Source organism: Lolium perenne, chromosome 4 (genome assembly GCF_019359855.2).
Source record: "Lolium perenne isolate Kyuss_39 chromosome 4, Kyuss_2.0, whole genome shotgun sequence".
Taxonomy (NCBI): Eukaryota; Viridiplantae; Streptophyta; class Magnoliopsida; order Poales; family Poaceae; genus Lolium; species Lolium perenne.
In genome coordinates, this window is record NC_067247.2 from 18,888,506 (window position 1) to 18,959,255 (window position 70,750).

The window sequence follows — 70,750 nt, forward strand, 5'->3', positions numbered from 1 at the left end:
TAAATTTGGATCCAATAGCGAGACCAATTAAACAACCTTTGCGGCGTTTTTCGGAACCAAACCGTAAAGCTATGCTGTCAGAGATTGATCGACTCAGAGAAGCTGGTTTTATCAAAGAACTACATACAGAGGCCACGTGGGTAGCTAACCCAGTGCTGGTCCCGAAGAAAAACACGAAAGTCCTTCGCATGTGTGTCGACTTTACGTGTCTCAATAAACATTGCCCAAAGGATCACTTTCCCCTCCCAAGGATCGATCAAATCATCGACTCCACGGCAGGATGTGAACGTCTTTCCTTCCTGGACGCATATTCTGGTTATAACCAGATTAGATTAAAAGAAGAAGATGAGGTCAAGACAGCGTTCATTACACCTTATGGCGTGTTTTGCTACAAAACAATGCCTTTTGGTCTGAAAAACGCGGGAGCAACATATCAGCGGATGATGCAAAAGTGCTTGGCAACACAGATTGGAAAAAACATACAAGTATACATTGATGACGTCGTTATAACATCAAAAAAGGGGTCAACATTGATCGAGGATTTAAAAGAAACCTTCGACAATCTTGATAAGTTTTGCCTCAAGCTAAACCCGACGAAGTGTTCTTTCGGCGTCCCTGCGGGAGAACTTCTTGGGTTCCTAGTCTCAGCAAGAGGGATTGAAGCCAATCCAGAGAAAATTCAAGCTATCGTAACAATGAGGAAGCCAACAAAGTTAAAAGAAGTACAACAGCTGACTGGACGAGTTGCAGCTTTAAGCAGATTCGTCGCCAGACTAGGAGAAAAAGCATTACCGTTCTATGCTCTAATCAAGCAAGGAGAGAAATTCCAGTGGAACGAAGAGGCCGACAGAGCTTTCGAGGATCTCAAACGCACAATTTCGACACCGCCAATCTTGGTGGCGCCCAAGGAGAAGGAACCCCTCTTGTTATACATTGCAGCCACGCCTCAGGTGGTCAGCACAGTACTTGTAGTTGAAAGAGAGGAAGAAGGAAAACTCCATGGAGTACAGAGGCCAGTATACTTCATCAGTGAAGTTTTATCTACCTCAAAACAGCGGTATCCGTAGTACCAAAAGCTAGCATATGGAGTGTTTACAACCGCAAGAAAATTGCGGCACTATTTTTCGGCACATCCGATAATAGTGGTCAATGAGGTGCCTTTATCCAATATACTAAACAATCCAGAAGCTACGGGTCGTGTCTCCCTTTGGGGAATAGAGCTTTCCCCTCGGGACATCACGTATGAAAAAAGAAAAGCAATAAAGTTGCAAATTCTACCAGACTTCATCGCAGAGTGGATGGAATTACAAAATACGGGACCCCCGGATTTATCGAGAACCTGGACTATGAATTTCGACGGGTCTAAGAGATTTGAGGGAGCTAGAGCAGGCGTGATACTAATATCACCTGAAGGCGACAAATTAAAGTATGTCTTACGAATGACGTTTCCAAATGCATCTAATAATGAGGCAGAGTATGAAGCCCTCATACACGGGATGAAGATGGTGAAGGCTTGTGGTGCAACTCGACTAAAAATCTTTGGCGACTCACAGTTGGTGGCTCAGCAAGTCATGAATCAATGTGATGCAGTCAACGATAGCATGATAGCATACAAGGAAGTTTACAATGAGCTGGAGAAGCTGTTTGATGGGTGCAAGGTAAATCACATCAGCAGGCTAAGCAATGATGAAGCCGACGTTCTGCCAAACATTGGGTCGCAGTGTCTCGCGATTCCACCAGGCGTATTCTGGGAAGAGATAGCCGAGAGATCTACAAAGTCGAAGAAACCAAAGAAGAAGGAGAAGGATGAGAAACCCTCGGGGGCTATAAAAGCGACACTGGAAGAAGAGGAGGAACAGGACCTAGTTATGATGGTACAAATTCCATGGATGCAAGTATACATATCATACATCCTAAGGAAACAAATACCCGACGATCCAGTTGAAGCAAGGCGAGTTATTAGGCGGTCCAAAGCCTTTACTGTGGTCAAAGGGGAGTTATACAAGCGAAGTATTTCGTGAGTGTTACAAAGGTGCGTCACACCCAAAGAAGGAAGGATAATTTTGAAGGATGTACACAAAGGAATATGCGGTCATCATGCAAGCAGTCGAGCTATAGCAGCCAAGGTTTTCAGAGCAGGATTTTATTGGTTGACAGCAATAGAGGACGCAAAAGAGATAGTTCGTACTTGCGACGCGTGTTAGAGATTTGCCGCAAAACCTCATTCTCCGGCAGCAGAGTTGATGCCAATACCGCTGTCTTGGCCCTTTGCTCAGTGGGGTCTCGATATGGTGGGAAAATTACACAAGGCTTCGCCAGGAGGATACGAGTATATGCTCGTCGCTGTCGACAAATTCACTAAGTGGATAGAAGCAAAGCCGATAAATTCACCAGACGGAGCATCGGCAATCAAGTTCGTGAAAAGTATCGTTTTTCGGTTTGGAGTACCCCATAGCATCGTCACAGACAATGGTAGTAACTTCACATCGAAGGAATTCAAGGCATATTGTGCAGAGGTAGGTATCAAACTACACTTTGCATCAGTTGCGCACCCGCAAACCAATGGTCAAGTCGAAAAAGCCAATGGAATTATCTGCAATGGCATCAAGAAGCGTTTGCTAGCACCATTGGCAAAAGCTCGACATACCTGGCCTGAAGAGTTGCCTAGTGTGTTATGGAGTATTCGAACAACACCAAATACGGCGACACAGGAAACCCCGTTTTTTCTGGTCCATGGAGCTGAAGCAGTATTGCCGATAGAAATAGAGCATGATTCTTCAAGAGTTACAGAGTACGACGAAGAGGCCTCAAGAAAAGCATTGGAGGATGATGTCGACGCACTAGATGAAGCTCGAGACGAAGTATTATCACGAGTCACTAAATACCAGCAAGACCTGAAAAACTACCACAGTCGACGTTTGCGCCCGAGGTCTTTTCAGGTCGGTGACTTAGTTCTTCGGCTCACTCAAAAAAGTCATGAAAAACTCGAGTCGCCATGGCTTGGCCCTTATATCATCACAGAAGTAATCAAAGTAGGAGCATACAGGATAAAGGACAAGAAGACAGGGGTTGTAGAGCCAAATCCCTGGAACGTGGTGCAACTCAGGCGGTTCTACGCTTAAAGTCGAAATATAGTCCTCCTTTGTAAAAATACAATGTACTGAAACGCCCGCGAGCTTTCAGACGCACTCTTTTCCTTTTCAGGGCACCGAGTGGGGCTGGAAAGGTTTTTAATGAGGCGGGCTCGCGGTGCTGCAATATAGAAAAGATATTGGTGATATACATCTTCTTTATCGACGCGCCCGGGGGCTTGCACCCAGCAGCTACTATATATGAACTACCGACAAAATAGAACTTGCAAAAACAATAAATTTCGCTTTGGTGCAACACACCTCGCAAAACAATATAGAGACACAGGAAGAACCAATAAAAAGCTCGGGGGCTCGTTGAAACAAAAATAGTTCGAGATATTTGACAACATATATGTTATTTACAATATACAGGCGTTCTTCGACAGAGAAAAAACAACAAAGAAATTCTTCAATCAGCATTTAATATAGCGTCTATATTGATTCCCACATTATCTGCAGCACCAGTCCTATGTTCAGCATATCTACCCTTCACGAAGAATTCTGCGTCCATCCGAAGCAGTTCGTCCATCATCTTTTCTGCTACAGGGCGCACAATGTCGTCAATCTTGTCAACGTTCCTTTTCCGCTTCGCTTGCTTGGCCAGACACTTGGCGACAATTTGAGTCAGATCTAACTTCGGGTAGCAGATTTGTATCATAATCATGGCGAATCTTGCCCCAGCTGCTAGTTGAGCCCGCACAAATTGATGAATACGAGGAGCATCTCGAAATTTCTCCATCAAAGCAGGAAGGGTGTCTGGGATTTCGTTGCGAGGAAACATGGTACTGTAGACTAAAGACAAAGTTTTCGTGCAGAAGTCGAGAAAATCGCGGACCTGACTCGCGCGATCTTGAAATCTGACTATTTGGCGAGTACGCTCAGGAGTGACCCAAAAATTGGCACCGTGCTCACGAGCAAGCCTGACAAGCACATTGGTTCGGGCTTCAACACGTTGATCTTCGGCAGCAGTATCCAAGAAAGAACCTATTTCACCAGAAACATCAGCAAGGAGTAAAAAATAGCAAGGTTAAACTAACATATGACCAAGTTTTGCGGAGCATACCCGTCATATCCAAGCTAGCATCATTCATCAGCTCAAGCATATGATTCTCTCGGCGCGTAGCTTCGGCAGCCTCAGCAACTGCAGTTTCCTTCAACGCTATGGCTTCTTGAGCTTGTTGAACAGCTCGTTTTTCATTCTCAGATGATCTTCGAGACTGTTCCATGATCACGAGAATTTGTTTTTTCTTCGACTGCAGTTCTTGACGGAGTTCGTCCAAGTCCTCATTTTGTGCAGCACTCGACAAACCTCCAATATACTCGACAGCGGAGAACCTTTTAGAGCAAGACGCAGCAGGCAAGGCAGCCGAGGAATGAGGCCCAGTGGTATAGTTGTCAAAAATTAACTGGAGAGAAAATAATTCGGTATCAATACCTCGGCAACATAGCTTTTTCATTAATAAGGTCAGATATTTACATGGTTATTACAAAAGGTTCCTATTGAACTACTGGGGTAGTTGTCGCCAAAGCTACTTTGGCGACAGTATCAAAAGAGAAGCAAAACAAAAGAGACAAAGTGGTCTACTTGACCTCCGGCTTCGATGAACTAGGAGCTGGAGTTGGCTTGAATCCAAGGAAAGCAAGGATTTTCTTCGAGTTTGGCTTGGCAGCCTTAATCAAAGATTGCCATTTCTTCGTCTCCATATCCTTTACATCGCCAACTTTGGCCCAGTCGACATCCTGTTGGCTGTTAGCAACCAAAGCTATGGTGCCTTCAACACCAATCTTCAGGCCTTCTTATCGAAGACTGGGTCCAAGATCTTCTTTGGATTTGAAGCACTGGGCAAGAGCAGAAAAAGTCTCGGGTTCTTCTTTCTTCACGAAGTAGAAGGGAAAAAGCCGAGACAGAATTGTTCTAGCGTCAGTAAGACCTTGGCGTGCTTCATCTCCATGAATCTCAAGAAGGGAGAGCGCGTCGAGGAGGCGATCACCTTCAAGATTCTCTAGATCATAATCTTGCTGCGTTCTCCCTAATAAGGCAAAAATATAGCTCGTCAGAAACCAAGCAAAGGAATCATATGGTTACCCGAGGAAATCATAATGATCCAAGTACTTACTGACAAAACGTCGACTCTGCGACTCCAAGCGAGTGACGATTTCCTCTTCACGAGCAGATTGCTGAGTAATGTGTTCGCTTAAGGAATTTTCCGCGTCATGAAGTCTTTTTCGAAGATCTTTGACAGCGGCAGCATCTGATTCAGCTTTCTCGCGAGCTTTTTCGCTTTGCTCCAATTTAAGAGCAAGAGCATCAGCACGTTTGTTAGCTTCCGCAAGATTGGCTGGCAAAACAATAGACAATAAACAAGTGTCATGGCAAAAAATGAAGGAGAATTTATTTAGCAGGAGAAGCAGTAAAAAAAAAGTAAAGTACCTTCAAGCTCTTTAGCATGGTCACGATACCCGATGAATTGGGTACCGAGACGAATAAACTCCTTCATCAAAGGCTGCAAAAGAAAAGTAGAGAAAGAAAAATCAATATAGGAATTGAAAAGTTTGACAGTAACAAGCAAAAGAAGCAAAAAAAGAGGGGAGTCAACAGTATTGAAATCCTCGGAACACAAAAAAAAAGAGGGGAGTCAACAGAAGTGAAGAACTTACATCCAGTGAAGGAGTTGTGGAACTACCAATTGGCAAGGTAGGCTCCTTGGCCGGTTCGACCCTAGCCCTCTTGGGTGAAGGGGCACGGGGGCTTGCAATTGGAGTTGGGTGCTCAATGTCCTGCTGAGGAGGCGAAGTTTCCTCTCCATCAGGCTGAGCTTCGGAGACAACTAAAGTATGCGACGTACTCGTTCGAGCAGTCGCGTCAATAGGTGGATTGTCATCCTCATCACCACTACAATAAAAAGGCGACAAAGTAAGAAACAACATAGACAAAATATCGAGAGCAAGCAACAAAGAGCAGCAAGAACTTACGAGCTGACAAGGGCATCCTCGTAAGGATTGAAAGTTGTCCTTCCCTCAGTAGGAACAACTTCTTCGGCAGGAGATGCGCTGGCTTTGGAGGTGCCAGAATCGGCAACCTCGTCCCTTTTTCTCTTGTTCCTTGGAGAAACAGCGGAGGGGAGGGAGTGTGTCGATGCGGTAGCCTCGGAATCTTCTCTTTCAGAAGAAGCCGCGGATTTCTGAGAACCCGCGACTTTACTCTCTGGGCGAGAAGTACCCTTGTTGTCGTCAGTGACAACAGCCTGTTCTTCGACTTCTCCATCTTCAGGAAGAGGAGGAAGAGAAGCTAGAACTGGATGATTCTACAAATACAAGGAATATCGACAAGAAGTTACGCAGGGGATATCATCAAAATAGTAGTCGACAAATAGTAAAATATTCGAGAAGAAAATACCTTGGGAAGAGGGTTGGCGCCACTATATGGCTCCACGCGGCAAGAAGATGGAATAGGATCTTTCTTGCTGAGCGACGAAATTCTTCGGATAAGCTTCTCCAAGTCCTTTACAGAAAGGTCCTTGGAGGGCCTGTTGGCATCCTTTTCGCCAGCATACATCCAAAGGGGATTTTTGCGAGCCTGCAGAGGCTGCACCCTAATTCTAAGGAAATAAGCCGTGATTTGGATACCCGACAGTTCCTTGCCGCGGGTATTCTGAAGCTCGTGGATACGAGACATCAACGCCTCTGTCGCCGTTTTTTCCTCTTCGGTTGCTTCCGCGTCCCAGGATCGGCGGCGAAGAATCTTGGCGCTTCCATCGAAGGGAGCTATGTTGTACTCCACCGAGTTGGAGCTTTCTTCGTGCACATAAAGCCATCTTTTGCGCCACCCTTGGACGGAGTCGGGGAATTTGACGTCAAAATACTCGACGTCAGGGCGAACGCAAATAACAACACCGCCTATGTTGTAGGCGATATTGTGGGAGCCATTGCGGCGGAGGTAGAAGATGCGCTTCCACAGAGCCCAGTTTGGCTGGACTCCGAGGAAGCATTCACAAAGGGTAATAAAAATTGCGACGTGGAGGATGGAGTTGGGGGTCAGCTGATGCAGCTGCACCCCATAAACAAAAAGAAGACCGCGGAGGAAATCGTGAATGGGGGTAGAGAGGCCGCGGATAAGATGGTCAACAAAACTGACCCGATACTCGATAGGAGGCGATGGATAGCTTTCATCACTGGGGAAGCGCAGGGCGTCCTTCTTCTTCATCAACCCGAGCTTCTTCATCAGGTTGAGGTCTTGATTCAAAATCTTGGATCTCTCCCACTCTAGATCTTCTGCCGCCATCTTTGACTCAGGAGTGCTGTGCCTGGTGAGCCGTGCACGTAGTGGCATCAACAATGGCATAGGCGTGAGTGCGAGTGCGGCTGAGCTCAGAAAGTGTTGGGCGCAATGGGGGATTTTTGGAGAAAAGAGCAGAGTTGCGGCGCAAGCGAAAAGGAGAACGGAGGAAGAAGACGACCTTATATAGGGAATTGGCGAATCGACGCACCGTTGGATGGAATAATTTTGAGATGGATGCTGTACACGTGGCTAAGGGGTAAAAGTGTATTTTGACTGTGAAGGAACGGAACAGGCGTTACAGTGCGTGCGCCAGAAAAAGCGGAGGACGTGTGTCCCCCACTTGCACGACGTGTCAAATTGATGAGGGTTTTGGGCCCGCAAGACAGAGAGAGAGCAGTGCTCGCGTCTTCCCGATACAGTGATCGTGGCTATCGTCAGTAATGATGTCACCTTGTCAAGAGAAAACCTCGGCTGAGAAGACTAAAAGAAATTGGCGGCAGGGAAAAATTATCAATTATTTCGAGCCTTTGATCAAATACAAGTTTTTGCCCAAATGCTCGGGGGCTACTTTGGAAAAAAGAAAAGTTCGAGGATGACAAAATAGAAATGGCGAGAGCCTATGATCAAACGCAAGCATTTGTTCATAGCCTCGGGGGCTACTCCCATCGGGAGCGCTGGTCGCGCACCCGATAGACATAAAAAGCTCGAGAGAGATTGACAATATAGCGGCATAAGATGTTGAGCCTACAACCAAGCACTAGTCCTTGGCTGTAGCCTCGGGGGCTACTCCCATCGGGAACGCTGTTCGCGTGCCCGATGAAATTATAAAAATATAGAGAGAAAGAAGAAGTGAGCATATTTCAAGTTATACAAATAACTCGAAACATACTCCCATCGGGAGGACAATATAAGTCATCCGTTGACTCAATAAAATGTGCTATTCCAACAGCCGAAAAAGCACTCGACAATATATTCTCAGAGCGCCAAAGTTGCGAATAATCTCTGAATGCCGCAAAACTCTGCGAAGGTAAGACCCCAGATCCGTTCTGAGCGGCGTGGCACCGTCTCTGACGTCGGTTTGCTACTTTTTTCCGTATCAACAGATACGAAGAAAAATCCTAACGGACGCGTTAGGTATCCGATAAAATATGACTGGGACTCGACAGAATGGTAAGACCTTAAGCGGCACCTATCGAAGTTTACACCAGTATCCCGAGATCATGTCCAGGGACGTGATCTTGAAGTAGGTTTTTGCGGATTGCCATTAGAGCAGTTAACTAGTACCTGGTCCGTCAGATGAACTAGCCCCAACTACCATTATCCCTGTACAATATATAATTGCGTATCCAAAGATATGTGATAAATTTGATAGTTATTGAATGACTATAAAGTTGGAGATTTTCCCTGATTCTTCGATTCAAGCAAAATCTCGGGGGCTACTGACATAGGCATCCTCAATGGGCCTGCCGAAGATGGTACCCGGGGTTTACTGAAGGCCCACGACTCGATGAATATGAAGATTCGGAAGCCCAAGTTAGTATTAAGGAAAGCTAGAGTTGTATTACGAAAAACATACTTGTAATCTTACGGGATGAGTTAGAAACCTTCCCGGACTCTGTAACCTGTGTATTGTGAATCCCTCGACTCCACCTCCTATATAAGGGGGAGGCGAGGGACAAAGAGAGGATCGATTCATTGTCTCACGCAACCCTAGTTTTCACATCGTCGAGTACTTTTCGGCTGAAACCTTCGAGATCTACTTGCCCTCTACTTCCGCTAAAACCCTAGTCTACAATCCGTAGGCATTGATAAGTTAATCCCTTGTCACTCTGTTTCTGAAAGATAACATTATTGTCCGGTAAGGCCAATGGTTAAAGATCCAATTATGCATGCGTTTAGGGTTTTAGTGTTGGTTTCCCCCCAATTGATGTTTATTTAATGTCAGAGTTGGCGAATAAGCATGATTTAGGGATACTCCTTAAGAGTTATAATCTTTTGATATTTTTAATCAAGAGTTCATTCAAAGAAAATATTTATTTTCTTTGATTCAAGTATTAAAAATAAGATGTGGTTTAAATTCTCCTTTTTTCTTATTTTAAGGTTTAGAATTTCTTTATACAATTTTATTGGTATTATTTATAGGGATTTCTATTTTCGTGCCCTCGGGTCCTTAGTTGTGCTCAGTTTTCCCCAGCCGCTTAGTTTTTCCTCAATTTTGCCCAAGCCCTTATCTGAAACCCTCACAAGTGCTGGAATGGCCGGTTGCCCGACGGGTCAACAACTTTGACCATTATCTGCTGACTAGTGGGGCCACGTAGAGCCCGCAAAGACATGTCAACCATCCATCTTTGTTTGACCGTAAGCATCGCTGTATCCCTGACCAAAACGCGGACTAGTGGGGCTTCGGTATATCGAATGACAAGTGGGGCCATGATGCTGATACAAGGGGCAATACACGGGTAGGATTAGATTTTTAAACGAAGCTCTACAGCGATGGCACGGATGAGGTGGCCTGCGGGGTGCCGAGATGAGATCGACGTCCACAAAGAACTGCATGAGGCGAGACCAGACGCATTAGATAGGTATGAACTAGATGCGTTTAACCATTCAAAGAAGAGAAGAAATGGTCGAGGACATCGACGACTACCTCAACACTTTGACTGACGGTGTCAGACACGAACGCGAGCAATGTAGAGAAAACTAGTGTCTCTCCTTTCTGGCGTGTATAGATGGGTGCTAGGGGAGTGTGGTGGCGAAGGGAAAGACCTCGCGGTGGTCTGTGGCGTCCAGCATAGCGGGGCGGCGTGGCCGTGCCCACAGCGGCGTGCATGTTCGGCATTGGTATCAGCATGCACGTTCAGCATTGGCCTCGGCGGTATCTCTGGTGTGTCAGTGATCGAATGAGGGGACGGGATTGAGGGTGCATCCCGATGGTGACCTAGCAGTGGCGGCGAGCATAGCCGTTCTGACCATGCCGATATCGGCATCGGCATCGTTTGGAGGCTGTGGTGCTCGAATCAAGGTGGGATTTGTTTCTTGTACGCCAAAATGAATTTGAAACAAGTTTCATGTTGAAGGTTAGGTAAAATACGAAAGTTTGTAACTAAAAATTTTACTAGCACCATGGTGAGGTTCTTTTTGATAGAGCCATACGGTTCGTCAAAAGTTTTTGACACTTTTTAGATATTCCTTGTTGTTACAGGTATGGCATCATGTATGCCAAACGTGGGGTCATTTGGAGATATTCGAAAAAATCAGTTTGCTTAAGCGCATGCTGTTTGGTCTCACTAAAACCAGCTTTTGTAACAAGTTAGGTTTTTTTTACCTTCTCTAAATGACCTCAAAAATCATACAGATGATCTTCTATACAAAGATAGATAGATTGTTTCATTTTTATATTTTTCGAACTTTTTATTTCCCTTTATAATACCCAGTTGATTTCAGGTCAAAACCTCGAAAAACAGCATCATGTATGGCATCATTTTCACCCTAAATTTCGAATTTTGTGAAACTTTTTAGATATTCCTTGTTGTTACAGGTATGGCATCATGTATGCCAAACTTGGGGTCATTTGGAGATGTTCGAAAAAATCACTTTGCTTAAGCGCATGCCGTTTGGTCTCACTGAAACCAGCTTTTGTAACAAGTTATGTTTTTTCGACCTTCTCTAAATGACCTAAAAATCATACAGATGATCTTCTATAGAAAGATAGTTAGATTATTTCGTTTTACATTTTTTGAACTTTTTTGCGTGAAAAGTAATGGCTAAAACAAATCGGTGATGGTATATCATTTTTTGCGTGAAAAGTAATGGCTACAAGAAATCGGTGATGGTTTATCATTTTTTGCGTGAAAAGTAACTGCTACAAGAAATCGGTGATGGTTTATCATTTTTTGGCCCGTTTCAAATTACCAAAACTATATTCCCTAAAAGAAAAGGAATGCTAAAGATAGTTGATAATTGTTAGGGGGGTGATAAATAATCCATTCACCGAAATCCCTCAAATATGTATGCCTCATGTTTATACCAAAATGTACTTAATTGTGTTTTAGGTACATTGGAGATTCAATGGATGCTTGTCTCATTTATAAGGAAGGTGTTTTCACCATATGATGATAGGAGTCAAGCTAGGATGATCGATGAACTCTTATCCACTACATCATCGATCTCATTGCTATCTCGGTAACAAGTATCTCACTCATGCATACTCATATAGCATCCAACCTCTTGTAGGTTGCATCTTGGCATGAAATTCTTTATTTGCAAAATTTGTGATTCTTGCAAAAGTCTTTTAAGAAAACTTCTTATTGCATATTTGAGTAATTTGAGAAGACGCATACAATGGGGAATATATATAAATCATGTTTATGATTCACCTTTCCCAAATATGCCTTTTAGCAATTTATTGCATATCAATTCCTCAAAGAGCTCTTATGTGCAAATATTTGATGAAATTGCAAAATGAATCCCTCTTTATGATGCTTGTTGCCTTTCTCAAAATATGCCAACTAACTCTAGTTCCCTTATTGTTAGTTGTGATGTTTTTGAGATTTTCTTGTTTGAAGTTCATTTATATACCATAAGTGAAAATTGAAGCCACATGCTATATATGCTTTTAAGCAAACATCCTTTTGGTATATTTTATGACTTCCTCTCTTGGATATCATGTCTTATTTAATTTTATTAACCTCTTGTGTGTGCATGTTTCTCTATGGATCATCTTGTCCATTTTAGAAACTTATATACACAAGAGTGTTAATCTATCAACATGATATTGTTTTGGACTCAAGTCTTTCTTGATAAGTATTCTCTTTATCTTGTTTGTGTTCTACATAATATAGAGGGAGTGAGGATTCCATGTTTGTGCATATTGTATTCAAATGCAAACATTCTAAATTATGCACGAACCTTGGGGAGCTTCCTTATTTCATTTAGATCACTATTTCTCTCTTATCATGACATCTTGTATTTGTCCAATTGGTTCTTTGGATCATTTGATTGCTTGCTTCATTCGTTGAAGTTTCTTCACCTTGTTACCTTTTGCAATCTTTGATCCTCAATATATTGTGTTTTCCTCCATGTATTCGTTATTGGATACGTGCATTTGATTCCACTCATTTTATGAGAAATGCACACCTTGGGGAGGAACTCACTCTATATTGGCCTTCTAAATTTGTTCATCCATTTTGTCACTTGATGACAATGGGGGAGAAGTTTAGAGGGTTTAAGGGAAATGGTTTTATACTTAAGTTTGGTTTGTGCTTAAGTGTTTTGCCTCTCATGCATTTCATATTTATTATGCTTTGCATGGTTGAATATATAGAGGAAACTCTCCCAAGGTTAAGCTTGACAATGTATGCAATGAAATTCAAGTTCATCACACGTGCATACATTGTGGGGGAGTTTGCTCTATATATGTTGGTTCTACTCACATCCCTTGCATTAGTTGTAGTTGTGTGAGTAGAGCTGGTTTTGATATGGGCTAGTAGCTTTGTGTTACTAGACCATATCAAATACAACCTCTTGTATTCAACTTATTCTCGGATAAGTTGCATACTTGTTTCTAATATTCATCATATAAACCCTCTTGTTGTGGTTGTCATCAAATACCAAAATGGGGGAGATTGTAAGGGTACATTGTCCCTATGGGTGGTTTTGGTAATTAATGACAACCCCTATGGACTAATGTTTTCATTGAGTTTATATGAACGAAAATTCCATAGGTAATACTTGTAGTCCATGTGTTGGATTCAAGTATGGATGCCATGAAGATAAAGATATATCTTGAGTATTGGCATCAAGATCATTTATTTGAAGACATATATGTGATATGATCAAGAAAAAGAAATGAAGATGGAGTTCTTATGTGGAACTCAATATTAGCCATGCTCTAGCTTATTTGTTAAGCAATGAATGATCAAAATCTTGAGTGCTTGATTCCAAGTGAAGAATTCAAGATATGGCTCTAAGTCGTGTCATGATAGTCTCATAAGTTGAGCTATGGTTAACTAAGATTTAGAGCATGCAAACAAATGAAGAGTTCTTTATACACCTCAAGATAGTATAGTAGAGCATGAGAAGATACAAGGTTGATCAATACGAAGAGTGAGGAATAGATTCAAGTTTGGTCAACACATGAAGCATAAAGAATGTGCCACGTGAAGTCATGTGGTATGGTAAGCTTTGTCAATTATGCTTTATGAACTAACCCATCATATGTGTGCCTTTGTGTTTTCTATGTGGGTTAGGTATCTTTCCATGGGCGTGCATCAAAAGTGAGATTTAATATAGCCCATGAGAGGATGAGATCAAGTGGTGATCATCATCAAGGTTGAGTTGGGCAAGTTCAAGATGAGCATCTCAAAAGGATCATATGCTTGAAGCTTTGCCGTCCATTTGGTGATAATGGACATGTGAAGATGTGCTTAATGAAGCTATCCCATAGTGGCATATGGGGGAGCAAATTATGTGTCTTCACGAAGCAACAATGATCTAGTGAGGCTTTCCGGCTTGAATGAAGCATAAAGCATCATCATCAATATCAAGCGGGATGCGCAAGGCAAAGATATGGCCTTGCTAGGTTTTCCTTTTACCGGTCTCAAGGTGGTTGTTGGGAGACCGGGTTATAGGATAGATAGCCGCACTATCAAGAGGGGCTTTCGGTTGGGTAAGTTGATCACATCGTCTTAGGGAGCTCAACCCTTTGCATGCTTTGCATTCCATAAATCTTGTTGCTTCTTGGTGTTTCTCCGTGCGAGATTCTTGAGCTTGTTGCTAGCTTCACAACAAGCCCAAGTTCATCGAAAACGTAATCCATATGCATCTTCTATTGCGTTTTCGAGTTTGGAGGTTTTACCGGTGTCTCTTTTATAGATAGGTTAAAACATTTATCTTGTGGTTTTTACTCCATGGGTGGACAATGATGTTTCTATGCATAAAGTTGTAGGGCTTGTTGTTCTGATTCCAACAAGCCCAAGATCATCGCAATCGGAGTCCGGACGCAAAAGATATCACTGTTTTTGTAAACATGTTTTCCTGTTGGCGAGGCTCCCGGTCGACCGGCCGCCCCACCGGCCCACCCGGCACCACGCCCGGAGTCGCCGGCTGGCTCACCGGCTGGCCCAGCACAGACCGGCTCCCACGCCGGTGCCAACCGGACGCAATCCAGGGAGCACTCAGTGCCGCCTGGCGTCTTGCCCGATTTCTGCCGGGCTGGCCCGATGCCACACCCGGCGTGACCGGCTCTCCCACCAGGCGGCCCGGTGCCATGCCCGGCGTGCCGGCCCTCCCACCAGGCTGCCCCGAAAACTCTCAGATTTGCCCCAAACAGTCATATTTCTTTTGGCTATAAAATTGGCTTCTTCTCCAACAGTTTTCTAGGGTTCTAGAGCACGTTTTTAACCACCATTGTTGAACCTCTTGAGCTTGCTTCCCCTCCCTTCTCTCCTATGATTCTTGCATATTCTTGGGGGATTTGAAAGAGGAGATTTAGATCTACAACCTCCTCCAATCCATTCCTCCTCTAAGTGAGGGGAACTCTTGGGATCTAGATCTTGGAGTCATTTGTTGATTTCCTCCATTGTTCTTCCTCTCCAATTCCATCCTAGCATTTGTTGCTTTGGTGGGATTTGAGTGTGAGGGATTTGAACACCTTTGGTGTTCTTGCTTTGCATCCTTGTATAGTGTTGAGCTCTCCACCACGATTTGTTCGAGTGAGAGACCGTGAGCTTGTTACTCTTGGAGGGTGACCTCCTAGTTGGCTTGGTTGGTGTCCCGGTGACCTCTTCGTGGAAGGTTGTGAAGGGGCCCGGGCTTTCTCCTTCGTGGAGCTTGTGAAGTGGTTGTGGAGCTTGCCATCTCCGGAGTGGAGGAAAAGCTAGCCATAAGGAAAGGGCTATTATCCTTCGTGGAATTGGCTCGAAGAAGAAGGTGAGCCTTCGTGGCATTGGGAAATCCTTCGTGGGATCCCCACCTCTCCAAACGTGACGTACCTTCTTGCAAAGGAAGGGAACACGGGAATACATCTTCGTCTCCGCGTGCCTCGGTTATTTCTATACCCGAGTTTACTTTCCTTTGTGATAGCCATCGAGGTTGAAGTACTTATTATATCTTGCTATCACTTGTTGTTCATATATATATTGTGCCTATCTTGCTTAGCTCTAGTTGTTGTTGTTCCACTTAGTTGAGCCTAGCATATTTAGGGTTTGTGCTTATAAAATAAACGTTAGTTTAATTCCGCATTCTTACAAGCCAAATCCGTAAGAGTTTTTAAAACGCTTATTCACCCCCCCCTCTAGGCGACATCTCGTCCTTTCACAAACAAACCAATGTTAAAACCCAAGTTAAATACATCATATTACAAAATAACGACAAATGAGGTCATACCCGTGGAGTACTGTACTCGTGTCCTTCCATTCCGGCGGGCAAGGCTGAAGTAACCCATATTGTCTCATAACCCTCTGTGGCATATGATGCTCAACAGCCCACATGCATACCAAGGGGCAATGCATATACCAAAGAGTAGCTTCCACCATGCACGCTGGGTTTAGCGCGAACGTTAAAGGGTCACCAAACTTCGACCTAGGACCATATGGCTCCCATTCCACCTAAATCGTACCACAAATGATGTCAACATGAGAGTTCACATAATGATGTCAACATGCAATAGAGTTATGGGATTGGGAATATTCACCTGCTTTGGGGTTAGGTTATCAAACTCGTTGGTGTAGGTCCGATAGGCCGCTACTGGGTCGCCACTGAACTCGGAGACCACGTCCCACTTATAAGCCCAAGTGGGGAGCCGCAACTGGTTGCCGTGATCCTCATAGTCTTTGTAATCAAATACCTTTGGCCTTCCAACAGGGAAGCGCTCCTAGCTCCAGATCGATAGAAGAAGCAACGGACACCAATGCCAGCGTCTTTATCGGTCCTACAACAAGCTTCGTCCAACTACTCATGAAGGTAAACAAATATTAGTCATGGTACAAGTTGGAGATGCCATGTAGAAATGTACAAAATAGAAACAAGTGATTACCTGACGGTACAAAAAGGCCAATGCCGCCGAACCCCAACTCCATTTAGTCTCCATATTGGTTAACGCCTTTAGCCAGTGCCACTGAGCGGTATTCCCACTGCTGTCAGGAAAGAGAGTTCTGGTGATAACATACCACACGTACACACGTGCGTACAGCTTAACAACATCCTGGCTGGCTCCCTCCGGGCATGTCTTGAAGTTCTGTGAGATCCAACTGAAAGTAGCCCCGGCGGAGACCCTTAATTTTTCACCCTTCTTGTTTACAATATCATCGGGAACCTTGCCAATAAGGTCAAACATCTTGCCGCGCCAGTCTTCACAAGATGTGTCAATGCAGAGTTGCTTCCCCTCAACGGGGAGTGCAAGGATCAACGACATGTCCTGGAGAGTCACGGTCATCTCCCCGGTTCGGAGGTGAAAACTATGTGTCTCCGGTCTCCAACGATCGACAAGAGCGGTGATGGCGGAAGGGTTCATGTTCGGCGTCGACCGGGAAACCATATGAATGTATGGGAGGAGACCTAGCTTCTGGATGTGCTCCGTGTATCGCTCATCGTATGACATCTTCCTTGATGACGAGGCCTCGTGACACCTAAGTCGGAGGGGTCCAAAGACCTACACACAAAGACACTCGATTATTACATATGCATATTTAGCATTGCAAAACAATATGTACTACTAGGTTCAATCCTATTACCTGCTTTTTCTCGGACATCAAGTACGCACGGTGTCTATCATCGTAATGAGGATCGAGAAGCGACATCCTACACATTAGAGCATGCGAAAAGACAAGTGTGAGCAATAGTAACCATATAACAACTAATATGTGAGCAAAATTGACAATACAAAAAATAATATGTGAGCATATCTAGCACACAACTGACAAACAATAGTCATACAAATGATATTTCAATAAACATACAAGATTACAAATGCATATAAATTTCTAGGTTATTTTATGAGCTAGGGTTTTCCTAAAATAATATGTGAGCATTTCAATTCAAAATCTAGGTCAAACAAGACCTAACCATTAGTCACACACGTACTATTGACATCCTACAAATTTGGTTGTGCACATAAATTCCTAGATTTTAGATGAACTCGGGTTTCCCTAAAATAGTTAGTTCACAGGTGAGTGCAGCGCCTCGCGCGGTACAAAAGGGTTAGTTCTTGAAATAGTTTCGCAGGAGGTTTATTTTTTGAAATAGTTTAGCATTTGGGTTATATTTGTCGAATTTGCCGCTGGGACAGGGCGCGTTGCTATGTGTTTCCTCTGTGTGTGTGTGTGTGTTTGTTTGGGAGGGTGAGTGTGGATTGGAAGGCTGCGGACGGCCGAGATCGATCGCCAAACTTTGGTGCGGTACTGTGATTGGGTGGAGAGGGCGGATGGAGGATGCGTTCCGTGGGGTAGAAAGTTTGGTGTTTCACAAGATTTTGGTAGAAAGCGCGGGTCTAGCGACCTGATTGTTCCGGCATTACTTTTGGCACGCGCTAGGCGTCGGTCGCCGGATTCTCGAGCTAAAATCGGTTGCTTCCTCTTCCCTCTGATTAGCATCCCACGGCCACAAATCGTCCATATTTAGGCACGTCGCTTTCAGGTACTGCACCATGTCAGACGGGAAGTGAGGTCGCTTTCGCACTGTCGCCGCATGTCTCTTTCCTCCTATCCCACTGCAGGTTGCTCTCCTGCCGCACGTCGCTATCCACTCAGCTATCCAATGTAGGCTAGCCCACCTACTAGTCAATGGTGCTACGGTTGGGTGTGTACAACAAAAGTAATCTAACAAAATGGGATATTTACAACAATACTCAATGGTGATTTCAACATAAAGCAACAGTTTCAGCACATTTTTTGTACCAAAAATATCTTTACAATTAATCACCATAATATTTACAACAAATAAATTAACAACAAAATCTTTTGGGGTCCGTCCCCGCACTTCATGTGCCGAGTCAACGCGCGACTGACCGAGCGCTACAAGTTTGGGTCTTTGCGTGACTGACCCGATCGATCGACAAGGATTCCATGCATGCGTCAGATGTAATACATGGCATGGACGCGCTTCAATTCAATCGATCCGGAAAAAAGAAGAAAAAAAAGGAGTACGCGGATACAGTCTGTGCCCATGCACAACACGAGGACTAGAGCCGTACCTTAGCTCTGACACCGTGTCGCTCGGGCAAGGACTTGAGTGGCAAGGTCATCGCTGCAACCATATAAATTCACTACTACCCCTGCTAGATGTTCACGCACACAAGGCTGGTAAACAGCTCAATGGCCTCGCAAACCATGTCTGCCCGCATTCCCATGATCATCTTCCTGCTACTCCTACTCTCGGCCGTCTCTTATTCTTCTCCCAGTCCGACCAACGGCAGCGACACCGACCTCGCCGCCCTGCTGGCTTTCAAAGCACAGCTCGCCGACCCTCTCCGCGTCCTGGCCACCAACTGGACCCCCGGCACCTCCTTCTGCCATTGGTTCGGCGTCTCGTGCAGCCAGCGCAGACAACGCGTCACCGCTCTGTCGTTGCCGGATGTGCCTCTTGTTGGATCTATCGCGCCTCACGTCGGTAACCTCTCTTTCCTCTCCAGTCTCAACCTCACCTACGCCAATCTCACTGGCTCAATCCCAGTTCAACTGGGTAGGCTACACCGTCTTAGATATCTCGATCTTAGAGGAAACCTCCTATCCAATGGCATACCTGCCGCCCTAGGGAACCTCACGAGGCTCGAGTCTCTGGTTCTTGCTTCGAACCAATTGTCAGGCCAAATCCCTCCTGAGATGCTCGTGCATATGCACAACCTTAGGAAGATCTCTCTCATCGGAAATGACTTGAGTGGCCAAATACCACCAGGTTTGTTTAACAACACACCTTCATTGATGATCATCCAGTTTGGAAATAACAGTCTATCAGGTCCTATACCGCACTCCATTGCATCCCTATCCAAGCTTGAGTACCTGATCCTACAGGTTAATCAACTGTCGGGAACAGTACCACGAGGCATGTTCAACATGTCTATGCTGCGATGCATAGCACTCGTCCAAAACGATAACCTAACGGGAACGTTTCCAAACAATCAAAGTTTCAGCCTCCCAAAGTTAGAATTTTTCTCGTTGGCTCGTAACAATTTTTCCGGTCAGTTTCCATCAGGGCTTGCATCATGCCAACATCTACAAGTAATGGATTTGAACGAAAATTCTTTTGTGGACGTTGTGCCAACATGGTTAGCCAACTTGTCAAACCTTGAATTTCTTAATTTGGGTTTTAATCACGTTATTGGATCGATACCGGCGGCCCTAACCAATCTCACAAAACTTACTATACTAGAACTCGAAAACAACAATCTAACGGGGGAGATTCCACCACAATTAAGTCGTATGCCAGAACTCTCATTCTTGCATCTTGCAGGCAATCAATTGACAGGTGAAATTCCAGCTTCCCTCGGTAACTTATCCAAATTGCATTTCCTATCTTTGCAGGAAAATCACTTGTCTGGCCAAGTACCACCAACACTTGGAGAAAATACAGCTCTGTACAAGCTTGATTTGTCACAGAATAATTTCGTGGGAAACCTAGACTTTTTCTCGGACCTTTCCAAGTGCAGACAACTCCAAACACTTTATCTACAAGTAAATTCTTTCACAGGCTTCGTCCCTAGCAGTGTTGGGAATCTCACTTCACTAGTCACTTTTGGTCTAGGTTCCAACAAGTTAACAGGCGGACTTCCGGTAGCAATTTCAAACATAAGCAGCCTTGAATGGATAGAAATCTCTAACAACCTATTAACCAAGCCAATACCAGAATCTGTAGGTATGTTGGCGAATCTCGTGCTGCTTGATGTATCTTACAATGACATGTTAGGCCATTTACCAATACAGATGGGTATGCTCGGGACTCTAGAACGGTTGTTTCTCCAATCAAATAAGTTCTTGGGCTCTATACCAAACAGCATTGGTAATCTTAGTAACTTAGAATACATTGACTTATCTAAGAACCAGCTAAGTTCAGCGATACCTGCAAGCCTTTTCCACCTAGATAAACTTATTGAAATAAATCTTTCTCATAATTCTTTTGTTGGTAAACTACCGGCTGATGTTTCTAGTCTAACTCAAATATATCAAATAGACATTTCTTCCAATCTCTTGCTAGGAAGCATCCCAGAATCATTCGGGGAACTTAAGATGCTGACTTACCTAAATCTATCATGTAATGCCTTCAAAGGCTCAATTCCGGGTCCACTCAAAAAACTAAAAGACTTAGCATCATTAGACCTCTCATATAACAATCTAACTGGTACTATTCCCATGTTCCTTGCCAACTTTACCTATATGAAAATTTTGAACCTCTCGTATAATAGGCTAGAAGGACCAATACCTGAGGGAGGTGTTTTCTCAAACCTCACATTGCAATCTCTTATCGGGAATGCTGGGCTATGTGGTGCTCCACGACTGAGAATTTTACCATGCCTTGAAAGTTCTCACCCAAATTATAGGCACTTGTTGAAATTTATACTCCCAACACTCACATTAGCTTTTGGCTCCATTGCCATTTACATGTACATATGGTTCAGAAAGAAAATTAAGAGTGGAGAAGACAAAGCTTATGTTGATCCAACTGATGTAGTAGGCCATCAAAGAGTCTCATACCATGAGCTTGTTCGCGCCACCAATAGTTTCAGTGAAGAAAATATCTTGGGATCCGGAAGCTTTGGAAAAGTCTTCAAGGGGCAAATCAGCAGTGGGTTGTTGGTCGCAATAAAAGTTATTGACATGCAGCTAGAGCATGCCATCCAAAGTTTCGACGCGGAGTGTCGAGTGCTTCGTATGGCGCGACACCGCAACCTGATAAGGATACTTAACACATGTTCCAACCTTGACTTCAGAGCACTAGTGCTTCAATACATGCCAAATGGCAGCTTAGAGATGCTCCTTCACGGTTCTGAGAGTACAAGAATGCGCTTGGGATTCCTTGAGAGATTAGGGATCATGCTCGATGTGTCGATGGCCATGGATTATCTACACCATGAGCACTACGAGCTGGTCTTGCACTGTGATTTGAAGCCTAGCAACGTGTTGTTTGACGAGGAGATGACGGCGCATGTGGCGGACTTTGGCATTGCAAGGTTGCTTCTAGATGACAACTCCATGACAAGTTCGAGCATGCCTGGAACCATTGGGTACATGGCACCAGGTAGTTAATTAGCTAGCGCAACTGATTTCTAGTTAGACCATTGATAAATTATGACTCGACTCAAATTAACATGGTTGTGCAACTACATTTAATTTTTATTCTCGTGCAGAGTACGGATCACTTGGAAAAGCATCACGGAAGAGCGACGTTTTCAGCTACGGGATAATGCTCCTTGAAGTCTTCACCGGAAGGAGACCGACTGACAGTATGTTCGGTGCACAACTAACCCTTAGGCAATGGGTTCAATGGGCATTTCCTACAGATCTTGTCCAGATTGTTGGTGGTATCCAGCTATTGCAAGGCTCCTCTCTTTCTAGCTGCAGCTTAGACGATGGCTTTCTTGTGTCAGTATTCGAGCTTGGTTTGCTCTGTTCCAGCGAGTCACCTGACGAGAGGATCACGATGCGTGATGTGGTTGTGACGCTGAAGAAAATCAAAGCCGAGTACATCAAACGGATAACAACGATGACCTCACGCAGCACACACACTGATTGATCTCCTTGTTGCTTGCTACCATCTCATCTAACTATGCCTGCTCGGAGGCTTCATTGGTTTGTATTATATATTCCGCAATTCTGGCGTGCAAAAAGATTTGTGATATATGGTTATTTTGAGCCTTCGGTAGGTTAGATGTTAGTTCCAAATAAAGCACACCATCAGTAATCAGGTCAACAATGGAAGCATAATTGGGCATCATAATTGTGAAAATCTATACAGATGCAATGGCATGTATCTTTCTCACATGGCTTGTGTTGCATACAGCTCAAGTACAGACAATGTCAAGTTTCAGCTTGTCCTACCTTATTGCTCACTATTTGCAAATTAGTTTTCCCTATGAGGAATTATTTTTTAATAGAATGAGACTACAGTCTACACAGGAGAAGAGCGAGAGATAGTCCTATCTTTTGCAAGAACAGGGGTGCACTGTTGTTGATGGACAGAGAAATGGGAATGCTGGACCCTCGAGATACAGCAGGGCCTGCATTTCTATGAGATATCTGTGAAAAAGATGCATATGAGGTAACTCGTACATGACACCAAAATGTAAAAGTATGGATGAGCAGTTGAAAAAAGATGCATGCCCAGGAAAGTAATGTCAACGATTCAAAATAATTACAGGTCTAGACATGAAACTCGGGTGGTGGAATAGTATGAGCTTTCTGAATAAAATTCAAAGGGCGTAGTGCTAACGGGTCTTTATTAGTTATTTGGAATTATATCTAGCAAGTACAAAAAATATTACATAGAAAAGGTACTACTTTAGTACTTACCGCTCTTCAGAACACAAGCATTTCTTCTTGACCACACAGCATTGATACAAGGCCTTTAGTAGAGGGCCCTTCTGCTCAAACATCCCTTCTTACCTTTGTCCCTTCCCCTTCGGTTTCAAACTGGAAACTGCATAGTATTACCTCCGTGTGAATAATCATTCTTGATTCAATTACAATTCGAATGCTTTGTATCCAAAACATCACAGAAGAATAGAAACATTATATATAACAAAGTTCAGCAAGCCATTTTAATCAGAATTTTAGATTTTTTTTGGGGAAAATGGGGAGGGGAAGTCCCATTGCTAAATTTGATTCAGGACACGGCGCTGTTGTTCTTTCTATCACTTTCTACAAGATAGTGTGCCAAATAGCAATGCCTTTTAGTTTATACAGTACCAGTTTCAACAGTTCAATCCCTACATAGATGAAGATTTCAGAAGACCTCCATGATAGCTATCGTATTAAGACCGAGGTAAGAAATTGCAATCTACATGTTACCTCTGTAAAATCACTAAAGTTTTACATGATCGGGAAAATGCTACTTGTACTAGTGCATTCGTAACTTCAGACTTATGTTACCATACCAGTGCGTTACACCCTGTCCGCGGTACAACATGTTCTCAAAGTACTTAACACACTGTACATAACATTGTCAGACACAACTTTGAAAAAACAAACATACAAAAATCAAACAAGCATACGAAAAAGCTTCAGACATTTGTCATTCCTTGAGAAAATGGCTTTGCCAGCAGCAGTCCAGAAGTGAAAGACCAGGAGAGAGACCCAACTGAGAGCCAGCTGTACTGTAGCAAGGTGTATCAAATGCAACCAGTTGAAGATTGACTATTCAGGTAGTATGGGTTGTGGCAGCATCAATCTGCAGCTGGACGCAGCACTGATGTAGAAAACTTCCACGGATGCATATTGAGGGATTGCCAAAGAAAGCGAGAGCAGACAAGATTACACAGGTAGTGTGGGTTGCAGCAGCATCAGTCTGCAGCTGAGTGCAGCGACGATGAGGAGAACTTTGACAGATGCTTATCGGGGGAATCACCAACCCGAAACATGAGCAGACCGGAAACATAGGTAACTAGAAGGTGTCACTTGCGATGCTGCAGCCAGGCGCACCGAGGAAGAGGGTGTATCTTTCAGCACGGAGAACTTCAAACGGATAAGACCGGCAGCTGCTAGATGCAACACCCAATGCCTATTCTGAAGGTATGACGAGAAGAACATCCGGTCTGCAGAGATGTTGCAAAAGGCTACCCATTAGGCAGCTCGCAAAGGAACAAACATGTGTCTTCATCTCTGAAGTCTATTTACGGTCATACCTGTAGCCCCTTGGGTCCTTGTGGGTGTATTGATTGCAGTAGCACGTGCAAGCATGGCATCAAACCTCGTATGTATTCTTCCAGCCGATGGAAAACTTTGTACACGTGTTTTACACCATCGAACGTGTGTGAGTGACGTGGACATGGAGGCAGTTTTGTAAATTAACCGATACCATCTCTGGCCAGCATCTTCGCATCAGTTCACAAATCAGCATCTACTGATGCAAGGAGTTGATCCTCGTCTATGGATAACTTCCTTAAAGCTTTAGACAGCGATGTGTATCTGGTGACTACTTGCATGTAGAGCCCATGCAGCTGCTTGACTTCTGCTGCAGTCAAACTTTCAGTTTCCGAGTCCATGAAAGGGAATCTGGAACCTGCTAAACTGAAAGATTGTGATTATGCAGCAAAAGCAAACAAAACTGACCCTAAATTGTCGAGCGGATGAAGAGCATGACAACCGATAGAAACAAATCTAGATATATAATATAGTTTCAGAAAAAATAAAGTTCATTTACAGCCACTGAGCACATATGCTGGAGTAGGTACACTGGTTCTTACTCCCTCCATCCCCAAATTGAGTAAAAAAGTCAACACTTTTAAGTTTGACCAATTATATACACTAAATAATTAAGATCTACAATACCAAATCAATATCAATAGATCTAGTATATTTATTCAATATTGTGATTGTTGATATTGCCTTCTATATTTGATCAAACTTAGCAAGTTATTCAATATTGTGATTGTTGATATTGCCTTCTATATTTGATCAAACTTAGCAAGTATTGACTTATTGACCAAATTTATATGCTACAGGGGGAGTACATAAGGCCAGAAGAAAAAACATTATGCACAGGGGAAACCTTATATGCCTGAATAAAAACTTATACTAAGCCAAACTGTTTCAAATAAGCAGAAAGTGTTAACAACGGACCTTCTGTATCAGTTTGCTTTTGTAGTCCCCTCGTAGATGTAGCCGACCCCTGCGGACTACTAAGGCTTGCAGCACATATTTGAGTACCTAGTTTTGCAGTTTCCATATGCATCTGAAACTCATTCTGTTCCATGGATAGCGAGCGGCCATCAACATTAAGTATAAACATCTTTGCTGAAATGAGGTTTGTGAGATAGTATTCCACTTCAGAAACAAGCTTAGTTTCTCTTCTAAAAAGCTCAACAAATTTCAGATTTGAGTGCAGATGAGGAGGATTGGCCTGCATTAGTTTTTCAGGTAGTTTGTCAAATGTACTCAATTTAGTAAAAACATGAAAAACAACAGATTGTACTTTGTCCTAAGGTGGATAAAACATAGTACCACAAAGACATTAAGACATATTGGTGTGAACTTGTATCCTCCCTAGTCCCTACAGACTCTAATATACATTGGTGAAATCCAAGAAGACAAACTTACAATTATAATTGATAATGGTTCAGAAAAGGGGAAAATAACTTCAAGTGAAAACAAACAGCAACAACGAAAACATATTATTCAATTTAATTGCACTGTAAGATCACGACAAGTTCGGCGCACATGGCTAAATGGAAACTGAAGGTACTCTTTTTCCACAGTTTATAGCGATGACTAAATGGAACTGAAGACTCAATGATCATCTCCTGCCGTCTGGTCAATTAGAATTCAGTGAAAAATGGAATCTAGTGGCGACGCCAACAATAACCAACGAATCCTTCAACACTACGGAGGACAATGAGCGAGCAAGCCTGTTCACTTACAATAATACTTACCAAAGAGGTGAAATAGGCATCAACAAAGATCACATTGCATTTTATAAGCCGTGCTTCTCATTTTAGCAACAATAAACATAATATTAATGAAGAGGTGAAGACTGAAGACTTCTTCTGATTCTAAGGGGCTGTTTGGATTGTGGCCGGCGGCTGCCACACCAAAAGATTGGCGTTGACCGGTGTCAACACCCGGATTTTTAAGTCCGGATGCCTATTATGTCATACATCGCAATCCCAGGAAATTGTTGTTGCGAGGCATAATAGTTAAGTATCACAGTCATCATTCATTACAAACCATAATGTCTTACAACTTGGAATCACATGATCCATATTACACAAATAGTTGACCTAATGATCAACGAACAAACACAAGTTCATAGCGGAAGCGTAAGATACAAGGACTCTCTAGTCCACAGGCCAACGCTTGACGTTAGAAGCTCCTAGTTGTGGTAGACGTCCTGCTGATCGTCCTCCTCGTACTGCTGCTCGGCTTCATATTCTGGCCATTTGAATAGCCAGGGACAAAGCCGTGAGTACTTTAAGTACTCGCAATCTAACACTAAAGTAAGTACTAGCATTGACATAATGGTGCTCTAAGCTCTAAGTTTATTTGCATAAAGCCAATTTTATTTCATAAACACTTTTGTAAACAACTCCCCAAGTGCTAACTAACTCAAGTGGGAACATTAGTGTCATTCCCACAACTCTGTTGTGATACAAAGCCAAAGTCACCGTTCAAGTTCAAGTTCAAAACACCAGTCACAAAGATATAAATTCTGATGACGGAAACAGAATGGCCTTTCCAATTGTCCATATCCGCGGACGCGGCTATTCGAATAGTTCTACACTCTGCAGAGGTCGCACACTTGTGCCACAACATTTGATTACATCCGTCGTGATAAAACCACTGAATAATCGTAACTCGCACGCGGATCATCAACCGTTAACCTTTCATTTACACACCCTAGTATAGGCACCTCTCCCCATGAGCTTGGCCTCCCGGTGAAAACCAACTGTTAACCCGGGAACTGCACAGGGCTTGGGCCGGACATTCACCTCATATTCACGTCATATCACATCATCTCTTTTGTTGTAGAGGCAGCTTTCGGCATAACCCCGATGACGCTTGTTTAGAGGGAACCCATACTAAGACACATAAATTTCCAGCTAAGCCCTACCCATAATCAGGTATTGTGGGGGTACTCAAAAATTGGGAAGGTATCGCATCCAACTCAATCATCAGTTTTTAGCCAAAGTCATCAAGTCAACTTCAGTGTCATATTCACCTTCAAAATCTTTCAATGGAAATGACTAATCATTTCCAAGGTTTTCACCATCATCATTTCATCAACACATGTTCCCATCTAGAGTAGTCGTCATTTTAAAAATTAGCACTAGCAACTATGTATGAGGGGTGCTAAGTATTTGCTTTGCTTCTAGGCTAAGTTTGATACTCTTGTACTAACTCCATACTAACCCAGTAAATTATAAATCCAAGGTACTTTGATAAAACAAAAGGTAAATAAAGCTTGTAAAGTAAAACTGGGAAAAAAAAAGGATCATAGGCATAAAGTAAATGGGGTAATGCCTTGCTCATGGTGAGCTTTGCACTTTGCAAGAGTATTATCTTGCCTTGGTTGGGATACTGGTCAAAGTGGTCTTCTTCTTCTTGGAAGTAGACCTCCTCCTCCTCCTGGTACTCCTCGGTACTAGCGTCTAAAATACGAATACGGAGTACACAATCATCACACCAAACTAATTTACTAAACTATGCACAAACATGGTTCACACACTTAAACTAGCATCACATATTACTAGTTGGTGGGTGGATGTGTTTTTCTTATTGGTTAAGAAAAATAATTTCCTCTCATACTAAACTTGAATGTTACTTTGAATATTTCAGAGAAATAATTTCCTCTCATTATCTTATTAAGATTTAATTTCTCTTATGCATAATATGTGACCTAGGTTGACCCAAGTCAACCTCTTCACACTTATCATTTGGAGAAAAGATTTAAATGAGGTGAGCACCTCATACCATTTAATTCTAGCATAACAAAGATTTAATATCACCAACAATTCCTATGGGACCTAAATAACCAGGGTCTCCACTTCATTTGGGATTGGTGGTGACAAGATTTAAATGAGAGAAACTCCCTCATAGGATTTCTTAATAGTTTTGGACAAGATCTTTGACTAGAAATAGCCATAAGGGCATTTAAAACAACTAAACCATGATCATTCAAAGTAGGCATGGCATATTTTTGTAGAAACAATTAGTATAAGTGAAAAGTGAATTATTGGAGGTGGAAATAACTGAAAAGCATTTATGGTTGATTTTTAAGAATTATTATAAGGCAGAAAAGTCCCTGCTTTGTTTATTTTGTCATTTTAATTCTACACAAGATCTAGGGTTCTATCCAGTGGCATTGTGTAGATAAATTCCTAAGGTTTCCAAAAATATAAAGTTTGTAAAATTTGGCCGAGTAGATTTGTCACTATTGAATTTCAAAGTTTGCATCAGATTAGAGTATTTTTCTAATTTCCAAAATTGAATTCAAACGGTGGGCTCGCGCGGGAAAAGAACTTGGGCTGCAGAGAGAAAAGGAGTTGGGCCGGCCACTTCGCGTCCAATAGCGAAGCGGTCGTCTGACGGCGGGTCCCACGCGTCGGTGCGAGTTACTCACCGAACCGGTACGGGAAAGGAGGGCGTTGGATCGTGCGATGATCGAACGGCCGGGGGTTGTCGTCGTCGACGGCGAGAAGCAGACGCGCGGCGGCGATAGGGGGCCGGAGCGGTCGTCGGAGCTCCGGCGAGCGTCGGAGGGTGCGCCGCGACGTTGTCGATGATGGTGAAGCCGATGGAAACGACGGCGCGTCTGGGCGGCCTCCTTCTCGACAAGCTTCGGCCATCGGCGGCGCGGCGAGCTAGCAATTGCGGCGGTGTGGTGGCTATCTGGTGAAATTGAGGGGGCGGGGAGTGCTTTGTGAGGATGAGGGGAGTGAGTGGCGTGCTCGGATCGATGGGAGGGGTGCCGCTTTTATAGTTGGGGAGGTGGCCGTGGAGCGGAGTAGCGGTCGTCGACGGCGTCGTCGTTCCGGGGCGCCAAGGGGCAAGTGATGGGCGCAGCGTGTCGCCGGTGCTCGCGAAGATGACGCGCGTGACGGCGATGAAAAAGAGGCACTACGACGGCGGCGGCGTGATGGAAGCTTGCGGGTCATGGCGGAAGGGCGTGGATGCTCACGTCGTCTGCGGCGTTCCGCGGGCCGGGGGCCATGTCCGAGCGTTGCGAGCGGTCGTCGTGCGTCGGCGGCGGTGAGTGTGAGGGCGGAGGTGACGCAGGGCGCGGGGCGGGCGACGCTGCAGCGCGTCCGGGGTGGCGCCATGCGCGCTACGGCGTGGCATGGGTGTTCCTGGGCGTGTCCGGGCGCGTCGAGGCCGGGCGTGTGCACACGTTCTCTCGGTCAAAGGAGGGCACGAGCGAGGTTCGAGAAGGGTGAGAGGGAGCTGCGGACAAGGTGGTGCGAGGCTAGAATCGACCGGGTGAGAGGATGGCATGAAATGGACTTGCCATGCCACGGCATGGCAAGGTTTGATTTATTTGATCTCTCCTTGACCAAAGTGCAAGTGGTGGTGATGGTGTGGTGAGGTGAGAGGGAGGCTCCAGGGGTGCGAGAGAGGGGCAGGGTTGGACCAAGTCCAAGGTAGAAATGAGGTATGGGCTCAAATTTTCACCCTGCCAACAAGGTGTTCGACGAGAATGCCCGCAAGAAAATAATTTTTGAAATTTGAAAATCTTTTTGGTGGGTTGTAAACAAATATTAAATGGAGCATTTTGGTGGTGGTGGTGGTCAAAATGGAATTGATATGCAAAATCACATTTTGCATATGATCTTACATAAGTGAGAAAGTTCCAACTTTGCTTGCTTCCCATTTGAAATTGAGACAGAGTTAGAGGTGGGTTTCTTGAGCAAGGTTGTAGTGCTTGATGTTGTCTTGGATGAGGTGAAAAGGTTTGACCAAGTGTAGAAGGGGAAAGTGAAAATCCAGGGGCTCAAAGTGGGCATCAAGGTAAAAATGGCACAAGTGACCATATTGCATGTAACTTGGGAATTGAATTTGATTTTGGTTTGATTTGAGTTTATTCACTTCCAATAGTGTTTAAAAGTGTTTAGTAACCATTTACAACCAATGGTGCAAGCCCAAGTGGTCTAGGTTAAGTATTTGCAAAAATGGCATAGGCCTTATGTGAGAGTGAAAAGGATTTTTGGAATTTCTTTTATATTTCAATTTTATTTGGCTAAGGGTGATCAAGTGATCATTGCTAAGGTTTTAGGATGAGAGTAACACACAAACAAGCATCATGGCAAAAGCACACTCAATTAACTTAATAAGGTGAGCTAATATGCATAGTCCTATATGATGGGAAAAAGTTTTTGTTGGCTCCAAATTTTGGATTCTTGAATTCTTTCTCTTGTTCATTTTATTGAAACTTGGGATGTTACAAACCCTTCCCCCTTACAAAAGATTTCGTCCCGAGATCTAGGGAAAACTAGGTACTAAAGAGATCTGGGTATTCCTTCTTCATATCTTCCTCGCGTTCCCAAGTTGCTTCTTCTTCGGTGTGGTTACTCCATTGTATCTTCAGGAACTTGATACTTCTGGTGCGGGTGGTCCTGAATGCTTCTTCAAGGATGCGAATAGGCACTTCGCGGTAGGTTAGGTCCTTGTTGATATCAATGGCTCTGTGGTCTATGTTCTTAAATACTTCGGTCTTCTCAGGCACTTCTAGACACTTCCGAAGCAGTGAGATGTGAAACACATCGTGTACGGCGGACATCTCTTCCGGTAGTTCCAACTGATATGAGACTTCTCCTCGGCGATCCAGAATCTTGAAGGGTCCGACATATCTGGGGGCGAGCTTTCCTTTGAGTTGGAATCTCTGCATTCCTTTGAGGGGTGAGACCTTGAGATACACAAAATCCCCGATCTCGAATGTCATCTCTCGGCGTCTCTTGTCGGCGTAGCTCTTTTGTCTGGACTGGGCGGTCTTGAGGTACTCGCGGATCTTGTGCACCTTCTCTTCGGCTTCGCGGAGAACATCGGGGCCGAAGACTTGACTATCTCCGACTTCCGACCAGTTCGAGAGGGTACGGCATTTCCTTCCGTACGGGGCTTCAAAGGGGGCCATCGTAAGCCGGCTTGGTAGCTATTGTTGTAGGAGAATTACGCATATGGTAAGCAGTCTTCCCATTTGGATCCGTACTCTAGCACACGGGCTCTTAACATATCTTCTAGGATCTGGTTGACTCTCTCGATCTGTCCGTCGATCTGTGGGTGGTATCTTTGTCTTTGAAATTCGATCGGGTTCCTAGTCCTTCATGCACTTTCTGCCCGAGAATCTTGAGGTGAATTGTGATCCTCTATCTGACACAATTGACTTCGGGGTTCCGTGCAGGCTGACTATTCTGGAGATGTATAACTCTGCAAGCTTTGGGCCTTGGTATGTGGTCTTGACAGGGATAAAATGTGCAACCTTGGTCAACCTATCGATGACTACCCAAATTGAGTCATTTCCTCTGCTAGATTTGGGCAATCCTGTGATAAAGTCCATACCGACAGAATCCCATTTCCACTCAGAAATCTGTAAGGGTTGCAACAGTCCTGCGGGTCGTTGATGTTCTGCTTTGACTCGCTGACAGATATCACACTTGGCGATGTAGCTTCCTATCTCTCGCTTCATTCCGTGCCACCAGAATTGTTCCTTCAGGTCTTGGTACATCTTGGTTCCTCCGGGTGAATGGAATACGGGGTATCATGAGCTTCTTTCGTAATGACTTGTTTCAACTACGAATCGATGGTACACACAGGCGTTCATTGTACCAAAGAACTCCTTCTTCATCTACGGTGAATCCTGGTGCCTTTCCTGCGGCTATCTGACTCTTTATTCCGTCAATGCTGGCATTCCCCTTCTGGGCTTCCTTTATCTGGCTCATCAAAGTGGGTTGGAGCTCAATGCTGGCGAGGAATCCTTCGCTCACTAGCTCTAGTCTGAATTGTTCAAACTCTTGGTACAGGCTTGGTTGCTCTATTGCGATCATGGAGTTCAACTGACACGGCAGTCTGCTCAAGGCATCCGCTACCACATTGGCCTTGCCGGGGTGGTAGTGAATTTCCATGTCGTAATCCTTGATTAATTCTATCCATCTGCGCTGTCTCATGTTCAGCTCCTTCTGGGTGAAAATGTACTTCAAGCTCTTGTGATCAGAATATATCTCGCATCGATTACCCATGAGGTAATGACGCCAAACCTTCAGGGCTAACACTACGGCTGCTAACTCCAAGTCATGAGTTGGGTAGTTCTGTTCATGTTGCTTCAATTGCCTTGATAGGTAAGATATCACTTTGCCTTCTTGCATCAACACACATCCAAGTCCAGTCTTGGATGCATCACAATAGACATCAAATGGCTTGGTGACATCGGGCATGATCAGTATTGGGGCTGTGGTTAATCTGAGTTTGAGTAGCTGAAAGCTTTCTTCACATTTGTCATTCCAGTCAAATTTCCGGTCCTTCTTCAGCAGTTGAGTCATTGGTCTTGCGATGCTTGAAAATCCTTCCACGAATCGGCGGTAATATCCCGCCAATCCTAGAAATGCTCGGACTTCCGTCTGGGTGGTTGGGGCCTTCCATTCCTCAACGGTTTTGATTTTTGCGGGATCTACGGCAATACCTCCTGCAGACAAGATGTGTCCCAGAAATCCTACTTCTTTCAGCCAAAACTCACATTTGCTGAACTTGGCGTACAACTGATGCTGCCTAAGGGTTTCCAGAACCACTTCCAAATGTTGCTCATGTTCTTCTTCTGATTTGGAGTAGATAAGGATGTCGTCGATGAAGACAACGACAAACTTATCCAGGAATTCCATAAAGATCTTATTCATGAGATTCATGAAGTAAGCGGGGGCATTGGTCACCCAAAGGACATGACATTGTACTCATACATCCATATCACGGTGGTAAAGGCGAGTCTTTGGAATATACATTGCTCGGATCTTCGATTGATGGTAACTTTGTCCTCAGATCAATCTTTGAGAAAACTTGGGCACCGGTTAGCTGGTCAAACAGGTCTTCTATCTTTGGTAAGGGATATTTGTTCTTGATGGTGACATCGTTAAGCTTACGATAATCCGTAACCAAACGAGTGGCACCGTCCTTTTTATCCACAAACAAAACTGGTGATCTCCAAGGCGACGCACTTGGTCGAATCAGACCTTTGTACAGCATATCATCCGGTTGCTTTTTCGGTTCCATCGATTCTGCGGGGTTCATGCTATAGGCTCTGGGCTATAGGTCTGTTCGAGGATTAACTCGATGATAAACTCGATATCCCGGTCCGGCATACCGGGTAGATCATCCGGAAACACATCGAGTATCGACAAACGACCACGATTTGATCCGTAGTTGGCTTGGCTACGCTTTGGTTGCAGGTAAATTTTCGGGGTAGTTTTTCCGACAAGTGTTCTATTATTATTCCGGTGCTACTTGTCATGGTGATGGCCTTCTTGGCGCAGTCTATCAATCCATGATGTTTCGCCATCCAGTCCATACCCAGGACTACTTCCAATTCTTTTGTTACCAGAACAATCAAGTTTGCATAAAAGTCTATTTCATGGATTCTGATGGGTACATCTTTGCAAAATTTTCTAGCTTTAGTTGTTGATCCGGTATTTGAACTACCATGACATGTTTCAAGCCGATTGGTTGAATCTTACTAGTGCACACAAAATCTTCAGCAACGAACGAATGCGATGCTCGAGAATCAAACAACACTCTTGCCGGTATTGAGTTAACAGAGAACATACCCAAGACCACGTCAGTGCTTCCTGGGCTTCCTCGGCATTCATGTGGTAGAGGCGACCCCGCGATTGTTCGGGTTGTTGGGGCGAACTTCTTGCCGGTGGAGACACGGCGTTGCTTCGAGCGGTGGTGCGGGGTTGCTGCGAGCTTGGCGAGCCTCTTGGGACACTCATTGGAGTAATGCCCCACTACACCACACTCATAGCAAGTGATGGTGGTCTTGTCCTGCTTGTTCGCGATCGGGGATAGCATTGCTCCCGGTCCTTGGTGCGGTGTTGGTGTTGTTGTTCTTTGTTGTTGTGGTTGGGGGCTCTCGGCGGAGCGCGGTTGTAGTTGTTGTTGGGGTTGTAGTTGTTGTTGTTGTTGTTGTGGCCTCTGGCACAGGGGTTTCCTCCACTCCGGTTACGATAAACCGGGCGTGTCATCTGTGCATTGGGCTTGTTGGTTCCAAACCTCCTCCCGAGTTGGGGCGATACCTTGGGGCATTGCTAGGCCCACTCGATTCATCATGCGGCGCTTGCGGTTCTCGGCGGCTTGGTGCGGTTGCCTTCCATCCGGATGGCGGAGTCAACAAGGGCTTCGAGGTCGGCAAAGGGGATGTTGATCAACACGATCTGCATCTCATCATGCGGTCCATTCAGAACCTTTCCTTCCTCTTCTCGGTAGTGTCGGTCTCATCCGGGGCGTACCTTGACAAGGTGTGAGAAACTTGTCGCGGTATTCTACCACGGACATCCGGCCTTGCTTCGATTCACGGAATTCATCTCTCATCTTCTTTATCGGACCCGGGGCACATGGTACTTGCTGAATTTGAGCTGGAAATCGGTCAAGTCATGAAGCGTCCCGCGTTCATGGCACAGTGCTTGTCCACCAAGCTCTTGCTGGTCTGCTAAGTAGTGCGTGGCAAACAGCACTTTCTCATTCTCTTCCACTCAGCCTACTTCTAGATTGTTCTCCATAGTTTGGAGCCAATCATCTGCATCAAGTGGTTCCTCGAGTCTTCTTAAAACTGGCGGGTTGGTATTCGGAAGTTCTTGAGCTTGGATCCTGGATGATCATGGTGACCTTGGTTGTTGTTGACAAGCTGTTGGAGTGCTGCAATGTTGGCTTGCCTTTCAGCTCTTTCTGCTTCTCTATCTTCCAGCATAACTTGCAACATCTGCATCATAGCATCTTGGTTCGCGTTGCGAGTTGGAGGGGCCATCTGAGTATTGAGATTGATCATGAGATAAGGGGGAAATTTTCTATGGCTTGTTTTGTGTTTGAGTTCAAAAGCTTAAAACTTGAAGTCTTTTCATGATGACACAAACATACATTCATTCATAGCAAACAACACACATTACAAGCTAACACACTAAGGGTTTTAAGAACCCTTCTTCTCCAAGCTACGATACATGGGGCGGGATACAACTCACACCTACGATAGTGCATAAGTGAACTACTCCTCATCCTCATCAACATCGATGGGGGTGTGGTCATCATCTTCGTCGTCCAGGAAGTCGTAGTCTTCCCCCTCGGTGTTCTCATCCTCCTCGAAGTCGTTGTCGTCACTCAGGTAGTTGCTTCCTCCCTGAATGTCTTCTCCATCTTCTTCCATCTTCTTCATCTGCTCCTCCTGGGCCTTGACAGTGGCCTCGAGTGCGGCTATCTTCGCGCGGAGGCGAGTGATGGTGGCATCTCTCTTCGCGCGCTGCTGGCGGAGAGTCCGGCGGTCGTTGGCGAGCATCTTGATGGCGTCTCCTTGCTCGATGATGCGGGCGTGAGTCTGGTTGGCGTACTCACGGGAGTGGTCGAGATCCTGCTGAGTGTGGTACAGCATGAAGTCGAGATGCTCCACATGGTGCTTCAGCTCCGGGTGCGATGACATGTCCATGGGCTCTCCAGCAGAGTTACGCCTCGCGAGGTGCGAAAAGCGAGGGTGCTTGAGTGCCTCCCCGCTCATCCCGCACAGCGTGCGAGTCCCTCTGAAGGGCGCGAGCAAGTCCGTCCAGCCGGTTGCTCTCCATGAAGGAGAAGAGGATCCTCTCGAAGTGGGAGGCTCCATCTTGCCCCTCAAGTCGGCGGTGATGATCCACCGCAGGTTCGCCTCTGGCTGGTTCGCGATCTGGGCTCCGTGGAACTCCGGGTGCGGGCGACCAAGGTGGTCGGACAGGCGTTGAGGTCGTGCTCGAAGATCAAGCTCCCCCATTCCCAAGCCGATAAAACTTCGTGTTCACGGGCTCCATCCGAAAGTGAAGTAAAGGATTAAGTTAGAGAAGTGAACAGGTGTGGCAAAATTTTAGTTATATTTCTAAGGAAGAGCATGACTTTTTGTTTTTCCAAAGAGCTCAAGGAGAAGACAAAGATTAAAATTTTGTAAATACTTCATTCCTTTTTGAAACTCAATTTTTCGAACGTCCATTTCTAACTAGGGTCCCCTAAGGTCAAACAATGGCTCGATACCAACTTGTCAACACCCGGATTTTTAAGTCCGGATGCCTATTATGTCATACATCGCAATCCCAGAAATTGTTGTTGCGAGGCATAATAGTTAAGTATCACGATCATCATTCATTACAAACCATAATGTCTTACAACTTGGAATCACATGATCCATATTACACAAATAGTTGACCTAATGATCAACGAACAAACACAAGTTCATAGCGGAAGCGTAAGATACAAGGACTCTCTAGTCCACGAGGCCAACGCTTGACGTTAGAAGCTCCTAGTTGTGGTAGACGTCCTGCTGATCGTCCTCCTCGTATCGCTGCTCGGCTTCATATTCGCCATTTGAATAGCCAGGGACAAAGCCGTGAGTACTTTAAGTACTCGCAATCTAACTCTAAAGTAAGTACTAGCATTGAAATAATGGTGTTCTAATCTCTAAGTTTATTTGCATAAAGCCAATTTTATTTCATAAACACTTTTGTAAACAACTCCCCAAGTGCTAACTAACTCAAGTGGGAACATTAGTGTCATTCCCACAACTCTGTTGTGATACAAAGCCAAAGTCACCGTTCAAGTTCAAGTTCAAAACACCAAATACAAAGATATAAATTCGATGACGGAAACAGAATGGCCTTTCCAATTGTCCATATCCGCGGACGCGGCTATTCGAATAGTTCTACACTCTGCAGAGGTCGCACACTTGTGCCACAACATTTGATTACATCCGTCGTGATAAAACCCTGAATAATCGTAACTCGACGCGGATCATCAACCGTTAACCTTTCATTTACACACCCTAGTATAGGCACCTCTCCCCATGAGCTTGGCCTCCGGTGAAAACCAACTGTTAACCCGGAATCGCACAGGCTTGGGCCGGACATTCACCTCATATTCACGTCATATCACATCATCTCTTTTGTTGTAGAGGCAGCTTTCGCATAACCCCGATGACGCTTGTTTAGAGGGAACCCATACTAAGACACATAAATTTCCGGCTAAGCCCTACCCATAATCGTGTATTGTGGGGGTACTCAAAAATTGGGAAGGTATCGCATCCAACTCAATCATCAGTTTTTAGCCAAAGTCATCAAGTCAACTTCAGTGTCATATTCACCTTCAAAATCTTTCAATGGAAATGACTAATCATTTCCAAGGTTTTCACCATCATCATTTCATCAACACATGTTCCCATCTAGAGTAGTCGTCATTTTAAAAATTAGCACTAGCAACTATGTATGAGGGGTTGATATGTATTTGCTTTGCTACTAGCCAAAGTTTGATAGGCTTTTCCTAACTCCATAATAACCCGATGAAATTATAAATCCAAGGTACTTTGATAAAACAAAAGGTAAATAAAGCTTGTAAAGTAAAACTGGGAAAAAAAAAAGGATCATAGGCATAAAGTAAATGGGGTAATGCCTTGCTCATGGTGAGCTTTGCACTTTGCAAGAGTATTATCTTGCCTTGGTTGGGATACTGGTCAAAGTGGTCTTCTTCTTCTTGGAAGTAGACCTCCTCCTCCTCCTGGTACTCCTCGGTACTAGCGTCTAAAATACGAATACGGAGTACACAATCATCACACCAAACTAATTTACTAAACTATGCACAAACATGGTTCACACACTTAAACTAGCATCACATATTACTAGTTGGTGGGTGGATGTGTTTTTCTTATTGGTTAAGAAAAATAATTTCCTCTCATACTAAACTTGAATGTTACTTTGAATATTTCAGAGAAATAATTTCCTCTCATTATCTTATTAAGATTTAATTTCTCTTATGCATAATATGTGACCTAGGTTGACCCAAGTCAACCTCTTCACACTTATCATTTGGAGAAAAGATTTAAATGAGGTGAGCACCTCATACCATTTAATTCTAGCATAACAAAGATTTAATATCACCAACAATTCCTATGGGACCTAAATAACCAGGGTCTCCACTTCATTTGGGATTGGTGGTGACAAGATTTAAATGAGAGAAACTCCCTCATAGGATTTCTTAATAGTTTTGGACAAGATCTTTGACTAGAAATAGCCATAAGGGCATTTAAAACAACTAAACCATGATCATTCAAAGTAGGCATGGCATATTTTTGTAGAAACAATTAGTATAAGTGAAAAGTGAATTATTGGAGGTGGAAATAACTGAAAAGCATTTATGGTTGATTTTTAAGAATTATTATAAGGCAGAAAAGTCCCTGCTTTGTTTATTTTGTCATTTTAATTCTACACAAGATCTAGGGTTCTATCCAGTGGCATTGTGTAGATAAATTCCTAAGGTTTCCAAAAATATAAAGTTTGTAAAATTTGGCCGAGTAGATTTGTCACTATTGAATTTCAAAGTTTGCATCAGATTAGAGTATTTTTCTAATTTCCAAAATTGAATTCAAACGGTGGGCTCACGGGAAAAGAACTTGGGCTGCAGAGAGAAAGGAGTTGGGCCGGCCCACTTCGCGTCCAACATGAGCAGGTGCCGTCTGACGGCGGGTCCCACGCGTCGGTCTGCGAGTTACTCACCGAACCGGTACGGGAAAGGAGGGCGTTGGATCGGCGATGATCGAACGGCCAGGGGTTGTCGTCGTCGACGGCGAGAAGCAGCGCGGCGCGGCGGCGATAGGGTCGGAGCGGTCGTCGGAGCTCCGGCGAGCGTCGGAGGGTGCGCCGCGACGTTGTCGATGATGGTGAAGCCGATGGAAACGGCGGCGCGTCTGGGCGGCCTCCTTCTCCGGCGAGCTTCGGCCATCGGCGGCGGCGGCGAGCTAGCAATTGCGGCGGTGTGGTGGCTATCTGAGTGAAATTGAGGGCGGGGAGTCTTTGTGAGGATGAGGGAGTGAGTGGCGTGCTCGGATCGATGGGAGGGGTGCCGCTTTTATAGGTGGGGGAGGTGGCCGTGGAGCGGAGTAGCGGTCGTCGACGGCGTCGTCGTTCCAGGGGCGCCAAGGGGCAAGTGATGGGCGCAGCGTGTCGCTGGTGCTCGGCGAAGATGACGCGCGTGACGGCGATGAAAAAGAGGCACTACGACGGCGGCGAGCGTGATGGAAGCTTGCGAGTCATGGCGGAAGGGCGTGGATGCTCACGTCGTCTGCGGCGTTCCGCGGGCCGGGGGCCATGTCCGAGCGTTACGGCGATCGTCGTGCGTCGACTGGCGGTGAGTGTGAGGGCGGAGGTGACGCAGGGGCGCGGGGCGGCTGACGCTCTGGCGCGTCCAGGGCTGGCGCCATGCGCGCTCTGGCGTGGCATGGGTGTTCCTGGGCGTGTCTGGGCGCGTCGAGGCTGGCGTGTGCACACGTTCTCTCGATCAAAGGAGGGCACGAGCAGGTTCAGAAGGGTGAGAGGGAGCTACTGGACAAGGTGGTGCAGGCTAGAATCGACCAGGTGAGAGGATGGCATGAAATGGACTTGCCATGCCACGGCATGGCAAGGTTTGATTTATTTGATCTCTCCTTGACCAGTGCAAGTGGTGGTGATGGTGTGGTGAGGTGAGAGGAGGCTCCAGGGTGCGAGAGAGGGCAGGGTTGGACCAAGTCCAAGGTAGAAATGAGGTATGGGCTCAAATTTTCACCGCCAACAAGGTGTTCGACAGTAATGCCCGCAAGAAAATAATTTTTGAAATTTGAAAATCTTTTTGGTGGGTTGTAAACAAATATTAAATGGAGCATTTTGGTGGTGGTGGTGGTCAAAATGGAATTGATATGCAAAATCACATTTTGCATATGATCTTACATAAGTGAGAAAGTTCCAACTTTGCTTGCTTCCCATTTGAAATTGAGACAGAGTTAGAGGTGGGTTTCTTGAGCAAGGTTGTAGTGCTTGATGTTGTCTTGGATGAGGTGAAAAGGTTTGACCAAGTGTAGAAGGGGAAAGTGAAAATCCAGGGGCTCAAAGTGGGCATCAAGGTAAAAATGGCACAAGTGACCATATTGCATGTAACTTGGGAATTGAATTTGATTTTGGTTTGATTTGAGTTTATTCACTTCCAATAGTGTTTAAAAGTGTTTAGTAACCATTTACAACCAATGGTGCAAGCCCAAGTGGTCTAGGTTAAGTATTTGCAAAAATGGCATAGGCCTTATGTGAGAGTGAAAAGGATTTTTGGAATTTCTTTTATATTTCAATTTTATTTGGCTAAGGGTGATCAAGTGATCATTGCTAAGGTTTTAGGATGAGAGTAACACACAAACAAGCATCATGGCAAAAGCACACTCAATTAACTTAATAAGGTGAGCTAATATGCATAGTCCTATATGATGGGAAAAAGTTTTTGTTGGCTCCAAATTTTGGATTCTTGAATTCTTTCTCTTGTTCATTTTATTGAAACTTGGGATGTTACAACCGGCATTGTAGGCCACCGTTTGGATTGAAGCCCAACTAACCAAGCCATACCAAAATTTTGGTCGCTGCTCACGTTTTTGCGCCCACGCGCTGGTGGAACAGGGGCAGGCGATTGCTTCGCCAAAATATTGGCATGCCCCTGATTTGGCGTGGCAGGCCTGGGCATAAACCAAACAGCCCCTAAACCCTAACTACAGATCCTAAACAGCTAAGTCTAAAGAATAGTATTTTTGATTCATTGCTACAAATCTTAATGAGAACAACTGAGCAAGAATAAAAACTTTGTAGAAAGAGAAACTTGCCTTTATAGTAATATAAATGAGAATGGGAAGAAACTCATCAGCCCCAGATGGTGTTCGGTCGTTTGACATGGACACATTTAGCAGCAAGTTGTTGATGACTTGGCAACAGCTCATAACACATAGAAGCTTATCTCGTGGCGATTTGAAGGAATTGATCTTCTGTAACTCCTTAACTGCAAGCTAGAGTGGAATTTGAGGGCAGAGTTAGCTTGAGCCATGGTTCTAAAACCGCTTTAGATGTTGATGAACCTGTTAGGTACCGCACGATACAAAACAGTGACATTTTACTAGTATGTAATTCAAAGAAAAAGCATGAGCAAGGTAACAAGAGAATCTGGAACTGAATAACAAGTAACTATCTTTAATCAGGTCTACCATATATTCTGCAAGATGTCCAGAAGGCAATCCTTTAAATTTATTTGATCGGTGTATAGAGGTATGCAAATAAAATAAGTAGACACATATTGTCAAACCTAGAGTGACAACCATTCATGAGCTTAGAAAGCCTTAAAAGCAACTGAGAACAGAGCACACCGGCGTTACCAGCCACGAGGCCTCGTTGTGCAGGACCTTGGGTATGTCCAAGTGCTGAGGCCTGACGAACCGCTGCAGGAGGCCGATCCTCTCCGAGACCTCCGCGTCGGCGGCCGCGTCCTCCGGTGACGCCGCGAAGGTGCGGTCGAAGAGCTTGGTCATGACGTACTTCTCGAGGCCCTGTTCAGAATCAAAGCAGAGGCGTTCAGAAACGTACATCGCCCAAAACAGAAAGGAAATTCAGCAGGGGATGTATGTTGAGACCTCGAGCGCGTGGTCGATTTCCTGGTGGGTGGCGTTGGCCCAGAGGGGGTGCTCCCTGAAGGCCGCCTCCATCGCCGCGTAGAAGGCCTGGACCCTGGCGCCGTCCTCCTCGGCGTCGAGCGAGAGGGAGGCGAGGAAGCTGCGGGCGCTAGGGTGAGCTCGTTGATCCAAGTAAGCAGTGTGCGAATTCGTTGGGGGAACGGCGGGTGGCTGACTGACCTCTTGATGGAGCGGAAGAGGCCGGCGGCGGCGGGGCGGCGCATCCGGTCGAGGAAGCCGTAGAAGTCCACCCGCGACGCCGCCGACGACGGGCTCTCCATGGCCGCCTGCCGGCCCCCGCAGAGAGAAAGAGAGAGATTTGGAATTCTGTCGGAGACGGCAACGCAACCAGCGATGGGAAGTTGTTTTCCAACCGTACAGTCAGCAGTCTGAAGAATCTCTGAAATCTCTTTTTCTACAGGTTCTGAATCCTGAGTTACAATTTACTTATGCTTCATTCAGTACTGAATCACTAGATGCACACGAACAAAAGTCGGCATCAAAGTAAAACCAACACCACAAAAACCCGGTGTTTCGCGCGATTCGTATCAGATCAGACAAAGATGAGAAAAAATCAAGATTATACTCACATAGACCTTTCAATTCTTTTCCTCTGTTAAAAGGATCTATGCGGATCTCAGAGTAGGACTCCCCATAACAAATTGCAGTCTCACACAAATCTTCATGGAGTGTCAGTGCTACAGTCCCAAATAGGGATGGCAATGGGTACCCATGACCCGCGTACCCGCCGGGTAAAAACCCAATAGAAATACGGGTATGGGACAAAATATTACCCATGGTTTTGTAAACGGGAAAATATCATACCCATCGGGTAGAGCGGGTACGGGTATGGGTTTTACCCATATAAATTTGACAAGTGGGCATCCGTAATGTTTTGAACTACTTAATTTTCCCCTAACTGCGCCTTCACATTGCTTGGTTGAACCTCACGCTTCCTGATCTGAAAATCGCTGGTAGGTTAGTAAGGATTAGACCACTATTTAGGATCGCTTTACCTCATTTCATATATTTTTGAACAACTTTATACGTTGTAAGTGCGGGTATTTTTACCCGCGGGTACCCATTTACCCTGCCGGGTGACGGGTATGGGAAAAACTTGTACCCGTTCACGGGTATGGGTACGGGTGACGGGTAAGATTGAATGCGACGGGTACGGGTATGGGATGGCTCTATCCGTACCCATACCCTGCGGGTGCCATCCCTAGTCCCAAATCACACACGCCGCTATCTAGCTGTAGAAGTCGCTGGACGTGATCTACCAACAACCAGGGGCCAAAGGGTTTCTACGGGCATGATTTCCACGCAAGATTCATCAAGTCGCCCTCGACGTACGGCCTCAGATCCCACATAAGGCAGTAACCATCAAGCTCCGTGGATGATGATTTGAGGGACAGTGACCCGACAATCTTCTCCTGCAGGTAAAACCGACAGAAAAAAAAAAGATGAAACGGTCTGGCATTTTTCTCGGGAGCAAACAAACACGTATCAGCGGATGGATGGGCTGACAGGAACTCACCTGCATCATGTAATCAAGCTTTAGCATGTTATGGACGAGGATCATCAATGTAACGAGCGATGAATTGCTGTCGAGGTGATCTGAAGGTTGCTCCCCCTTCTCCTGGTACATGGAAGAATGTTACTTGGTGTCGTCGTCAGTGCAAATAGCAGGTTCTGGTCTGTTGAAAACGCTGCAAGAATTAACAGCGGCCAGGGTAGAGGCCCCTACCTCTCTGCAGTGGGATTGGTCGTTCATCTTGTTATCAGCAGTGCTCTCGTCTGGAACGTGCATAGCACGCAAATTGGCTGTTAGTGTTGCGTCATAAGCACCTTCCACTAGGCATTGAAGTTCTTTGAGCAGTGCCTTCACTGCGCAGGAAAGAAAAGGACAGCATAGCGGTTAACTGGAGTTCAGAGACATAAGAATTTACTAGTGCAACCTGGTGATGATTGCTTCAGAAAGCAAACATTATGCATCGGACACTAACAGCAACAAGAAAGAGAAGACCAGGGAATCACAGTGGAATCGTCCGCCATTCTGCTAATCTTTAGCATAATTTGGAACCAAACAGCCAGGTACTGGACAAATAGAGCAGGGACTATCCACTGGCTATTGAGCATTAAAATGATATTTGACAGAGACCTCTTGGGAAATTTAGTTATTGTTACTCTATCATAATAAACATGTCCGCCTTTCATGTTTGACACAGTTGTGTCATTTCTGAGCACTAGGACAAAATGCTGCCTATTCTACCCTAATATGCAGTTTTCTTTCCTTTCCAGCGTGAGGATATGAATCTCTAGATAAAAGCATGGGCGGATCTAGGCTATTGGCAAGGGGGGCAGCTGCCCCCACTTAAATCTTTAATCTCTTTGTAAAGTTTAGCTAAAATAGAGCTTTGCCCCCACTTAAAAAATATTTTTTCTTCAATAAGCATATTCTTGCCCCCACTCAATTCTCATCCTGGCTCCGCCCCTGGATAAAAGAGCTTTTGTGGAACCAGTCTAAGGATTTGGCAATTTCAAGCCACTTGGTGATTTGGCATGCAGTTTGCAGCAAAGTTATGCTTTTAACACTACAAGAACCTCTTGATGATGGAACAAATATTAACAAGCTAGAAAGGATAAATATTAGTAGTTACTGAAAACAGAGGATAGCAAATACCTTTGTGTATACAACCTTTGAGCTCTCCCTCGCATGAATTTACTTCTAATACAAAATGAAAGATTTAGTATCAAGCTGACAAAACTGCATACTGTAGATTAAAAGTGAAGCATGATTATTGTTAGAACTTTATGATGGAAGTCAAGAATTGCAAGAAAATATCGATAAATCATTGCCCAAAAGTTTGATTGTGAAGTGATGAAATGGGCCAGGTCAGCAGGTGTCTATAATCGCCACACGTGTAGTCTTAGTTATATGAAAATGGGAGTGAATTTATGATCTGCTGAGAAGCTTGTGTATCGTAGTTATATGAAAATGGGAGTGAATTTATGATCTGCTCAGAAGCTTGTGTATACTAAACCCTTTACCCTGGAGAACTCAAAATTTAATTCACTCAAACAAACAAGGAATGTTTCTAATAGGAAGCAAGGACATATCTGCAGACAACCTACGAAAATGCAAAGAGCCTCTAGGCCACCGCTCATTCGATACTCTGTACTTTTGTAGTCTGTACTGGCGTGGCGGATGAAAAATAGAGAATTATTGTGAACATCATATCAGAATTGCATGGACATGTTTCTATATTCACGCATTTCTCCTGATTCGTTAAAAGTACCGGGTCACGCGTAAAAATATGTTAATATATTTATGCCAATTTGACAGTGAGACACAAACTGAATGAGCTTAAATTGGGTTTGGTATGTTGATCAGAGGGGCCAGGGAAAGCTACATACTATAGCTTTGCACGGATACCGCGAAAGCAACATTATATATATCAGTAAGCTTGTGGAAGGCTATTTGGCCAAGTTAAAAAAAAAAATACAACATATGATTACCTGCAATAAGATTTTACGTCTATATCCAATTAAAGAGGACTGGAGAAACATATTTATTAAATTAGTTTTCATTACTCCAACATACTCTGTGTGATAATTACTCCTGACGCAACTACGGCAAAAAAAAAGTGGTGTGTTTCAAAAAACACATTTGGCACATTGTTTTTGATAGGCTGAATATAAAGCATATGGGATAATAAACCTTGTTGGCGCTTGATTATAACTCACACTGGCTCAAGTTGGAGATGCTCTGGCAGTGAAGGCTGCAGCCTGATTCGAGATAGGACTTCATCCTGTCGGTGCAGTTAGATCTAACTATCTCACCTATAACATCCGATTCAACCGGAACCCGCGGCCTCCGAAAATACTCTGAAAACAGAACACAAATTACTTCAGAAACTTTGGTCTGTGATGGGTGATAACAAACAAACTATAATTTCGGTGAATATAGAAGGGACGCCCCAACAGAAGAAAAGAATCAGAACTGTAAACCATACAGAACAATGCTAACCTAGTTATCTGACAATAAATGGGAGGGAAATACAGTAATCAAATATAACCTAGCTCTTGCCGGAATCTCGTCAGGAATCGCCTCCCGCCATCCACGAGCTCCTCAAACCGCGCCACCCTGCGGTCACAGAGGAAAATCATCAAGCGCGGAGCGAACTGAACTCCGGGACAGAATTTCCGGCAGGGCAGAAGAAGAGGATCAGAGAAGAGGGGCACACGGTAGAGGGGGTACCCGGCCATGAATTCCCTGAAGATGTGGTCGTGACTGGTTTCCTCTTCTTGTTGCCCGGCGGGCATCACCGGCGTGTCCAGCATGGCTGGCTGGGAATGCTCGCAAGTTTCCGGCGGCGGGCGGCGGCTGTGCGTGTGTGAATACCTCCGAGTTTATACTACCATCCAGCATTAGGAATTACTAGCAGAACATCATACTGTAATTAGCATACGGTGAAAATGCAACTGAAATTGTACCATTTACGTGTTGCAGAACATTAGGAATTACTAGCAGAAAACTGGAATTTTTAAGCATGTGCTATCAATGAACCTGAATCATTTGCTAGCAATCAACCTAACACTGAAATATAAATCAACGCAACATCCGATAGCACTGAAATTTAAATCAACAGAAACCAGAACCTAACACTGAAATTTATATCAACCTGCTGCGGATCGAGGAAGACATGGGGAGGACGAGCTCGATCTCGAGGTCGCTGGTTGGGAAAGGGGGACGAGTTGGCCTGGGACGGAGGGCGTCGGTCAGCAGCGGCGGTCGTCGGCGTCGGTCGCGGGTGGCGTCAGGCGCGGGCGTCGGGGCGGCGGACGAGGTGGCGGGTGGGGCGGAAGCTGTCGGTCGCGGGTAGATGAGGTGGCTGGCGTCGGAGCGGCGAGCTGGGGCGGGTTCGGCGGGCGGCGGCGGCGGCGGGCTGGCTTCTTTTTTCCTTTTCTATTACCGGATTGCTAAGGTACTCCGTAGAACCTAATCAACTCGTATCATGATTCATGCATACGAGAATCATACATTAATGTGTTGTGCAACACGTAAATTACACATGAAATCAGCCGTATCTTTTTCTATTATTAGTAGTAGGACATATATCCGTGCCATGCACTGGTTTCTCAAATATTTTTCTTTGCAGGACATGTCAACATACTACCTACGTGTATACATTTTGATGTTCTATGTGTTCGCGAAACCATTTCACATAAAACCAATATTTTTATATCATGTGAAAAAATTTGCTGCTAAAAATAAGCTCTCCAACGAACATTTTCTGTCTTTTTTAACACATTACACAAAAAGATGCCGGTTTCCGCAAAACTTGGCATTCACAATAGAATGTCAACATGTAGGTGCAGAATCTCTGTTCAGATTCTTTTTGATACTTTAAAATATTTTTCCGATGGCAGAAACATATACACCCAAGATCAAAAGTGCATGTATTCTCTAATTAAACCTGGTGAATAGTTTTAGCAGGATTGGGACGCTGCCAGGGTGTCTACATTGTTATGATGTAACCTTGTAAGAGCATCTTCACCGGCGCCCCCGATAGCGGCCCCTATAGATTTTTGGGGGGTGGAGCGAAAATGGGATCGCGGGTGCGCCCCAAACGGCGCCGGCGATTTTTCGAGCCTAATAGCAGAGCCGGCAACCTCGTGCCGGTCCGCGAATCGAGCGCGCCGGCGCCTCACGAGGCTGAAAATTTTGGGTGTGGGAGCCGCCTGTCAGTGACGCTAGGGCGCCGCGTGGGATATTTTACCGCCACAACGCCTGGCCGGAAACTCCCCCGCCATGGTGCCGCGCGGAAAAGTCTCCCGCAACAACACCGCGCGGGATGTTTCCCGCCTCGCCGACGGTCTATATTATCCCTCCTCCCGCGCCATTGCTACAAAAACCCTAGAAAAAAGCACAATGTGGGATTCGTGGGACGAGGCGGCGCTAGAGGCGGCCGTAGAAGTGTTGGAGGCGGACCCGCAGCTCGCAGAGTACGAGGTGTGGGAGGAGGCGGCGCTAGCGGCGACCGTAGATGCCTACGACGCGGGCGAGCGGCAGCGCCAGGAGGCGGAGCGGAGGAAGCGGAGGGGGCGCGGGGAGGCGCGGCGGGAGGCGGAGCGGCAGTGGCAAGAGGCGGAGCGGTGGCGCCATGAGGAGGAGAACCGGGTGGCGCTCGAGGAGGTGGAGCGGCTGTAGTTCCTGGAGGCGCGGTGGCGACGGGAGGCGGCAAGCCAGCACAGGTGGGAGGCGCGGCGACAGAAGGGGTGGGAGGAGCTTGCGCTGCGGCGGTTGCAGCGGGAGGAGACGCAGTGTCAGGATGAAATCTACGAGGCGCGTCGATTGGCGAAGATGCAGCTTTGGCTACAGAGGCAGGAGTTGGATCACCGTCGGTGACGGGAGGAGCTGGAGCAGCAGCTGCGTCAGGAGGCGGTGGCCGCGAATAGAGCCGCCTACTTGACGTTCGTGGCGGAGAGAGCAGCGGGGGATCAACGACGGAGGAAAAGGGTAGAGAGCATGGAAGAGAGCTCCGGTCGATCGTCCACCTCCACAAAACTGGGTGGCCAGTAGGTAGTAGGCTAGAGATAAGCAATTTTTCAAATGTCATCCGGAATGAGTGAATAATGTTTTACTCGAATTTGACCGAAAATATTATTCATTTCTCGATCCTGAATAACATTAAAATGAAATTATAAACATAATATATAATATGTAGTTTGTGTAAAAAAATATCTATCGGGGCCGCCGTTTTGGGGCGCCGGTGTGGGAACAGCTCCTCCAAAAAGAGGATGCAATGCCAGCCTCCCCCAAACGGAGGTGCGGCGCCCCTGCCGACGCTTATTTGGGGCTGCCGGTGGAGATCCAGTTTGGGAGCTTAGTGTTGCGGAAAGTGTTTTTGTCTCTCCAGATCCAGTGTTCTCGCTATATTAAAATTACTTTTGCAAATTACAAAAAATACGAAAAAAATTCTGAAGATTGTGATATATCTCATAATCAGGGAAAATATCAACCAATTTTTTTTTATTTTTTGCTGGACAAAAAATACAAAATACACACATCAGTGGAGGCATTTTGCAAATAAACAAAAATGCAGAGCCACGCCCGGTTGAGGCCCCAGCCGTCCGGCAGGGACGCGTCATTGTGGAGGATGGCGTCCGCCTACATCCGCCTCAGAGCGAAGTACATCCGGTAGCACTCGCGCTGGCGTCGCTGCTGGACTTTGTGTCTCAAAGTCGTCCTCAAAATGTCTCCCAAAGCTATTTGAGGTGTATTGGACTAAAAACCCGTTCTAGCCGCGTCCTCCAAAGCCGAATTTTGTCCGGCGCGGCTCGATACGGTGCCCGACGGCCCGAGCCCGTCCCCAGCCCATAGGGGACGCACCGGGCACGCCGGACACAACGAAAAGCAAAGCGAGGCGAAGCGGCACGGGCCCGACGAGTCAGCGGTTCGGAAGGCTAAAACCCCGTCGCCTACCTTTGGTCAAGCGACGTTAATGGCGTCCCTGGTTTCCAGGCGACGCAGGGACACGTCTCGTCGTGCATGGCCGCGTGGCCGTCCGCGCCGGCGTTATTGCGTGCAACCACCCGCTGCCGCCGCTGTACATTAAGATGCCCTGCGGTTCGTCCCAATCTCTCACCGCTCCCAAACCTTCTCGCCGCCGCCGCCTCCCCCCTCCCAGATCTTCTCCTCGCCGCTCCAAACAATATCGACCTCGTCCTCCCACAAGATCGCATCGGCGAACGGCTTCGACCGCGGTAGCCTAACCATGGCGGAGGCGTGGGCGATGTACCACGCCCGATATCCAGTCCCGCCGAACATGCGGCTGCGAAGCAGCGGCGGCTGGAAGATGGCCGTGAACGGCATTGGCGTCCCGCCGCCGCCGAAGCCGGGGACGGACCAATGGAGGGACAGCATCAAGGCCCGGCGGGCTCAATTCACCGCCAAGGAACGGGCGGATCCGACATGGGCGGCCAACGACAACGACAAGTGGTGGGCGACGTACTTCAAGGCCAAGTACGACGTCGAGATGTTCAACACCGCCGGCCTCATCGGCGAGCCCAACAGCTGGAACAAGGACGGCCGCGCCCTGTTCTGGGGCGTTCCGGGGCGCACCCTCGACAGCGTCATCCGCGGCATCTGCAACGGCGCTCCAAGGTTGGAGACGCCGCCGTCACCGCCACCGTCTCCTCGAGGAGGACCACCGTAATGGCAGCCAAGGAGGACGACGTACTCGTCCTCCTCGAAATCTTCTTCCTCAGGACCGGCCCGATCGACGCTGTCCTCGTCCTACCGCTCGGCGCCCTAAAGCGTCCCAAAACGCTTGGTGAAGGAAGAGCCGGCGACGCCCGTCAACACGAGGCGTGGCGGCAGCGACAGCCGGCGGCAACAAGAGAGGCGTGGCGGCGCCCTCCTCATCCCGAAGCCGGAGGTGAAGGAGGAGCCGGAGGAAGTGTCGCAGGCGGCGCTGCTGGCGGAGTACGAGCGGCAGCAGCGGCTCATCGCTAGCAGCGACAACCCCGTGGACTGCCCAGGGCTGCGGGCGGCGTGCTTGGCGTCGATGAACGACAAGGACGCCTGGAGGGGCGACCTCGACATGGCGATCGCCATGTCCATCCACGACTCCGGCAAGCCGCTCGTCGACATCACCGACGACGGCGAGGCAGGACCAAGCGGCTTGGTGAAGGACGAGCCCGCCGACGAGCCCATCAACGAGCGCGTCAAGCAGGAGGTCGTCACCGACGACATGTACAACTTCCACCAGTACTACGACGCCTCCGGCCACCGCAAGTACTTCTAGATTAGATTTAGTTTAAATTTAGTCAAATTTCGTTCAAATCTATGTAATATATGCCAAGTTTAGACGAATCTAATCGAATCTCGCTTAAGTTGAAAATTTCCGAAATTTTGTTTGGGGGACGCGACGTCCCCCAAACGCTCAATCCGGCGCGGTTTGGGGGACGCGACTGGAGATGCTCTAAGAACCAATGTTTGAATTTGCTTTAACTGAATTTAGAATATGTCTATGCCTGGCTGAAGTGAAATTTTCCAGGTACATCATTAACTCTTGCTGAATGCCCCTCCTGGTGACCATGATCTCATATTGAGCAGAGCATGGTAGATGCTGCTCGATTTTTTTGCTTGTTTTTCCCGCACCATTCAGAGTCATGCGTGTCTTCTGCATCAGGGCATGTACGCTACGGTTTAGCTTACCTCGATGCACACGGTGCAATACTTGTTCCTCTTGACATTACCAATTAAGATCACAGGACGAGGATGGTAATTACTTGCTCCTATGAAAACTAAGGTCATGAAAGAGTAACTGTTCACGTCCAAGTATTTGGTGGTCAAATAGATTTCCGGATTGCGATGAAAAATGGGCGATGAAAAGGTATAATCATGTCTGTCATGTGGTCTTTCTGTTTGCAGTGCTAAACTAGATTTGCTGGGAATTTATCTAGATTTTTTGGTCATTCGCTTCAGGAAAAAGCACAAATATTAACTTTGATCTATTTTTCTCTCTCCCTTTTCTCTATTTGCATATTTGTACATGTGTATATTCTTTCCATTGTGTAATTAATGAGTATGGCATGATCCTACTGTTTCAGCGTCAAAATAAATAAAATAAGAGGCTGCAGAGAGTCCCACGCAAGAAAATAAGGCAGCAAGATAATTCCTCATATTAATATCCTCTCGCTTCCCCAATCAGTTTCTTTGTCCATGACATGACTCCACTGTCAAACGAAGATCGTCCAAGACATCAACTGCGGTGTCTGTTGCACTTGTATACAGTATACCTGAAAGATGCACATAATGATAAGGTGCAAGAAATGGAACCTAAAATATATTCAGAGAAAGGCGAACACGTGCACCCCGTACGGCACATGTAAAATAGTCAACTGTATATATAACCAGAAAAGGAGCAAGGCAATGAAAATGAAGATGCGACCTGCTCTGGCCCTTGCACACCGCTTCAGTTAACCCGACTAGATCCATCGCTAAGCAACAATAAATAATCCCTCCTATAGCTTAAGATTTCTGGTCGATTCAACTGAAAGTCAGTTCCTGCAAGTCTGTAATTACAACTGAACACTCGCCTGCCTCTTCCTGTCAACAACGTGGAATCAAGCAAAGCATGTTCTACGTTTAATTTCACCTGACCAGATCTCTGGGATCTTCAGAGACAAATGAAATCTCTTCATTTCTGAGATGAAGCAAAGCAAAACTGTGCATTTACCGGTGATTGGTGGAGAATGGAACTGGTAGCACATTACTGTATATCACTAGCAACAAAAAAAAACACATGTGAAACTATTCCATATAGGACAAACTAGCTAGAGGATCAACCAATCTCCGTATATACATGGGATGCCCCTACCAGTATACTATATAACAAGAGGCTTGGCTAGGCTGAATCAATTAATTACCAAAAAGATCTACATCTTGACTCCACAAAAGCCAAAGCCTCGTGCATATTGAGAGCCCCGTGCGAGAGAAAAAGACCACGAGATCATTCGTCATATTAACATTTCGTCAACTCCTAGATCAGTTCATTAGTCCATGACTCCACTGTCGAATGGAAATCACCCAAGACATCAACCGCATTGTTTGTCACATTGCTATCCCTGAAAGATGCACGCAATGATAAGGGCCAGGAACATGAACCTATAATAATATAAGAAGAACAAGGTAATGGAAATGAAAACATGTGGTGCCAGAAACAGAAGCAATGCGACTAACTAAAATCATGGCACTTGACAGTCAACCCTATATATAACCAAAAAAGAAGCTAGGGACTGAAAATGGCAATGAGCACCTGCTCTGGTTCTTGCAGACAACTTCACTGAAATCGATTAGATCCGCCGCTACTTTCAACCCATATTTCGGGTCCTTTATACCCCGTAATTCCCTGTCTAAGCTGGTTACTGTAATCAACCTCATCCTCTTCTAAAACATCGTCATAATATTCCGGGTCAGCAGCATCTTTCAGCCTTCTCATAACAGCCTGCAGGTACTTCTCGAAATTCTTGCCGATAGCAAGAGAAATCTCTCCAAAACATTCCAAAATGGCCGGTTTAAGCATCGGCTTTGAGAGACCTCTGTAAAGAACATCCATTATATAATCACAGTGTGGCAGGATTTCATCTCCCAGGACAAGAAAGATGTCACCAATCACCTGTAAATAAATTGGGAAGAGTAGCTTCACATTAAAATGCTGCAGCAATATCGGCATGTGATCCACAAAATTTGGACCGACAACATGAGCGAGAGCACCAATGGCAAGAGCTGCTTTATCACGTGCAGCAGAACTGTCAAAGGTTAAGACACGGCAAAACAGAAGCAGCACATATGGAGTACGCCACACTGGAAATGTGTTTCCCAGTTTCTGGACTATGACATGCAGTAAATCACACAGCAAAACAAGCAGATCGTATTTGTTCCTCTTGTCACCTGATGAACTTGCTTTGCCATCAAGCACCATGTTCAATCTTCTCATGATACAAGGCATTAAAACTCCAATAGCCACTGAAGCTTTATAATCTTGTATGTTGCTTACTCTCACAACCTCACACAACGCTTCATAAGCAGATGCAGATGTTGGAAGCCTGAAAGGGGTCTCCTTAGCAGGTGCTGAAGTAGAAAAGAGAACATCAAAAACATCACTAAGAAACGATGAAAGCTCAGATGATATTTCCTTCTTTGAATGGCCTAGCTCAGATGAGATTGACTCGTAACCTTTGGCAAGAAAATATATAGCTCTACAGGCTTCCTCAGACACGTCTGGAACATCTTCACTTCTCTTTGCCAACACAGCCACGATGCGAGGAAGGTTTGCATCTGTGAAGATTCTATTTGCACAAGCTGGAGAATGCAGAAGGTCAAACATCCGACGAAGAGTGCACACAGCGGTGCCTCTTACCTCTACATTTCGGTCCTCCATCCTGTCAAGCAACAAACGGACAACGGGAGAAAGTTTCTCAATAGAGGGACCTTGAAGGATACCGGCTATTGCAAATGTAGCTGCCCAGCGACTCTGCCAATCTGATGCTTTGATATTAACCTCGACAAACTGCATTGCAATGGGGACAACTGCATCCCCAATAGTTATAGCGACGAGGTCTAGGCATTTTATAGCACTGATGAAGATTGCCTTTGCATCATCATCTCTCTCTTGCTTTAACAGAGTTTTTAGCAGAACTGGAACAAGTGAAGAGAGGGGCTTCTCAATAAAGCTACAATCTACAGTTGAGATAGCATGAGCATCATGCTTGTTTTGTTTTCGGAGTTCAATCACTTTTTCACAAATAGTGATCCAGAACTCGATACATTGGAGTGCCCCTGATTCCACACCTCCTTTCAAAGCTTCAGTTGTAAGACTGAGTATGGATTCCGTGTAAGGTTCTAACATTCTATAATATTTGGATGCAATTGCACTAAGGCAGCCGAATGCTGCATGTTTGATCACCGCTCCATCGGATTTAGCTGCATCACATATTGCAGTCATTATACAATTTCTGCAATCATCATTTGCGAAGTTAGCAAACATAACAACATTCTGTAGAGCTTTAACCGCTGCAAGACGGACTTGAGAACTTTGCTCTGCCCGGTTCATTGCCCGGATGACGGCATCCAGAACATCATCAATTTTATCCTGCTCCAACCCCAAGAACTCCTCAAACATATACTCAAGCGCCTCTAGAGTTGCTTGCTGTAGTGGAGGAGATGCGCCCTGCTGTGCCATGTTGCCCAGCAATCTTCCAATGAGATCTTGCCAATCCCGGCTGGGTATATCAATATATGCAAGCTTCGCGATAACCTGTGATGAGGCGTGCCAAGCATCAGGCACCAAAGACCCTAGAGTTGTGAGCAATGACTCCTTAATCTGCGATTTGATAAGTGGATCCAGGTTGATCCATTGTCTGATGTGTAGGTTGTTATCTTCAGAATACTTTGCTTCCACTGAATTCTTAAGGATAATGCCAGCAAACCTTCTACATTCGGGCAGGCTTTCATCGCTCGCGAGCTCTGCTGATAAGGATAGGAGGAAGTTGGGAAAATCAAGCTGCTGGAGCTCACTGAGGTCACGTTCTGCTGCGTACCGTATGCTGTCATCCAGGTCCTGAGCATCTCGTAGAATCTTAGTGAAGCTCATCATGGTTGTGTCAACTGTCCTGGCAAACACCAAATAACCATAACCTGTCAGATAGCGGAAAAATAGAAGCAATCGCGTGCAAATTGACTCTAAAAAAGTGGTATACGTGCATGGACAGTCCCGAGGGACCAAATCGACACCGCTTAGTGAGACTTTTTGCACATAAGGGACATGAAAGCCACACCATTCTATAAAATATGTCTGCTCAATTAGGCAACAGAGCACCTAGATCCGTAAGATGTGATCGTTTCGTGATACTGATCTCCAGCGTGCAGTCAGAGCAGAAGTTCGCGTGCAAAGTTGCAACTCTAATCACGTGGATCAGAGTTGTTACCGCCAGCCCGCCACAGAAAACATGTTTTCCCCTCAAACCATGCATCATGCTGTCTACTAGTATATCACTTGATGGAGAGAAAAAAAAGGATCACACGTCACTCGTCGGAAATATTTCATCCATAGTCATTCATATGATGTTCCATATAGAGGTATTTTCCAGGAGAGTGGCAGCTATAATTGGCACTTGTAACTGCAGGCTCGAACCATCGTGGGTGTAACAGTTCATGGAAAATAAGTACAGGAACCACACTACATGCCTCGAAAATACTTCATCTAAACCGCGCAGGCCTACACTCAGTCATGCATATGGCGTTTCATATATAGACATTAACATGTTCTAAAATTCTGGGCACGACACTCCTATTATTAGTTCAAAAGGAGCTGGTATTCCGGGCATGAGACCACTGACTGAGTCAGTAGTACCACCAATGGCACCAACAGAGCAATGCAAAGCATTGCTAAGCTAATTAAGTGACCATGGCCTAGCTATCCCAAATCCATCGAGCGTTGAGTTAACTTGACAAATTTCTCGGCTGAGCATGAATTTAAGTTGGTTTATACCGGTAGTAGGTGTAGGCATGGGAGATGCAGACACCAGTGCGTGCACGCGCTGGTCGGCCTCTGCAAATCGGAAGGGGAATTGCAGCACGGATCGATTTTCCCATGACGCGGAGGACGAGCCGCTAGGCGGCGGCCGGCGACTAGGGTTAGGCTGGACAACGCAAATTAAACCCACGTACGCGGGCAGGAGCGATGGATGTTACCTTCCCGTAGAACGACCCGGGCTCCTTCTCGAGCAGAAAGATGGGGGCTCCGGCGGCGGAAGGAGGCAGCCTCGTTCCCCTCCGGCCTCCGCTGAAGGAGACTCCGGCGGATCGGAGTAGTATTTTTTCAGTGTCCGGGTCGGTTGTGTTGTGTGGAAATCAACCAGAACAGCTGAGGAAATTCACAAAACTAATCTTTTTTAAAATTCACCGAATTATGTATGAATAAAACAATCATTTTAAAACTTCACGAAAATACTGACCGCTCGCAAGTAAAAAAGAGAATTATTTGGTTTCCACGTCACCAATCTGTCATTAAGTGCATATCCTCTGTTTATTTGGTTTCCACGTCACCAATCTGAGGCTCCTAGCAGTCTAGACGTCCATCATTCTGCATCCATTCAGCCCGTGCAACAGCTAGCAGAGATAGAACACAAATTTTCCTTCCTCTATGTTAAAAATAGTGGCGCCAAGTTTGAAAGCTCAAACGAAAAATTGGATCGACCTTAGCCTTTGGCTGCCTATAAGTATGAGGGGTGGGGTGGAGCACCCAAGCCATTCTTGTGTTTGATGGACCAGATGATCGACTCTAAAGAGCATTTCGGCCCACTGAATTTTAAGTGACTTCATGCACGATTTTTTTCATCCGCCCAACTTTTTTTACACGCCATGTAAATATTTTTCACACAAAAAATGTTTTTGAATTTTAATCAATGTCCGATCACCACCATAGACCTCAGGATATGTTGATAAAAAATCCTCTATTAGCTCACGGCAATTACTTCCGGTTAACCCTAGCCAAACATGGTGTAATTTTTCCTAGCTATGTCTGCGAGTCTCCTGGTGGTCTGGCGCGGCGACTGGCGAGCGGAGCTGGCAAGTGGAGGCGAGGTGCGTCGGGCGTCGTCACGCTCTGGCGTGCCCGTGGCGTTCGCCGTGCGCGCTCTGGCGCGTGTGTGCACGTCACGGGCACGTCTGGGCGCGTCGTGTTCTGGCGTGTCCAGTGCACCGTTGGGTCGAGTCTCGTGTCCAGGCTGCTCAGGAGAGTGAGAGGGGTCTGCTAGACATGGTGGTGCAGGGTGGAAGTGAGAGGTGAGGTAGATGGCACGGGGTGGCCATGCCATGCCACGGCATGGTCATGCCCTTGTCATTTGGTGCAAGTGGAGGTGCTGGCAAGGAGGGGTACTGGTGCTGAGAGGTGAAGAGGGTCTCCAGAGCTGCAGAGAGGGCAGGGTTGGACTTGGTCCAACTCAAAATTTCATCATGGGCCTCAAATTCCTCTCTGCCCACAATGTGTTTGATAAAATGCCCAAAAGAAAAATATTTTTGAATTTTGAAAAGATTTTTGGTGGAGTGTAAAGATATAATAAGAGAAGTAGAATGGAGGTGGTGGTGGTCAAAATGAAGTTGAAATGCAAAATCACATATTGCATATGATCTTACATATGTTTCATGGTCCCTACTTTGCTTGCTCACAATTTGAAATAGAGAAAGAATTTGGGGTGATGGTTTCGGGAAAAGTTGTTCATCTTGATGTTGTCTTGGATGAGGTGCAAAGAGTTGGCAAAGCATAGTTTAGAAATCTTCCAAACCAGGGGCTCAAAGTGGGCACCAGTCTAAAAATGTCACATGTGACCATATTGCATGTAACTTGGAATTTGCATTTGATTTTGATTTGATTTGAAAATCTTTGATTTCAAAGGTGTTTAAAAGTGTTTAGTAACCATATCCACCCAATGGTGCAAGCCAAAAAGGTCTAGGTTAAGTATTTGCAAAAATGGCATAAGCCATATGTGTGTGTTGAGGTGAATTTTATATTTTCTTTTCTCCTTTCTTTTTCCTTGTAATTTGATGATCAAGAGATCATGGTTAGGGTTAGAGTGTAAGTGTAATCACACAAGCAAGCATCATGGCAAAAGGCACACTCAAATTAAATAACAAGTGATCTATATGCATAGCACTATATGATGAGAAAAAGATTTTGTTGGTTCTAAATTTTGCATTTTGGAAACTCTCTTTCTTTCTTTATTGAAAAGTTGGGATGTTACAACGCTTCTATCTTGCTGACCTTCTCAGAAGAGGAATTGGAAGCACTTGTTAAGGAAATGAAGATGGAGACCGCGCTGGGGCCAGACAGTTTCCCTGTGTTGTTCTTCAAAAGATGTTGGCCGCTAGTGAAACATGGGGTTTTACACATTCTGAATGACTTTGTGCTGGGATGCATCGATGTTTCTCGGCTCAACTTTGGAATCATGTCCATGATCCCCAAGGTCCCCGGGGTTGATCAAATCTCTCAATACCGCCCGGTCGCCATCATAAACGTCATCTTTAAAATCATCTCCAAAGCATATGCGTCTAGACTGGATCCTATTGCCAATAAGATCATCATCCCACTGCGTTTATCAAAGGAAGAAATACTCTATACGGCTCTTTAGTGCTCATGGAAATTGTGCACGAGTTAAGGGTTAAAAAGTTGGGTGGAATCCTAATCAAGCTTGACTTCGAAAAAGCCTACGACAGAGTAAATTGGGACTTCCTGGGGGAAATCCTGCGCCAAAAGGGTTCAATGAAGGTTTTATCCATCACATCATGCAGTTAGTTGTGGGAGGACAAACGGCCATCTCCATCAACGGAGAGGTCGGTCCTTTCTTTAGAAATAAGAGAGGCGTGCGTCAAGGGGACCCGCTTTCGCCGTTACTCTTCAACTTCATTGGGGAAGCTTTATCCGGGATCTTGTCGGCGGCGTCAAGGGCGGGGCACATTCATGGGGTCGTGCCCCACCTCCTTGACGGCGGCATCTCTCATCTCCAATATGCGGACGGCACCCTCATCCTGATTCAGAACTGCGATGAAGACATAACCCAACCTAAAATTCCTTCTCATGTGTTTCGAAGACATGTCCGGACTGAAAATCAACTACCACAAAAGTGAAGTTACTGTTATGGGCCAATCGACAGAGGAGCAGACTAGAATTGCCAATTTGTTCAACTGCAAAAGTGGGTCCTTCCCCTTTACCTACCTCGGCCTTCCCATCTCAGATCGCAAGCTATCGTTAGAGCAATGGCTCCTTTTAGTTCAGAAGATGGAAGGGAAGATCGAGCCCTGACTTAGCAAACTGTTGTCCTCGGGTGGACGGCTTACCATGTCGAACGCGTGTCTTGACAATCTTCTGATCTTTGCCATGGGCTTGTTCCTCCTTTTCGACTGTATCCATGCCAGATTTGACTCTAGTCGTGCCAAGTTCTTTTGGGAGGGCTCAGGAAACAAGCGTAAATACCATCTAATCAATTGGCCCTCGGTGTGTAGACCAAAAGACTTGGGGGGTCTAGGCCTTCTTAACACCAAGAAGATGAATGTTGCCTTGCTGCTTAAGTGGGTTTGCCGCCTCTATCAGGAGGAAGACGCTATTTGGGCCAAGATTCTTTGGGCCAAATACAGTGATGCCGACAATCTGTTTGCCGGTGTTGGCCAAGGCGGTTCGCCTTTTTGGAGAAGCATACACAAAGTCAAGCACTACTTCACTTTGGGGGCGAAGTTCTCTATTCGGAATGGGTTTCACACTCGCTTCTGGTTAGACTGGTGGGTCGGGGCTACTCCTCTAAAAGATAGTTTCCCAAATCTCTTTGCGGTGTGTGAAGACCCGAATGTGTTAGTTGCGCAGGCTTTCTTGAGCGATGAGTTGGTCGTGCGCCTTCGCCGCTCTCTGGACCTACAGGGGATGGCCCAGTGGCGGGAGCTCAGTTCGCTGGTGGCGAATGTGAGGCTGGACGGAGGGTCTGACCAAGTCTCCTGGCATCTGAATTAGACTGATATCTTCTCGGTTAAATCCATGTACACCAAATTGTCACTGGGGCGACGGTTGTGTACCATAAAGACCTCTGGAGTGCGGCTGTCCCGCTTAAAATCAAAATCTTCTCCTGGCATCTTGCGATAGACAAACTTCCTTCCTGTAGTCATATTCCTATTCGTCATGGTTCCTCTGATGGCTCTTGTGCCCTTTGCGGCCCACTCCAGGATGCGTCACACATTTTCTTCAAGTTCTCTCTTGCAAAATTTGCTTGGAGCGTACTGCGGCAACTGCTTGGGTGTAACTGGCATCCGGTGAACTTCGCGCAGTTCCACCATATCCTATCTAGCATGGCAGAGGCCTCGCGTAGATGGCTTTGGTTGTTGTTTCTTGCCCTGTCCTAGGCTCTGTGGCAAGTCCATAATAAAATGATGATAGAGAAAAAATTCATTAACCATCCTTATGCCACTATCTTTAAAAATATGGTTTTCTTGCAGCTGCGCAGTATAAACTCTAAGACTAGGAAGCAAGCAGGAATCTGTTGGATGATAAACGAGCTTCGGGAGATATATGCGACATCAAGATTGAACTCCTGAAGCGTGCGGTCCTTTCTCTGGGCATGCGTGTTGGGGCTGTATGCTTGGGAGACTTGCGACAGTTGATTCGTCCCTGTATTAGGCTTTGTGCTATCGTCTGTTAGTTTCTCTCGGTTATCCTGCTATGTTTCTTTGGCTAAGCTGTATGCCGCAGCAGTTGTAATCGTATTGATATTATGTTAAACTTTCCGGGATTTATTAATTTAAAGTCGGGCATAGTTATGCCTTTTATCTAAAAAAAAGATTGTGTGCCAGATAACATTGGCTTCTCACCTCCGACTGTGAAGTTTAGACGAGATTTAATCGGTCCGAAACTTCTTGCATGGAACGTCTTACTATTGCGTTTGGAATCCATCCAGTCGTCTGAAGGGCAAAATGAATTCCGTTGAAACTTACAATCTAATGGAAAATTCTCTGTAAGTTCATTGTACAATCTCATTATCCAACCAGTTGATAAAATAAAAAGATTTGGAAGCTGAAGATACCACTCAAAATTAATATTTTTGGCTGGTATTTGCATCGAGGAGTAATCCTGACCAAAGATAATCTTGTGAAACGCAATTGGCATGGGAGTACGCAGTGTGTTTTTTGTCAACACGATGAGACGATTAAACACTTGTTCATCCAATGTCGCTTTGTCAGATCTATATGGTCATGCATCCAAATAGCTTCTGATCTATATCCCCCGACTAGTGTGGCCAACATCTTCGGTAATTGGCATCATGGGATCGATCACATATTTAGAACGTTTATTAGGGTGGGGACGCTTGCCATTAGATGGTCGCTATGACTGTGTAGAAACGACAAAGTTTTTAATGATAAAAATTGTTCTCTCTTGCAGGAGATGTACCGCTACTCTCTGTTCGTGGTTGATACGTCTCAAACGTATCTATAATTTCTTATGTTCCATGCTAGTTTTATGACAATACTCACATGTTTTATATACACTTTATATCATTTTGATGCATTTTCCGGAACTAACCTATTAACAAGATGCCGAAGCGCCAGTTCCTGTTTTCTGCTTTTTTTGATTTCAGAAATCCTACACAGAAAATATTCTCGGAATTGGACGAAACAAAATCCCACGGTCTTATTTTCCACGGAGGCTTCCAGAACACCGAAGAGGAGACGAAGAGGAGCCACGAGGCGGCCACACCCTAGGGGGCGCGGCCCCACCCCTGGCCGTGCCGCCCTATGGGGTGGCCCTCTCGGGACTCCAGCGACATCGCCCCTTCGCCTATATATTCCTCCGTCTCCGAAAACTCTAAAACAATCGACGATACTCCACGAAGAGATCTGTAGCCGCCGCCATCGCGAAGCCGAGTTCGGGGGACAGAAGTCTCTGTTCCGGCACGCCGCCGAGATGGGGAATTGCCCCCGGAGTCATCTCCATCGACACCACCGCCATCTTCATCGCCGTTGTTGTCTCCCATGATGAGGAGGGAGTATTTCTCCCCCGAGGCTGAGGGCTCTACCGGTAGCTATGTGGTTCATCTCTCTCTCCCATGGTGTGATCTTTATGTGATCAGGAGCTTTGTATCACTATTAATCTATGTGCTACTCTAGTGATGTTATTAAAGTAGTCTATTCCTCCTCCATGATGTAAAGTTGACAGTGTGTGCATCATGTAGTACTTGGCGTAGGTTATGATTGTAATCTCTTGTAGATTATGAAGTTAACTATTACTATGATAGTATTGATGTGATCTATTCCCCCTTTCATAGCTATTGTTGACAGTGTGTATGCTATGTTAGTACTCGGTCTAAATTGCAACGGTCTATTATGCACTCTAGAGGTTACTTTAATATGAACTTCGGATTCACTCCCCACGGTGTGATGGTGACAGTGTGCGCATCGTGTGTGATTCCTTTATGACGTTGTGGATCTTGTTTACTCCGGCTTGAGGTGTGCTTTGTAGCCCCTACACAATGAATGGTGTTTGTTATCCAACAAGAGAGTGTTTAGGAGTAGCATTTATTTATTCAGTTATGTGATCATTGTTGAGAGTGTCCACTAGTCACTACAAGGGAAAGGCCTACTGCCGGCGCACCAAATAGGCTTATTGCCGGCGCACCTAAGCCCGCCGGTGCGAACGGGCCGGCGATAACAGCTCATTGCCGGCGCGCCTGGATGTTCGCCGGCGGTAAGGCAGCTACTGCCGGTGCACCGGCCATGATTCGCCGGCAACTACCATATTCCACCGGCGCACGTGTTGCTGCGCCGGCAGTAGGGATGCCAGCACTGGCGCGTGCTTTGTGCGCCGGCGGTAGGTAATGTAGGTTCGCCGGCAGTAGCAGTCGAAAATACAATTTTATAGCCATTTTCCAGCTTATTACAATGCATATTTGCAAATTTATACAACAGTTCATATTTGTACAGCAGCACATGCAATATGAGAAGCACATAGAGAGTCAAGTATCATTTCGGTATCAATACACAAATACACAAGTCTCGTTCCGGAATGTTGATTCACACAACACAAGTGCATATGCAACACCGAACGACGAAGTTTCACAAAGTTAGAAGTCTCGGTACATAGTCGTCACAAGTATCGTCAAACACCTCACAATGTAGGTCCTAACCTAAACTACAATCACATAGAACATGACCAACATGGTCACGATGACCATCATCACGAAGGCCATGGTCTTCATCCGGTTCCTCCTCATGTCCCTCATCTCTCCCGCTAGATAACGGGCGTATCTTCCTTCCGCCTCCACCCTAGTGGGGTATCCCTTGTAGCTGTTGCCGCTGAAACGGTGCACCTGTCTCCGACAGTCCTCCCAGTCGTCATAGACTCTAGGAACCCTCCCCTTGTACACGACATATGTCGTCGGCATCTGCATTCACAAGACAAGTAAAACGTTATTAGTACCAATGCAATGAACAAGTGCCAACTCAAATAAGAGACAAGTAGTATGAACTAAATAGTGCCTCATACTTTGTTGGTCGAAATAAATAATAACATACAGGGATGGGGTCAGTGAGGCTAGGTAGGATGCACAATAGATTGATATTTGTGGCCATCACACCAAGCCTCACTGGCCCCACCCCGGAGTGTACAAGTGACCGAACATTCTAATCATTGGCCAATGCAATTAAGAAGTGCGAACTCAAATAGAAGACAAGTAGTACGAATTAAATAGCGTGCCTCATACTTTGTCGGTCGAAACAAATATTAACATCCAGGGATGGAGTCAGTGAGGCTAGGTAGGATGCACAATAGATTGATACTTGTGGCCGTCGCACCAAGGCTCACTGTCTCCACCCCGAGTGTACGAGTGTCCGAACATTCTAATCATCGGCGAACTCCAAATACGAGGCAAGTAGTGGTCGAGTAAATGCAAATAATTATTAAGCTATGTACGCCATAATCTTGAAATATATAGCAAAGTAAATGAAACTATAGACACATGTTCACATGCACATTCATACAACTAAATAAAAGCAACTAGTCGATTCTATGGGAATATATAGCAATTATTACAATACGGAAGTTCAAGGACATATCGTTCAAGCTTTAGCAAGTGTTCCCGTCGTAGGATCAGGTTGTACGCCTAGGGGGGAATGGACGGCAGCCCTCAAGCGAGTTCAACGGCCTCTCATCACGCGACATCTCCAAGCGGAGTTCTATCTCGTCATTAGGTGGTAGACCGTAGCCGTAGAAGAACTCGCCAGACCTATTGTTGACATCCTGCAGAATTATCGTGCAAATGAACTGCTGGATGCGACCCGAGTTCTTTCTAATCTCTCTATCAGGGACATCCGCCATGTTTGCAAACCTGTTTCTGAGATTCTCTAGCAGCAACATGTCATCTGCGTAATTTATGTACTCCTGCATCTGAAGGATGGCGTACCACGCGTCCATTCCATTGTCGGGCGTCGACTGCATGAGGCAGGGGAAGTTGGTTGTGTGGGTTAAGGCCAAGCCTCCTCGGGATTTCCTCTCTACTTTGAGGGGGCCTGCCTTGTTGGCGAAGCCGGTGAGAGCATCATTGAGAAGGGCCTTGATGTGGGTGTAGTCTTTCTTGTGGTCCCTACCCGAGTCGAGATAGACTGCATGCGAGTGTTGCGGGTGCACGACGATGAGGGTGCAGAACTTGTCTCTGCGGAAAACACACGGATTAACCTTTGGAAATGCAAATGGAGATATAGGATAGAATGGTAATGGGGGACTAGCGAGTGATTACTTACTCGGGGAAGTAAGGGATGAGAATGGCGCCCTTTTTAATGTTCTCCAGCATGAAATCCTCGACCTGCTGGGTGGAAATCGCCCGATCCCCAGCATTGCAGATGATGCTCTCCCGCATATAGAAGGGGTCCATTTTCGCGATGGTCGGCGTCTCCTCCTTAACAATCTGGGTAGACAAGCTAAGAGCAACTAGGCGAACCACACTAAAGTGGAGCGCTTGCATGCGATAGATGCTGAAGATGTCGTTGAACCGGATGAAGCACAAGTCCGCGGGGTACTTCTCGACGAAGTTCATGCCAGTTGGCACCTTCGCCACGAAGAGAGGGTAACCAGGATCTTTTGATTTGAGAAGAAGGTTCTCCACATGCAAGACAGTCTCATGCAAGCTCCTCATATCCGGGGTGAGTTTCTTCACGACATGCTCCGGCAGCATCGGTTCACCCAAGTGATGCAGAGGTCGCCAATTGTTTGGCAACTTGTCAAGGAGTGGGACCTTGTCCTTGGATTTGGCCGCCGCCGCCTTGTCTTGGGCGTCCTTCTTATTTTGCCTCTTCCTCTTCTTGGGTTGTACTACTGGACCCTCCATCGCCGTAGTGGCCGTAGCACGGAGTGTGTTTGGGCTCAACATATTTTTGACGGCGGCGGTGGCGACCTCCTCAGGATTTTCCTCCTCAGCCGTTTCTTGAGAATCGAACAACTTCTTCGAGCACACATATTTCAAGGCCGGCGCATCCTCATGGACAACTTGTGAAGACGTAGGAATATCCCATTAGAAGTTCTCACATTCGTATTCCTCGGCCTCTGGCGCAGCTGGCTGTTGTGGTGGGGCGCTGACCTCTGGCGCAGCTGGCCGTTCTGGTGGGGCGATGACCACCGGCGTCGCTGGCTGTCGTGGAGGGACGCTGACATGTGGCGCCGCAAGGTGCTTGTCTTTGCTTGCCGTCGACCCCGAGTAGGTGTTGATCCGAATTAGGGTCTTCGGCCATAGCAGTACCCAACCCTTCAGTGAGGCCAGATTCAACGGGCTATCATCATCGGCACCATGCGGTTGATTAGGAGGAAACAAATCCTCATATCCCGGTAACGCCCGATCCACTTCAACCCGGTAAACGTCATCCGCCATATCTCGTGTGTGCCACTTCTTATCCAGGGGCCAAAGGATGGACCCCCTCGCGACGTCTTTGAGTTCGTCGTTTACTCTCATCAGGAAGGTGCATGGCGTTGAGAGCGCCTGCGAGAACATGTGTATGGCGTTAGAGAGAGGGCAAGGATGATGAAACTAATATATTAACTTGATGTACACATTAGTTAATTACCGTGAGGGCGTTGAGCTCGGCTAATGTCGACAGGCCAGCACATGCGGCGGCGGGCGTGCAAGTGACGGAGGGGCTGCTACCCAGCATGGACGGTGAATCCCTAGCACCAGCGACATTGCCGGCGGCTGGAGGAGTCTCCATTATAACATTGTCATTGCCGGCGGACGGCGGCGCCATCGAGTTGCTGCCGTCGAAGCTAACCACTTGCATTTTCGGGGAGGGGGGGCTTGTTTGCCACCCTCATACCACGCGTGTAGAGCGTTGAAATCTGCTTGGACTGAAGCGGCGACTTCAGCTTTGACTTCAGGTACGAGTGTAGCTTTGAGTTGCGGTACCAGTTGCGGTACCAAACCAGCTTGGACTTGGGCTAGGATTGACTCAATCATTTCCTCCGCCTCCCGCTGCTTCCTCTCATTGCGCGCATTTTTATCGGCCGCAGACGACAAGCCGTAGTGATCATGCTTGTGGCCTGTACCGGCGCCAGCCACACGGCCTCTATGCGGCCTTCTCGTAGGTGAATGCTCACTGACGATGTTTAGCGCCCGTACGAGAGGCTTGTCCCATGCTACCCTGCCCGTCGACGCCTGGGACGAGGAGCCTTCGTCACCTTGAGAAAGTCTTTGTCTTTCTTCTTCCCGCGGAAGAAACGTGAACCATTTAGAAATGTTGCTACTATTATATGAACGATACTTGATCTAATAAAACCGGTAAATTGCTTACCAGTTTTTTCTCCAACGACAGGACCTTCTGGTCGTTCGTGAACCAAATTATGTCGGTTACGACATTGGGGTCCGTGACAAGTTCCCCGGTTAGTTTCTTCTTATGGTACCGGGACCTGATGAATCTTCTTTCAAGCGGGTCCTTGTACTTGAGCCAGGGGTTCTCAATGCCAGCCTTTACATATGCCTCGTCCTCCTTCGCCCAATAGGGCTCCTTTCCCTCGTACCCACGGCTCTCAAGGTTGTGGTTGCCGATGTTAAGCTCCCGCATTTCCTTCCCCCACAACTTGCGATTCTTCGTCGCTTGTAGCTCTTCATTGGCCACAAAAGCATCAAAGTCCGCCTGGGAGACATGCGGAAAGGCAGAGTGGATCTCTTCGAAACCTTTGCCGTCAGCAATCATCTTCCGCACCATGTACTTATAGCTGCTGAGGTGTTTGGTGAACTTCAGGAGGGCTTGTGAGTTCACAATGTTCTTGGATTCATGAGTGGAGGCGTAGTCGCCTAGGAACTTGTATCGTGAGTGCAACCTCGCAATGAGCTGGGCTCGCAAATGCGCTTTGTTCTCAGCTCGGAGATCCGTCTCGTTGAGATTGATGACCTCTCGGAGGATACATGCCAGTTGGTTGTTGTACCCCTTGGCAACATCCTTAGGCTCCACCGGCAAACCACTGGCGGGGTCCACCTCTTTGACTGTGTCTCTGCCGGTGCCGACCGTGTTTTGGCGCCTTGCCTTCCGCGGCCTGTTGGAACCACTTGTCCCGGTGGCAGTACTCCCGGCGGCGCCACTAGGATCGTCACCGCTTGTCTCACCGCCACCCCCGGTGGCACCGGTTGCCTCATCGCTGCTAGGCTCGTAGGTACTACCCCCGGCGGCGCCGCTTGCCTCGTTGCCGCTTGGCTCGTCGGCACTACCCCCAGCGGCATCCTCCATCTCATGGTCCTCATCGCCGCCAACACCAGCGGCCTCGGCATCCTCCTCCGTCCTAAAGAAGTGCCTATTATAGTGCTCCTCTAACTCTTCTTGAGACGACATGGTGGCTTGCACTAATAGAAGATGAAAAAGAGTTAGAATTCACGGAAAAATTCGGCATGACCTTTGCTAAAAATTGGTCATGCCGAGTGCTAGAATTTCCGGAACGGAAATGAATCGACATTCTGACACTCAATAGCAACTCAATCCCTGCAAACATATATATACAACTCAACCATATATAGCATTTCCAACATCACATCTACAATCATTTGCAACAACTTAGCATTAAAACATCACAAAAATGACATGATCTAAACCAACAGTAGTACCAACAGTAGTAGTACCAACAGCAGTAGTATTTGTTTATGACAGCCATGAAAAGAAACCATGCTTGGCTCCAAGAACTTACTAACAATAACCTACATACTAAACAACATCCAAGAATGTGTAAAACACATGGTCTAAACCAACAATAGTACCAACAGTAGTAGTAGCAACAGCTATATATAGTAGCAACTATATAGCAGCAACTATATATGAACCAAGCTACTACATTTGCATTTCATCTAAACCAACATAAATCAACTAAATGAACCTAGCTAGCTACTACATTTTGCATTTTCAACTTGATTGCAGTAGCATAAGCATGAGCATTTTATATATATGGTAGTAGCATACCACCATACCACCATATCTCAAATTCTCAAATTGGTTTAGTGTCCAGAGAATGAATTGAACCACCATATCTCAAATTCTCAAACAAGCATAAATGAATTGAACCAGAGAATTTTATATATATGGTAGCAGCAATTCATTTTGTATATTAGCATTTCATTCTTGTTATTAGCATGAACCAGAGAATGCATTTCATTAGGCATTTAAATGAACCCAATTCATTTCCAGAGAACCATGTACATCTGAATATATGTATACAGTTAGCATCAAATCTGGCCCAGTATTTGTACTTCTCAAATTATGTTTACAGAACCAAAGGAGCCCAGTAGCATTCTTTCTTTTTTGATCCATTGATCCAGAGAATAAATGCAGTAGCATTTTTAAACCAGAGAACACCAGTCAAGATGCTAGCATTTTCTGGGCATTTTATAAATGGTTTGGTGAACTAAACCTACTGCTTCTTTACCTAGCAAACCAGAGAATGAATTCATTTTAGTGCTCTGTCAAAATTTCAAACCAGAGAATGAATTCATTTTAGTGCTCTGTCAAAATTTTAAACCAGAGAATCAATATGAGGTAGCATAGCATTAATTACCTAGTTCTTCTCCAACTAGCATTTAATCAAGAACTAACATACTTCCTACTGCCTAGTTCTTCTCCAACTAGCATTTCATTTTCCTTTTTCAAACCAGAGAACAAATTAAAACCTGAGAAATAGCATTCTCTAAGAGAAATAGCATTTTAGGATTTTTCAACTAACAAATTCAAACCAGAGAACACATTTTTAGCATTCTCTAACAAATTCCAACCAGAGAACAAATTTTATCAACTAAACCAACTAATACTAGCTATTTACATTTTTTCATTTAGTTATTTCTATATCACCAAAATAAGAGAACAATTTTTAGCATTTAACTAAATCAATTAAATGAAACCTACTGCTAGCATTCAAAATTTTATGTATAACTTATAATGAAAAATTGAAACCTACTGCTAGCTAAACCACCCTATTTGCATTTAACTAAACCAAACAATTGCCAATTTTTTCAAACCAGAGAACCAATTGGTTTAGGGTTGAACAAATTCAAACCAGAGAACCCTATTTCCAATTTGAACAAGGAAATTGCAATATGGTTCATTTAAAAATTACTACATTTTCATTTGCATTGAACCAATGAACACCGCAATGAACCCTAATAGCAATTTCGTTAGGGCTACTGCAAGAACTGCAAGAACTAAACCAATACCAATTTCGGAGGCAGGGAGAGGGGAAGGGAGAGGGGAAGGAAGAAGGGGAGGGGATGTGGAGGAGGTCCTGGCGGCGTTGGGGGAGGAAGAGGGGAAGGGAGAGGGCGGTTCTTACCGGCGTTGAGCGACGGTGGCCGGCACGTGTGCGACGCCCTCCTTCTCCTCAGCGTGCAACGCCCTCTTCCTCCTCCGGTGGCGACGGTGTGGAGACGCCTGCTCCTCCTCCTCTCGGCGGCTCGGCGGCACGGGGGCAGGTGCAGGGCGGCGATGGTTAGCTAGGGTTCTGTGGCGGCGTCGAAGGAATGGGGAAGAAGGAGGGAAATCGAGTCGGCGTGCAGTTAAGTCCCAAGTATACACGGAGAGACTTATTGCCGGCGCACCAGGGCTTTGGTGCGCCGGGGGTGCGCCGGCAATAAGTCTATCCGTGTATACTTGGGACTTGGCCCAGATCACATGCAATCCTCCCCAACTCATATTTTCTTTTGTTTTTCTTTATTTCTTTTCTGGCCTTTTCTATTATATTTATGTTCTTATCATTTCAAGATAATAGCCAAGAAATATGCATGAGTTATATATGCAAAAACAATTTCAAAATCTTAATTAGGCATTACAAAAAATATGAGTTATATATTACATACACAAAATATTGACCAACACAATATTAATTAGTCATACATAAAATATTGGCCATGACCATATGAGTAGTTATGAATTACACAAAATTTGAGTTATATATTGCAAATAAAGTTTTACATCATCGATTGAGAAGAGTGTTTCGCTTTCTTCTTGCTTTTCTTGCTCGTCGTTGAATAATTTAGCCCTGTGTCGTGACTTCTTCTTTTGAAGGGTCGACCTGACCTCGGTAGCGTGGTCCTGCTTCTTCTTGTGGTGTATGTTGTGTCTTCGTCCTCGGATTCTTCCATCATTGGGTCTCCGACTTGTCCTTCGAAGTCTTCCTCGTTGGCGACTCCATCCATTCCGACGATGGTCCTCTTGCCTCTCCTCACGATAACACAGCTAGTCCTGGATGGGTCGGTTATGAAGAAGCATTGGTGCACGTGTTCTGCCAGTACCCATGGATCATTCTGCGCGGTGGCGTTCGTGGACTTTGATTTGTTGGCTTCGGGTAGAAACATGGTGGTGAAATACCGGTCTTCTTTTGTGACGCTCTTAGCCCATCTGATACGGAACATCGGCACTTTCTCCCCAGCGTAAGTAAGCTCCCAG

General features: G+C 45.7%; 4 protein-coding genes and 1 long non-coding RNA gene across 11 annotated transcripts; 1 reads left to right on the forward strand and 4 right to left on the reverse strand.

Moving 5' to 3' along the window:
* The first annotated feature begins 18,719 nt into the window (after positions 1-18,719).
* LOC139829981 (uncharacterized) lies at positions 18,720-22,450 on the forward strand. The gene is made up of 2 exons (XM_051351797.2): positions 18,720-21,636; positions 21,746-22,450. Exons 1-2 carry the CDS (start codon positions 18,720-18,722, stop codon positions 22,129-22,131), a joined length of 3,303 nt encoding a protein of 1,100 aa, XP_051207757.2. The 3' UTR covers positions 22,132-22,450.
* Positions 22,451-23,456: 1,006 nt separating this feature from the next.
* On the reverse strand, positions 23,457-42,181 carry LOC127323699 (vacuolar protein sorting-associated protein 9A-like). Of its 4 annotated transcripts, none has more exons than XM_051351809.1 (7): positions 41,929-42,181; positions 41,710-41,848; positions 41,455-41,625; positions 40,912-41,091; positions 25,176-25,455; positions 24,239-24,615; positions 23,457-24,148 (listed from the first exon to the last, which is right to left on the reverse strand). In XM_051351809.1, exons 1-6 carry the CDS (start codon positions 42,027-42,029, stop codon positions 24,440-24,442), a joined length of 1,047 nt encoding a protein of 348 aa, XP_051207769.1. In that variant the 5' UTR covers positions 42,030-42,181; the 3' UTR covers positions 23,457-24,148; positions 24,239-24,439. The 4 variants fall into 4 exon arrangements, with proteins under 4 accessions (XP_051207769.1, XP_071674576.1, XP_071674577.1 ...); XM_071818475.1 differs by having other exon boundaries at positions 41,446-41,625; XM_071818476.1 differs by lacking the exon at positions 23,457-24,148 and having other exon boundaries at positions 24,437-24,608; positions 41,446-41,625.
* On the reverse strand, positions 26,207-28,593 carry LOC139830443 (uncharacterized). The gene is made up of 2 exons (XR_011742374.1): positions 27,617-28,593; positions 26,207-26,483 (listed from the first exon to the last, which is right to left on the reverse strand). It is a non-coding gene; the product is annotated as an uncharacterized lncRNA (long non-coding RNA).
* A 131-nt stretch (positions 42,182-42,312) lies between the features above and the next one.
* LOC127323702 (uncharacterized) lies at positions 42,313-46,737 on the reverse strand. Of its 4 annotated transcripts, none has more exons than XM_051351816.2 (8): positions 46,434-46,737; positions 46,010-46,135; positions 45,828-45,895; positions 45,496-45,636; positions 44,432-44,473; positions 43,496-43,635; positions 43,286-43,384; positions 42,313-43,181 (listed from the first exon to the last, which is right to left on the reverse strand). In XM_051351816.2, the coding sequence occupies exons 1-8, from the start codon at positions 46,454-46,456 to the stop codon at positions 43,053-43,055; spliced, it is 768 nt and encodes a 255-aa protein (XP_051207776.1). In that variant the 5' UTR covers positions 46,457-46,737; the 3' UTR covers positions 42,313-43,052. The 4 variants fall into 4 exon arrangements, with proteins under 4 accessions (XP_051207776.1, XP_051207775.1, XP_051207778.1 ...); XM_051351815.2 differs by having other exon boundaries at positions 43,286-43,387; positions 46,434-46,734; XM_051351818.2 differs by having other exon boundaries at positions 43,286-43,387; positions 46,010-46,166; positions 46,434-46,732.
* Positions 46,738-51,784: 5,047 nt separating this feature from the next.
* On the reverse strand, positions 51,785-56,151 carry LOC127323694 (importin subunit beta-1-like). The gene is made up of 3 exons (XM_071818474.1): positions 56,015-56,151; positions 52,578-54,933; positions 51,785-52,386 (listed from the first exon to the last, which is right to left on the reverse strand). The coding sequence occupies exon 2, from the start codon at positions 54,915-54,917 to the stop codon at positions 52,602-52,604; it is 2,316 nt and encodes a 771-aa protein (XP_071674575.1). The 5' UTR covers positions 54,918-54,933; positions 56,015-56,151; the 3' UTR covers positions 51,785-52,386; positions 52,578-52,601.
* Between the last annotated feature and the right edge of the window lie 14,599 nt (positions 56,152-70,750).

Excerpts from the sequence above, each read along its gene's own strand:
- LOC139829981 (XM_051351797.2), top strand. The coding sequence starts at position 18,720 with ATGGCCTCGCAAACCATGTCTGCCCGCATTCCCATGATCATCTTCCTG. Across the intron at positions 21,637-21,745 it reads CATTGGGTACATGGCACCAG|AGTACGGATCACTTGGAAAA; the intron begins GTAGTTAATTAG and ends ATTCTCGTGCAG.
- LOC127323699 (XM_071818475.1), bottom strand. The coding sequence starts at position 42,029 with ATGGAGAGCCCGTCGTCGGCGGCGTCGCGGGTGGACTTCTACGGCTTC. Across the intron at positions 41,626-41,709 it reads AAATCGACCACGCGCTCGAG|GGCCTCGAGAAGTACGTCAT; the intron begins GTCTCAACATAC and ends GATTCTGAACAG. Across the intron at positions 41,092-41,445 it reads CCTCGTGGCTGGTAACGCCG|CTTGCAGTTAAGGAGTTACA; the intron begins GTGTGCTCTGTT and ends ATTCCACTCTAG.
- LOC127323702 (XM_051351815.2), bottom strand. The coding sequence starts at position 46,456 with ATGTCTTCCTCGATCCGCAGCAG. Across the intron at positions 45,637-45,827 it reads GAGATTCCGGCAAGAGCTAG|AGTATTTTCGGAGGCCGCGG; the intron begins GTTATATTTGAT and ends TTCTGTTTTCAG. Across the intron at positions 44,474-45,495 it reads CATCTCCAACTTGAGCCAGT|TAAATTCATGCGAGGGAGAG; the intron begins GTGAGTTATAAT and ends TTGTATTAGAAG.
- LOC127323694 (XM_071818474.1), bottom strand. The coding sequence starts at position 54,917 with ATGATGAGCTTCACTAAGATTCTACGAGATGCTCAGGACCTGGATGAC.